A 61058-nucleotide genomic window follows, 5' to 3' on the forward strand; every position below is an offset into this window, starting at 1 on the left:
CCCAAACGGCTCCCCAATCCCTTATGATGCCCCATTCCCTACAAGCTTCAATAAATTAGACAATACTTTTGTAAAATAGATGGACACTTTATTTTTAAGGGTATTTTATTGGAAAACTACTCCGATATAGCCATATGGGTATTAGCCAATCAAATTTCAGTGCATGTGCTTGCACATGTTTTCTACATTTTTCACATTTATTTTCTTATAGTGTCTCACAATACATACATTTGTTTTAAATATTAAAGAATTTCATTGATAAATAAGAGAGATGTGACCATTTAAGTATTAGCCAATCAGAATTCAGCATACGCGCATGCATGGCCTTGCATTCAATTTTGATAGTATCATAATGTAGGAGTTCTATGTGCCTATCCATGTCATAAATTTCATCCTGTTTTGTTGAAAACCAAGGGAGTTATAGACATTTAAAGTTTCAACCAATCAGATTGCAGCACACCTGCATGCACATGTTTTCAAGAAATTTCCTATATAACATATTGTAGCACCTTATAATATATACTTATATTCTAAATTTCAAAGTATTTTGCCAAAAAACAAGGAAATTATTGAGATTTTTGTATCAGCCAATCAGAGAAGAGCGCACGTGCATGCGCGTGAGTTCACGCTAATTTGACCATGTCATCTTGTCTAGACTACTAATACATGTGTAACTTGCTGTATATTACGAAGAGATACAAAACAAATATTTGAGCAACAAGTCGTCAGACCTTAAATGGGCAAGACAAAATGGGTTCCAAAAGCTAAACAAACACTAAGTTGAGAAACGCGTGAAAATACCGTTTGACATAATTTTTATTATGTTCTTAATTGCAGTTCAGCCCTGGCGATTCCCACAGGTCCTCCCTTGTGTTCTCTCCTATATAAATCCACTGTTTTCGGTCTTTTTTTCCAGTCTGGACTTCTTTTTTAAGCCCAGTCATTTTTTACTATCTCGTACCACCGTGCGATTTGCATTCAACGCCACTGCACATGCGCAAGCTTTGCATTCTCTCTCTCTCTCTCTCTCTCTCTCTCTCTCTCTCTCTCTCTCTTGACCCAACAAAAATTACTTCCTTAAAATTTTAAAAATTCAAAATTAATATCTTTTAAACATGTTAAAAGAAACCGACTCTGAGAATAAGATTTAACGAAAAGGGAAACTTTCTATGGAAGAATTATTTTTCACGAACCAGATTTTTTGAGATATTTATAATCGGACCATTCATGGATATTAGGCCTTATACCTTATTTTCCCCATCTGTATTGATCAGGGTAACATAAACGAATTTATAAAACCAATTAAATACGCGTACAAAGTACAAAAGCTCACCTCATCAATAGGGAAGTGTATGTAAAAAACAAAAACAATACAAAAACCACAAAAAAAATCCTAAAGGAAAAAAAAAGAAAAGAAAACTCAGTTCTTACTTTATATATACTAAACCATGCATTCTTTATAACTTCATTGGCCGCTGGTATGCTATGATGATTAACTTTACCGTTAATTAAACTTACTACACATGTAGCAAATCTCTCTCCCTGTTATATTTCACGTGCAAAGCGAACAGATAATATAATAAATACTCACAAATAAACACTTTTTCTCCTTTTATGAGTAATTCGTGTCTTGAAATATTCAAAATCGGTGATATGTCTGGAAGAGGATTGTCAGCCATTTCTATCTTTACTCATAACACTACTCAGAAGACTTGTTCGCGGCACCGGAAGTGTGTAAATGCACTTGCTGAGGTTAATAAATAAAATCAACTTTGCATTGAATATCTTAACCCGAATAGTTGATTGAAATTAAAATAATCAAAATATGTCAATCAAATTTCTTTTCCTTGGACGATTTTTAATGCGATTTTTTCGAAGAGAGAGAGAGAGAGAGGGGGGGGGGGTGAGTACCTGTGTACGCAATTTGACCAAAAGCTCTAAATAACATTAAAACATATCGTTAACTTTACATACTTAAAATAAATAAACTTTGAATATTAAAAATAATCTAATTTGATAACAGTATCTTCTTTCCTATCCGTTTCCCAGGTCTTCCGATTTGCATAAGCAATAACATGCAGTGCGCATATATCTGTTTGCTCTAATCAAACTCCACCAACCTACTAGTATAATCTATTATATGTACCTGAATTTTTAAGCTTTCTACTTACAAGTACCATGACACGTTTTAGTGATATTTTAAAAATGCATAATAAAGAAATTAGAATTTTTGAATGATCTTTTTCTTATCCAAATACAATGTCCGTTCCTGTTAAGCGTGCTGTCGATCTTTACAGGATAGGTTTATGGCCGCGCACTTTTCTTGTCCTCTACATCGTTTGCATCTTGTCTCCTTGACCCCCCCCCCCCATGAGCTGTCTATAATTTCTAGTTTGTATTTTGACTTCATCGTCTGCCACTCATATTTTTTTTTGAAAAATATTTACATTTCCTGTTTGTGAGGACCCATTATACATGTACGTTAAAAAAAATCGAATTTCTTCACAGAACAATATTTTATTCACAGAAGCTCGGAAAAAATTTAAAGAATCTGTTTCATTGATGTCTTAATACAGCTTTTTAGCTCACCTCAGCCGAAGGGCTCAAGTTAACTTTGCTGATCAAAATTTATCCCTTCTCTGTCGTCGTCGTTGTAAACTTTTCGTATTTTCATATTCTTCTTACATTCAAGTTTGTTCAAATCATGACCATCGGGGGTAGTGTGAGGCCAAGACAGGGGATAAAGGTTTACATAGAAAGATGTAGGAATTTTTTTTTTAAATCTTCTTCTCAAGAAGAGCAAATCATGATTAATCACGACCCTGGAATAAGGTGGGATAACAACAGGAGATCAATTTTTTACATGTGCATCATATACGGTACCAATTTTGAGGCACCAGATAAGCATTTCGACAAATTATGTTTCTTATGCGTTTACATGTGTGTATATATATATATATATATATATATATATATATATATATATATATATATATATATATATATATATATATATATATATATATATATAGGGGAAAAATCTTTATAAATCTTCTTCTCAAGAACAGTAAAGCCCTGATTAGACATATTTATACTGAAGCATCCTCAGGCAGTGTAAATAAATTTCGTTCAAATCATGACCCGCGGGTCAGGGTGGGGCAACAATGATCAATCGAACTGTTATACAGGGATATACAGGGGGATATTTAAAACTCTTTTCAGGAACAGAAAAGCCATGATAAGTCATATTTATTTCTTCTCAAGAAGAGTGTCAAGACCACACTCAATCATATTAAATAGCAAACAAACTAAAAATATGCAGAATCCTTTTTTTAATTATGAGCTTTGGATTTAAGGTTGGGCCGAAATCAGAGATCAAAATTTTATATAATGAATGTGTACAGGGGAAAAAAAATCTTCTACAGAACAACAGAACCATTTTGATTGCATTGATAGTGAAGCATCTGAATGTTTTGTGGATTTAACATAGATTAAATTATAGCTCTACTAGGGCTAGATTTTGTTCCACACTATGGAGTTTTGTTTTTTTTTGGTGAAATTAAAGAGGAAAATCAGCTGCTGAAGAATAGCAGGGTCAAAGTGACTCAGGTGAGTGTTATGGCCCATGGGCCTCTTGTTTGATTTTAAAACACAAATAACGTAATTCTGACAAGTATTACTTAGTATTTTTTCTGGCAATTTATATTTTAATTGTATTGTGAATTTATATAAAGTTTTTCTTTCATTTTGTAAAATTCACAAGTTTTTGTATAAATTGATTTTATATTCAAATGAAAGGATTTATTAAACTTCTTAACTCCAAAATGATGAATTTTCCATGAATTTATAGATAACAATAACAAGCAATTATTTTTTCATGGTCTCTCATAAAATGAATTATATCATGTGTATAGTCCGTAGTCCAAGATTTCAAAATAGTCAAACAAGAAATATCTGACACAGTGCTTCTGTGAATACTACCAAAGATTTAATAAGAATAAATTTTAGTGCGAAGCTGTATGACAACCAAACATACCTGAAATTTGTAGTTTAGATAATTCTCAGATAAAAGAAGTATCTAAACATGCTTTTATGTTAATTGGAAATGCTCTTGCAACATTGTCATGAAATTTTGTCAAAAATTTTGAATGAATCAACTTTCAAACCTGTGTGTTTGCCCCTTTAACTTTCATGGGGTAATTATTGAGAGGAATCTCATTTGGTCCATTTTTTATGGTTCATTTAAATTTATTTTGAATGATACAAAATTATCAACAAACATTTAAAAAAATATCAAGAATGATTTAATTTTTCAAAAGTTACAACTATTCAAATGAAATGAAAATCTTCAGTGGAGTTGTACATCTCTCTTTATGCCATAAGGTATCCCCTGAAAAGACATAGATATAAATGAACTTTAATACATGTATCTCAATCACTGATATATTTAAAAAGTTCAAGCTGATTAAATTACACATGTATATCATATATATTTGAAGCACTTACGGTAATTTCATCCTCATGAAAACTCTGCACATAAAGAAAGAGATAAGAATAGAAATAAATCCGACACACAGTAGCAGAATTCTGTTCAGACGGGGCATAGAATGATTTGTTCTGTCCAGTATGACAAATCCTAAACCACCAATTGTAAAAAGAAAACTGGAGGCTAGCCCCTCCATGATGTATTGACCATTCACTCTGTATGGCATGAAGGCTACCTGCAAAATAGAACAAGAAATGTAGATTTAACAAATTAATCTATAATACCATGTGTAATGCCTCTTATATCCACACTATTCATATTCTTAATATTTTGTCAAATCTTTTAAGAAAAATGCAGAACTACATATTCTCTTGTTTCTTTTATCTCTATTGGTGTGTGTCGGGGTGGATGTGTGTGTGAAAATGCTGTTTTCTGTTGGTTAAAAAAAATTACTTCTGTATGATGTGCATCATGTGCATTTACAGAAATTTTTAGGTACTGTAGATCAGCAAATTTTTGTGAAAGAGTTATCAGGAATTCATAGAAAAGAAAAAAATTTGGTTATTAACGTGTATAATCTATATCAAAATAAAATAATGCAGGGTTGTTCCTAAGAATTGAAATAGATGGGGACATATAAAAAGTAGAAGGGGAACTGGGGTTCCTCCCTTAATGGGGTGTTTAGGAGGAATACCTAAATAACTGGGGGGATTACATCATTAAAGGTGGGGAAATTCCTCAGCCCCAAAGTCTTAGGAAACAGTCTCATGTAATTATGCAAAATAAAGCTCTTGTCAATAAAAAGTGATTTCAATCTCATTCTTGATTTCCATACTTGAATACTGTATATATCATTTTTTGCTTATGTTTCATTTTAAGTTAACTGTATGAGTACGCATGTGATTGTCAGGTAGAGTAATAAATAATCTGCAAGTAAATCTACAATAAATTTAATTTCATGCTGTCCATATTAACTTACTGGTTTAGAATTTCCCCTTTCATCTGTTGTGGATCCAATACTCGGAGGCTCAACAATAACGTCATATATGATTCCTGTAAAACATATCATAGGATCATCATTTTAGTACTTATCATTAGCAAGGTACATCTTTTGATAAATTTGATAATGAGTATTAAAGTATTTACTGTTAAATAATTTTAAAGATTTAAGCAAACAGCCATCAAAATTCAGTGAAATCTTGGAAATACATCTGATCAGCAACATGCACTGATTTAGAAAATACTTTTAAATAGAGCATGATTATACTAAGGTTAGGACTAGGGTGAATTCACCATGCATCTGACACCCTCGCACTTCAGCGATATCGCTACTGACTGAATATTATCAAAATAGAACTTAAGTAACATGTAGTATGTGGTTAATATATAAATTTTTGACACAATCGTGTGCTATAAATATCATTAAAACCCGATTTTTTCGAAATAAGTCAGAATTCACCATGGATCGGACAATATTCACCATGCATCAGACATAAGGTATTTAAACCAGAAAAATATAATACCTTGATATTCACCATTCATCGGACATAAGGTATTTAAACCAGAAAAATATAATACCTTGATCTCGGTGCTTTAAAATTAGTGATATCGAAACATTTTTATCTTTTATTTAAAAATTGACCTTCTAGTTAAATTTGAATGACCATTTCAATCCACATATGTGAAGAGATTTTAGGTGCACCATATCGCCTTAGAAAGGCTTTATAATACTAGTTTGATTTTGCAAAATATGATGTAATTTCAAGGCCATACTTTTGGTATTTTTATCACAACATGAAAATAAAAATCGGCATCATTAAAAAGTTTAAATCTTCACTTTTAAGACAGAAACAAGTAAAAACACAGGGGGACTCAGGTTCAATGAAAGTTTATTGCTTAAGTGGTCAGAAGCAAGTTATGTGTCCAATGCATGGTTAACTCACCCTAATTTAATCAGTGCATACATAACATTTTGAATATTTTTTTAATATGATAATCAAATGCTTTGTTCTGATGTATTTAAAATGAAATTATTCCATCCCTCTTATTTTTTCTTAGAATAAGAATCAGTAGGGAAAGAAAGTAGTGTACTAAAAGGAAATATATATATATGAAAGAATACAGGACCATTCTACTCTGATGTGAGAATTTGTTGAAAAGAATTTGAATGATATACGCACACCCTGAAAATTAGGAAACTCCCTACGTTTACCTCTTTTTCACACGTTTTTTCAAATGCGTATTTTGCTTGAAAAAGAATCTGACATGCCCCTTCAAGATTTTAAACAGTGAGATTACGATTTTACGTTTGCATTTTGTCTTGTTTACTTCAGATCTGCTGACGTGTAAATGCAAGTTAAATCGTACCTCCTGTGACCAGAAAGTATGAAAACAGGACCATAGAAAACATGACCATTGCAGAAGGTTGCTTCACCCATCCTGGCCTTTTTAACTTCAGATTTGGGACCTCTAACACATGAAATGGGATATTGAAGAGAGCCTCCATCGTGATGTGGCAAAACCGGAAGTTGCAAATTGAAAGTTGAGTTTTTGACAACTCGTACTGAGAAGGTATTTGAAATATGATGCGGCAAAAATAATAAATGACTGAAATTGATTTCTTTTTTGACAATGCAAACAGGGGACTTTGACATGTTAGAAAAAAGTAGAAAAATGGTATTAAAAGATACTAGTAATAATTATATAAAATATTTTTTTAGGCAACAAATATTTCCTTTATTAATTTATATTGAATTTTATATAATAATTCTGCCTACGAAAGTGGAAGGAATGTGTGTTTTACCTGTGTTGTCTGTGCACTTCTGAGGACCATTAATTATAGTTTGCCTAGCATTACTTTACAAAAGGAAACGAAAGAATATAAGTAACTGTAAATCTCATTCTAAAAAAATAAACATATTCCCTAATGATAGAAAACAAATTCATTTCGTATTGAATACAAATGAAATTCACATACAATAATCACAATACACATTGAAACACAAATAGTGAATATAATAATAATACAAATGAAAATCATACAATACTTAGTCAATAGATCTACCGGTCTGACTACACGTTCCTCCAGTTTGTTCTCTCTCGTTTTGTTTGTATTTCTTCGTAATATACCAAAAATATTTTTTATTATCTTGTGATTTCAAAACCGATTTTAAAATGTCTCTTAAAATACTGAATATGACTCCAGAGAATTCCGATGGGTTTATATAGGGAATACTATCTTATGGAATCTTTCACAAATATACCCCTAGTTGAACACCCCAATTCCCCTTTAAGTAGACTTCAACTGACATATTTTTTTTTGAGCAAATTAAGGAAGAAAAAAATTCCCTTCAATCAATGATCTTAAACATGCCAAAATGCTGATTTTAATATATTTCAATATCATGAAGTCACTACTGTTTGTCACCCCTGATATTTTGACCTTCACAATTGACAATTAAAATAACAGAGGTTCACGAGGAATGGTCCTAGAGAGTTCGATCCAGTTTCTCGAGCAACATCTAGAAACTAATAATCTGTGCATTTTTAATAATTCATTGACCTTGGAAACCTATTGGGGTCATCCGTGGGCAGTCCAGCGCGGACAGCCCCGCATTTAGAATTTAAAATTCTACTTATATTCCCAAAAACAAATTTGTAATTTCAATTATTAGTATTTCAAAATAATTATAATAACAAAATTATAAATATCTGATAGCTTATTAATTTATGATAATAATTTGATAATTTTTAACTAAAAAATTAATACTTTGTAAGTATTAAAATTGTTATTATACATGTATGTCATTAATGTGTTGTAATAAACAAATTATTTGCTGTATCAAATTGTATGTTTTGTAATTTAAAATTAAGAAAAAATGGTAGTGCGACTCTTAAAGCTTACGTTAAATCAATTTAACTGTAATAGCAACAATTCGTCGAATTTGAAAAAAAAGTGGGGGAGGGGATAAAAATTGTTTGAAAATTGGAAAGAAGATACATATGTCTGACAAAAACCATATTTCCTTGTTCAAGCTTTTTAAAAAGAAACAAGTATTTTAGCCGCTAGCGTCCTTAGCATTAGAACAATCTCATATTCCCGTATGTTTGATTTTTTTTCTTTTCTTTTTTTTGAAATAATAGCCAAGAAAAAATCCAGCCCTGGTATTTGGCCTAATTAGGATTTTAATTTACCTTAAAATTCAGATTAGTTGAAATTTGAGCTTTATTTGCAAATAAGGACCTAAAATAATATTAAACTTTTCATGGACATCAAATGTATAATCTAATGCGTCGCACGATGTATTATTTTAATTGTAAAGGCATCTGAGAAATACGACAGTGTTTCTTTATTATAAACAGATAATAAAAGTATAAGCCTCCGTTTCTATGCTGTGTTTATTATCTTAGATGTATTAATTATTTCTGATTTTTTCCGACCCTGATTTATACCTTAATATCAATGCTTGTGTTATGTAACTACTCATCGGGGTCAAAACAATAAACTCAATATTAATTGCTTTGTAATAGAAAGAACATTGTTGAACCAATTAAACCTGACAACATTATTGCTTTCTCTATCGATAGAAGTGATCGATCGCCTCTCATTTATATCAACCAACACACCTTTACCCGTGTTGCTCCCCCACTATTTCTTTTGTACAAATATTCGTCTCTAATTACGGGACATTCATTTTTTCTTTTTTGTCTTATGGGGACAAGTTGTAAACGGATAGGAACCTAAAAGTTTGGGTTCCTAAATATACCGGAATATATAAAGCAAGAGGTAAGTTTTGATTTGCAATCTAAATCGATTTGCTCACAATGATGATGATGATAGATAGAATTATACAATATTTTGGGTGGGAAAAGTCTTTATTTTTTATTTTTCATTTTTTTAGCTTCCAAGATGTCTAGAATCTTTATTGTTTTTACACTAATCGTGGGTTTTTGCCAACATTACACCTACGGAGATCGTGGTAAGTTATCGAATAGGTTTGACAATACATATTGACCAGGACCGTAAAGATTTTTTTAAAAGCCTCTGTTTTAGGAATGCTAATTTCGTTACCTAGTCTTACAACAAACTTTCCCACTTCTTTGGCATACGCAAAAAATCTTTTTTCTGAAGTTTGTTACCAGAGGAAAAATAACTTGTTGGATTTGTACCATCTTCGCTAGCCAAGGGTTTCTGATACGCTACTCTCCTCATAAACCCTTGGCATACGGTGCTGACAAAAGACGGGATTGTTTTCGTCACATGATCACGATTCTGGTTGGCACAGATTGCGTCATCGACAGAAATAAAAAGCGTATTTAAAAAAAAATAATGTTTTAAAGAAAAATTAACAAGAAGGTATTGAGTTATGTTAATTTGTTATTTAAACATGTTAAAATGCAAATCTACATCTTCAGTATGTATTCTTAATCACATATTTTGCACGTAGCTTAAGATTTTGGATGACACCATATAGCTATTCATAGAATGGCATGTTATCTAACGGATCGTTGTTTACTTGCGTTTTTCATTCCTGATATTAAAGAGTCAAGATGTATCCCGAACGCAAATATCCTCATTTACAAAAAACAATTACTGATTGGTCGAACGATGTCGATCAACTCCAATCACAACTTGAGAAAAAAATCCCAACTTTTTTTAACACCGTATGCCAAGGGTTTATGAGGATAGTAGCGTATCAGAAACCCTTGGCTAGCGAAGATGGATTTGTACTTTAAATGGAACCTTTGTCAAAAATTTGAATTGTTTTAAAAGTAAATTATTGAGCTAAATTAATTATTTGATTTGTTGCCTATTGTATTTTCAAATTTCTATAATTCAAAATAAATCGAATGTTTAATAATGATGATATTAAATGCACTCAAAAGTAAAATCTTTGAAATACAAACATACTATAACCAATAAAGAAAGATATTACACGGGCAGCTGCAACATGTTAATTTCTAAAAAGAGAAAACATCTGTCCTCGTTAGTTTGATCTTTGCTAACCAATTTCTGATCCGCTACTCTCCTCACAAACCCCAATCGCATCTTCTCGAGCTCGGAAAACGCTTGTCGGAAAGACCCGAGAAGTTGCGATTGCACAAACCCTAGGGTTTGTGAGAAGAGTAGCGGATAAGAAACCCTTGATTAGCGAAGATGCGTAAGCTTCCAATAACATTTTCCGCTATTAGTTTGCAGAAGACGTTTCATTGGGGGAAAACAACTAAATATATCTCCATTTTTTTCTTAATAAACCAATAAAATTTAATACTCTTGTTTACATGCACTTCTTTTACTTTCTAAACGTTGTTAAGCTATCTTTAGAGATGGAAGAATCTGAATATATTTCAATCGAATTTGCTATTTTTTCTTCAATGAGTCTTCATCAAAATATACAGAGAAAGAAGGACATGGGAAATTTGCGACATAAACATAAACTTTCAAAACAAGCCATTTTCCTTTTCATTGCAGGAATGCTCAACATCCAATCTACAACTTTCCGTAATTACATTAAATAGAAGTATGTATTTACGAAGTACGAATCTGTTTTCATAGGCGGGGGTCATGACAATGAAATAAATTTCCGAACGATAACGAGGACGCCCACTTTGTTCCTGAATTCATACATAGTCAGCGCATCTTTGTCTATTGTTCTCCGTTTGGTTTAACAGTGGTTGTATATTTGCATTAATAATGTTGTGTCAAAAGAAGATTAATAGACAAACATGCGTTCATAGTCTAAAAGAGAGAAAAAAACTGCTTCTTCTAATATTCGCTCTCAGTAATGTAACTAAAGGTTTTGACTTGTTGAATATTATATAAATATTGCATGAAGTTGAGTGTAACATTGAAAATTTTCACCCCAAGAAAAACATTGTCAACCGAGGCACAGCCGAGGTTGACAATATGGTTTTCGAGGGGTGAAAATTTTTAATGTTACACTCAACTACATGCAATTTTTATATTTTTATACAGAATGTTTTATACAAATACATATGTTTTATACAAATACGTATTACAGTGAACCTTGCGCGCATACATTCTGCGCAATCAATATTTTTTGGAATATCACCCGTCGTCAAGCAATGTTGACTGTTGCTGTGCTGGAGGGCGTGGCTTCATTATCCAGCGAGTTATTGTGTTTTTTAACAAATGTTTCTCGAAGAATCAGATTCAACAAATTTACATGAAAGTTTAATATTATTTCACCACGTGATTTCTTACCTCAGGTAACTCTGTGAATACTAAATTCCGTCACGCGACTTGTAAGGTAGCATGTTTTGCTAACTAGGACATTGTGTTCGAACACTATAAATTTTCTGATGTTGATTTAAAATCTTCTTTACTCACATGGACGTGTTCCTAATGTAAATCTCGTTTTGAAACCTGTGTAAATAGTGTACTTGTGTCATACAGAACAGAGGGAGAGAATGGGAAAGAGTGATCACGTGTTTATTTAAATACATGTACATGTCATTTTTAGGTCACCTGAGTCACTCAGGTGACCTATTGCTATCCGTTCTCGTCCGTCGGCGTGCGTCGTGCGTCGTGCGGTGTGCGTCGTGTGTTAACATTTGAACATTTTTAGCTTCTTCTCTGAAACCGCTTAACCAATTTCAACCAAATTTGGCATATAGCACCTATGGGTGAAGGGGAACAAAAATTGTGAATTCCATGGTCCCTGCCCCCCTGGGGCCTGAGGGGTGGGGCTAAAACCACCAAAAATAATGCAATCTTTAAAAATCTTCTTCTTTACTCCTGGACATCAAGCAGTCAAACTGTTGGCATCATTGTAATAAGCATTGAGTCCTCTACCAAAATTGTGAAATTCATGGCCCCAGGGTCAGGGGTTCTGGTGCTAGGGTGGGGCTATATAGATCATATAGGGAAAGTGCATTATTTCTTTGAAAATCTTCTTCTCTGCTCCTGGGTATTAAATAAAGTAACTAAGTACATAGTTATGAAGAACAAGAGTGCCTCTTTCAAAATTGTGAAATTCATGGCCCCAGGATCAGGGGTTCTGGTGTTAGGGCGGGGCTCTATTGATTATATAGAGAAAATGCATTAATTCTTTGAAAATCTTCTTCTCTGCTCCTGGGTATTAAATAAATTTACTAAGTATATAGTTATGATGAGCAAGAGTGCCTCTTTCAAAATTGTGAATTTCATGGCCCCTGGGTCAGGGGTTCTGGTGTTAGGGCAGGGCTCTATTGAGTATATAGTGAAAATGTATTAATTCTTTGAAAATCTTCTTCTCTGCTCCTGGGTATTAAATAAAGTAACTTAGTACATATTTATGATGAGCAAGAGTGCCTCTTCCAAAATTGTGAATTTCATGGCCCCAGGGTCAGGGGTTCTGGTGTTAGGGCAGGGCTTTATTGATTATGTACATTAGTTAAAATGCATTAATTCTTTGAAAATCTTCTTATCTGCTCCTGGGTATTAAATGAACTAATTTAGTACATAGTTATGATGAGCAAGAGTGCCTCTTCCAAAATTGTGAATTTCATGGCCCCAGGGTCAGGGGTTCTGGTGTTAGGGCGGGTCTCTATTGATTATATTGTTAAAATGCATTAATTCTTTGAAAATCTTCTTATCTGCTCCTGGTTATTAAATGAACTAATTTAGTACTTAGTTATGATGAGCAAGAGTGCCTCTTCCAAAATTGTGAATTTCATGGCCCCAGGGTCAGGGGTTCTGGTGTTAGGGCGGGTCTCTATTGATTATATTGTTAAAATGCATTAATTCTTTGAAAATCTTCTTATCTGCTCCTGGTTATTAAATGAACTAATTTAGTACTTAGTTATGATGAGCAAGAGTGCCTCTTCCAAAATTGTGAATTTCATGGCCCCAGGGTCAGGGGTTCTGGTGTTAGGGCGGGGCTCTATTGATTATATAGTGAAGATGCATTAATTCTTTGAAAATCTTCTTATCTGCTCCTGGATATTAAATGAACTAAGTTAGTACATATTTATGATGAGCAAGAGTGCCTCTTCTGAAATTATGAATTTCATGGCCCCAGGGTCAGGGATTCTGGTGTTAGGGTGGGGCTCTATTGATTATATAGTGAAAAGGCATTAATTCTTTGAAAATCTTCTTCTCTGCTCCTGGGTATTAGATAAACTAACTTAGTATATAGTTATGATGAGCTAGAGTGCCTCTTTCAAAATTTTGAATTTCATGGCCCCAGGATCAGGGGTTCTGGTGTTAGGGCAGGGCTCTATTGATTATATAGTAGAATTGCAATAATTTTCTCTGCTCCTGGGTATTAAGTACATAGTTATGAAGAACAAGAGTGCCTCTTTCAAAATTGTGAATTTCATGGCCCCAGGGTCAGAGGTTCTGGTGTTAGGGTGGGGCTCTATTGATTATATAGTTAAAATGCATTAATTCTTTGAAAATCTTCTCTGCTCCTGGGCATTAAATAAAGTAACTTAGTACATAGTTATGATGAGCAAGAGTGCCTCTTCCAAAATTTTGAATTTCATGGCCCTTGGGTCAGGGGTTCTGGTGTTAGGGCAGGGCTCTATTGATTATATAGTAGAATTGCATTAATTCTTTGAAAATCTTTTTCTCTGCTCCTGGGTATTAAATAAACTAACTAAGAACATAGTTATGGTGAGCATGACTGCCTTTTCAGAAATTGTTTCATGGCCCTTGGGTCAGGGGTTCTGGTGTTAGGGATGGGCTCCATTGATTATATAGTAAAATTGCATTAATTCTTTGAAAATCTTCTCTGCTCCTGGAGATTAAATAAACTAAGTACATAGTTATGATGAGCATGGCTGCCTCAGAAATTATGAATTTAATGGCCTCTGGGTAAGGGGTTCTGGTGTTAGGGCGGGGCTTTATTGATTAGATAGGGAATTGGCATGAATTCTTTCAAAATCTTGTGTGCGCCTGGGTATTTTTCAAACAAAGGAAGTGCATGGTTATGATAAGGAAGAATGCCTCATGGCCTTTGGGTCAGGGGTTCTGGTGAGGGGGAAAGAGCTCTATTGATTATATATAGTGAAAATGCATAATTTCTTTCAAAATATTTTTTCTACTACTGGTTATAAAGTAAAGAAACAAGTGTATAGTTATAATGAGAAAGGGTGCTTCTTCCAGAATTGTGAGTTCGTGGCCAATGGGTCAGATGTTCTGGGTAAGGATGGGGCTTTATTTATTTAATTTTATGGTGAAAATGCATTTCTTTGAAAATCTTCTATGCTTCTGGGGATGTTCAAGGCAAACAGAGTAAAAGTTTTAATATGCAAGGGTATTTTTACCAGATTTTTGAACACCTGGACCATTTAGTCAAGTGTTCTAGTCCTGGCCAGGGCTCTATTAACTTGTATTCTGCTGAGCAAAGTTATTCCCCTTTGCCATTCACCTTTGATAATTAATCAATGTAAATAATGTATTTGAAAGCTTAATAGAATAAGAGAATTATGCAAGATAATTTATTGTATAATGAAAATATACTTTCATAGATTTAATGACTTGGAAAGTCAGATAGGCAGATAGATACTAGACCAATTATTTTGTTGATGCTAATCATACTATTTTTCTTGCTTTTGGGCAACAAAGCTTCATTTTTCAGTTTATGGATCCTCTAAATTGTTGTATTTTACTCAGGTGACCGTTAAGGCCCTTGGGCCTCTTGTTATTTATCTAGTCTAATATGAGACTCATTCTTGCAATGTTAGCTCCACCTCACATGCATACCTAATATTCAACCAAGGGCACATAAGTGTAAATTCTCTGTATTTGGAAGCAGTAAGGAAAAAAAATTAATTATTTAATTGTTCTACAGTCTAATATCATTTAAAAATTTAAATTTGGTTCCAAATTGACAAGATTCCTAAATAAATATAAAAAGTGAAATCACAGGGATGTAGCATCGTTTTTGGAAGGGGGGGGGGGGGAGGCTAGCCATGGAAAAAAATTTCAACTTACCTGAAAAAAAACTTGACAAGCCCAAAAAAAAAAAAGTTGTCCAAACTCGAAAATCCTATTTCGTGAGGGGAGGGGGGAGGGGTAGCTTCCAACTTCTCCCAGTACCAAATTTTATATATACACTACTACATTACCCTTACTTGACTATACTGCAACAAAAAGGGGGGGGGGGCAACCTGCGTTTCATGAACATTATCAATACTAAGTAAAAAGTTATGTTTGGAAAAAAGTGGGGAGCCCCCCCCCCCCCCCGATGCTACGTGCCTGAATCAGGTTAAGATATAAAAGCAACAGAAGCGACCGAAATAGACCAAAAAGTCTTGCAGTCATCCTTTGAATTATCCTCCAAAGGAGACGGGCGAACAAGGCGTGCAGATTGCCCATAGCTTCAGATGCATAAAAATCATATTTAGTTTGTGAATCTAGTATTTAGAGTATACATTATTTAATATTCTTTTTATTGAAATTTGTGAAATTATGACAAACAAAACTTTTCTGCGAGAAATTTTCTCTTCAAAAGTTAAAAAAAAAAGAATGTGGTGTTCTTGAGGTTCGAACCCTAGCAACAAAATCCTAAGTAACATTTAGATTTATTTGAGACTAACACGTTTACCACTACGCTGCACACCTCCTGACAGATGGTGGCATTTAAATTATGTTTCTGATATGACCCTTGCCTAAATATACTTCAAGTATTTCTCGGAAGTGTTGTGTTATAAAAGTATAATTTTAAGGTAAAGTTGGTCTTTGCTCCATTTTTTTGGATATAATTAAAATGTATATTTTTATGCATACTTTGGGGATAAACTTTCCACAAAAAAAAAAACTCTCTCATACGGAAAAATTCTTTTATAGTATGAGAAAATGATCATGTTTGCCCTCTTTGGCGTATGTGTGTGTGAGTGTGGGTGTGTGTGTGTGGGTGTGGTATTTCATATAGACAATTAATTTCTATCTTTGTGAGATTTTTGCATATTGTGGAGATTTTCATAAAGTATACATTAATGCTAGATGATTTTTTTTACAAAGCAATTGCATTAGAATGCTAGATGAAATACCAAAGAAAATTTTGTTATAATTGAGATTGAATTTTTAACCTTCATATTTGTTCGCCCATCTTCTTTGAAATGGATTATATCATTTCTAAGACAAGGATTAGATGGACTCATATACCCAAATAATTTAATGCTTTTAATCATTTTACACTCTGTATACTTCATACTGATTTTAACAGGTACTCTCTTTGCCTTCCGCGACCTTGGATCAAACAGGGGTCAGGATCTATGGCTACTTCCTTCGACACCACGAAGTGGCACCATTGTTCAAGGAGACATTTTGCTGGTACCATTGATTCCGTTTGAACGCAGGAAACCGAGACAAAATTCCCGTCCACGACGTCGGGCAGTACCAGCATATCAGAGTCCCTTGTCCTTTCTCCATGAGCTACTACGGTCAACGACAGGGAGATTTGAATAATAACGATTATGTATTGTCACGTTGTCTTTATGTTGTTAATTAAATAGATGCATGTTATAAAAATAAAAATTTAAAAAAATCTCTTAAATTACAGTGTTGTTAAATATTAACTGTGCCTAGCATCAACCTGTTTTACTTCGTTTATTAATTCATTTTCTAATTAAGATATAATGTACGTTTTCCCCCGAACTGGGTGTAACGTCCGTTCTAGGTGTCAATTTACAAATATTTAACCTTTATGAAGCATTCCTCATAACTTGTCCAGTGCAGTAATATATATACAATGACCTTCCGTCCAGTAACCGAAAAAATGCCATAACGGTAATCGGGATTCCCCATAAATATACATGAGTATTTTTTTTAGTTATCATCTGATTTTGCAAAAAAGAATGAAAAGTTTGAAAGTATATTTATTTGTCTAGTATACAGGGTATAAAAATTCCATCAGCACCTTGTAAAAATCAACAAATTTAAAAAAAGAAAGAATATCAGAAAATGCAAAAGTATCCCCATTAACATTGTGATCTGTATAATGGGTGCAATATGTCTTCAAAAGCATCCTTCCATTCTAGCACATATAGTTCTTATAATCAAGTATCGAATCTACGTCAGATACACAGAGGGATATATGTGCACATATCATGGATTTCTGTTTCCTGATAATATCAAGATGGATTTCATAAGCTGGAATGATACTATCTGGGAAGTCAGATGATCACGTATTCTAAACATCCAATGTACTATATACATGGTGATTTGAATCGTTTTTGTCAGTTTTATATTCATACACAGGATTACTTGTTCCCAATGTCCCATTTAATGTTCCATTGTTATGTTCCTTAGACTTTCCGATCTCCTTGTCTATCTTTTCCGCATTTGACGGATTTAGTTGTACATTTGGTGCGTTTACAAATTTAGCATGAGCAAACATACCAGATCGCCTGCAAAAATGACATGTAAAAAATTTAATTTGCAGAAATTAAAATGGTTGACATTTTCTTTACCAGCTTTAAAATTAACATAAATATCTGCTTACCCTGCCATATGCTAGATATGTTGACCTATATATGCACAAAGTTGCAAGTTTGACTTAAGTTTTTTTTTTTTTTTTTTTTTTTTTTTTTTTTTTTTTTTTTTTTTTTTTTAATTGCTATTTGTCGTTAGAATATCCATAGTTATTTTCAGAAGCTTAGAAGAATAGCACATTCCAATGGTAAAATGTAAACTTTTTTAGTGGAAATTTATTAGGCTCAAATAATAAATATCGCTAAAAACAATTTCATTTTGAGAAAGCTAGCAATATATTTTTTACTTGTATACCTCTTGTATAAAATGATGACAATGATAACGAAGATTATGACGAGAACAACGATGACACCACCAAGGATTCCGCCCAGTGCCGCATTATTCAGAGTATGTGTCTTCATTGAATATTCAGCAGCCTTGGAGGGATCATACGCTTCGCCTGTAAAGGGATGCGCATTTAACATTACCAAACTACAGTACATTGTATATTTTGTAATATTCTAATATTTGGTCACTGTCAACAAATGCTTCAATTCACAAATCTTTTGACAATTATTATATTCTAAAAAAAAAAAAACAACAACAAAAAAAACATTCATTGCAATACAATTCTGACATTGTGAAGGTCATGTAAAATATCCTTAAAGCTGAACACGACTCGTAAATAGGCATACGCCATTTTCGATATCATATCTACGATGCATGAACACCAGGGTATACTCTTCGCATTCGTTACACCTGACTGCTTTATTGTCACGGGTATCGGCGTGGAATGGCGACCGTGTTCGTGCTGGTTATCTTGCATTACCTTTGTTTACATTTTATTGTAGTTACGTGTATCTGTGTTTGTTTGTATACTGCACTGACCATAACTACTATAACTGTAAGTTTCTTTTGTATCTTACTTTCCTGCATTAGACGAGGTATTACAGTTATTTTTTCGCTACCGAGTGATGTATAGCATACGTCCGTCTACACCGGTGTCGACTGATCATACTAAACAGTGTCCAAGTCAGGCCCTTTATATAGAGGACCTCAGATATAGCGAGAATCCGAACAAAAATGGCGGACACATTGCTTTTACGAATCATGTTCAGCTTTAATTTAGTATAAACCTATTACCTATCAACAGTACTAACCTAAAACAAAAGATCTAGGGTGAAATAAATGTGCTCAGATATTACTTTAACAAACTATTGAAATACATGTACATTGTAGTTGGGTATTATGACAATACTCACAAAGTTGGTCCACTTGAACTCCCCAGTCTCCGTTGTAATTACAATGTAACTCGCTGTCCGCCCTCGCCGGAAGGTAACCCTGGAAACAGTGGTACCGGCACGTGCTTCCTAGGTAACCGCTGCACTCCATGTTAAACCCTCCGTTTGGAATAGTCTGATTACATTTTTTCACTATGCAAAAAGTAAAAAAAAAAATAAATGAAGAAATTTGAAAGTAATTATAAATACTGGATATAATGTTTCCTGAAAGTTAAAATTAAATTATTTAATGATAGAATTCTTGAAAAAAAATAAACAGGAAGTAGAGATTGTGTATTTCTAGGAAAAAAGTGACCTTCCACTGAACTACATGTATAATACTATGACATTTTATTAATAATACGACAAATTTGTGAGAAATTCGGAACTTCTGAATTTGGAAAAGTGAGTATGAACAAGACCGTAAAAAAAATTCTTCCCCCCCCCCCCTCCAAACAATAAGAGAGATTTTTTTTAATCTGCGTAAAAAAATCCCATTGACTTACCCCCTTTGCACGTTCTGCCATCTTCCTCCAGTAAAACCCCTTCTTCACAAGCGCAGGTCCGACCAAAAGGAGTCGGTAAACAAAACGTGCTACATAGTCCGTTATTCACAGCACACTTTTCATTGACTATGAAACAAAAGGGGATAAAAACCAAGTAATTTATTTACTTATTTAGTAACCATTAGGGGACGACCATTTGATTCTGAAGGGGGGGAGGGGGGGGGGCGAGCTGGCTGGCAAATTTTTCCAAGTCAGTTTATTTATTTTCATATCGTTGAAGGACATATTATTTATTTCCAAGATTATCTAGGACAGATTATTTATTTCCTTCCTCACTGAAATAGTCTGACAAGGAAAAGAAAAAAAAAGGAAAATTGCCAAATTCTAAAATTTCTATTTTGTTGGGGGGGGGGGGGGTAGCACCAGTCAAGGAAGGACAGATTATTTATTTTCTTGCCAGTGGAGGACGGATTGTTTATTTCCAACATTTTCGAGGACAGATTATTTATTTCCAAAATATGCCAACCAACCCCCCACCCCCCCTTCAGAATCAAATGGTCGTCCTTTAAAAACAGTTGCTAATAACTTATTAATTTTTTTGTGTGACATAAGTGACAAGTCTTCATACTTGATATAATTCGTTACCTGGCATTAGGTCACCCGGATATAAAGCTAACGTCTCTAATCGTCCGAATTCTGGCGTTTCACTCATCCAAGAAGAAATTGTTCCTGTCTTTTTATTGACTTTAGTAATAAATCTGAAAGGTCATGTTTATTTAAATCAAAATGCTGCTTAGCCTTTGTTTTTATTTCAATAACCCTAAGCATTACAGATAACAAAATGTACTTTAAAGAGACTGAGTGGACAACAAATAACCCAACAGCTCCACCTAAAAATATGAAATATGATTTTTCTAGCCTTAAGCTATTATTGAGTAAAGGAAAAAAAACCCACATATTCCAGTTGTAATATTTAATACAATTTCCTATAGTTTTATACACGGTTCTTTATTTCCAGGAAAATAGACTAAAAATGAACATGACTACCAAGCCCTCGTAAGAGAATGATTGTTTTATACAGTGAGTGGAATAGGAGCTGAGAAACATAGACATTCCAATAAATGGTCAAAGAACTTACTGTCTATTCACAGCTGTGTAATATAGGTGGGATCCATAAATTGCAATATGCATAATGTCCGCACGGGGGTCATGGGTCAACTCTCCCCGATTGTTGCCATCCAGTCCAATATAATTGACAGTATTCATGTAACTATCCGACCAATATAATTTCTCATCTAAAAATATACAAGTAATTAAAAATGTAATTTTCAAACTTAAAGAAATATCCCGACTTCAATTCAAGGTAATATGCAACACATTGTTTTAGTACCATGATCTTTTTTTTTCTTTGCTTTTTAAGGATTAAAACTTATTTTTGTAAGACTGTTCACCTTTATAATCTACAGTAAGACCAGTTGGGCTGTATAAGTTGGAGGACACAAAGAACGAACGGCTGTCGCCATCCATGGCTCCTCGTCCAATGTATGAGGTGTACTGGGCGCCTCCTTTGTCAATCCAGTATAACCATCTTCAGGTAAGACAATTAAATTTATTATACCTCTACTGATTTTTTCCCTATATAGCATTAGATCGTTAGATGTGAATAATTCCCTAGAAATCGTTATGAATGGAATAATCTCCGTGCGTTAGTCAAGTGAGCTAATTCCTGCATCAAAAGCTAATTCCCGGTTATCCGTAATCCTCTAGATTTTACTTTTACATTGGTATGATATGTGAGTGTACTAATCCCCGTGTGTTAGTTCAGTGAGCTAATCCCTGCTATGAAATCACGCTATCTGAATCCTCTAAATTTTACGTTTGTATCGGTATAATAAAACAGTTAAAAGTATATCATTGCAGGAGTAAGCAAGATTCCAGTTCCAATCGACCATTTCCCTTGGCTTCGCCTCGGGAAATAGTCCTGGCCTTGGGGAACTGGAATCTTGCTAACTCCCTCAATGATATACGTTAACTGTATAATAACACATTATACATATTCGAATATAAAAGATACTATCAGAATGCCTGTTTACAAAAATTAAGATTTTTAATCCTCACCCTTTCTGTGGATGTAATGCTATGGTTTTGACCACTTCTAATTGCGAAATAACTACTTTATTCTGTCCGCTCTTTGGTCTTACTGCTGCGATATGTGACGTTACTCCCTTCATGAAGTCAAAGGTGGTAGCAGCATAATAGATATTGCCTGTTGAGGAGTCTATCTGGATGGAGCCCGGTATGTAGGAACCTGATCAAAAGATTTATTTGTGGATCATAACGTAATTATATTGGGAACCGAAGACAAACTGATAATTTTAAAGAACATTTATCAACATCTTTGTAGAACTCAAGCTTTTAATTATAAAATATGTTGGAATTGGGAAGTTTTTTTTTGATATCGTGTACAGATCTAAGGCAATAAAGAATTGTAATGATTTGGCCTTGTAACTGATATACCTGTATTAAATACAACGGATTTATTCTGTCCCCATACTGTGCTTTGAAGAATCTGATATCTTTGAAAGTCTGTCCAGTATATTTTGTGACGCTTAGTGTCATAGGTGGCACACATAGGGTAATTTGGAGCAGGAAGGTCTATTGCTTTCACATCCGCATTTTTGAGTGATATCTGGTACAGGATTCCATGTGTATAGTCTACTGTCATCGCAAACTCCTCCAACATAGGAGCTGTAAAACGAGGAAATACTTATATTATGGAAATGATGATATAACATGTACATGTAACTCATGAGCAATTCTTAACTATTTTCATCACTCCTCTGAATAAGCTGCTTATGTTTGAGATTTTTATCTGCTTACTGCTTGAGCAGTTGAGTCCGTCTGACCGCAGAGTAAATCCAAACCCACATCGACACTTTTTCTGTCCCTTGTCCAGTATACATATATGTTCACACCCTCCGTTGTTAACCATACAAGGAGCTAAAAAATACCAAAGTTACTAGTATACAAGGAAGATGCTGAACTTTCAACGTTTTTCAAAAATGCCGATATCATTCGAAAATTTTAAGAAGTGACTCATATGTCTCATAGTTAGTAGATTTCTTTCAAATGCTCACATCTTTCCGTTGTTTGAATACTTTTGTCAAAGGCCGCAATGTAAGAAACGTCCTTGAAATTTGTCAGGTTTATGGCGGCCTGGAAGTTTTTAGTGTGTATATTAAGATTTCGAATGGAGGTTCCTCCGTTATACACCAGGGCATAATCCTACAATAAAGTGCAGTAAAAATTACTTAATTAGACAATTATTTTTGAGGTTTGAAAACAATAGACTAAGAGGTAAAATATTAAGAAAACAGCAGCAGCTTCAAACTGTGATTGGAAGCAGACACACTGGCTTTGGAACAGTTGTCTGACCATCACGATAGCATATCTGGGCCATTATTTTGGAAACCTCTGCTGAAATTTCATGACCAAACGTAACCTTAGAGGTCAAGGTCACTGATGATTGGCGATGGGAGAGGTATTCGTTTTTATAAAACATCTCTTTGAAACTGACCTTATATACAAGAACTTTGTCGTCGCTTCCAACAGAATTCAAAGCATGGAGATCTCTTCCATCTGGGTCAATGCTTTTCAATTCTCCTTTGTCGGTGAAGAACAGTCTACAAAAATACAGCATTTATATGATTTAGTATAAAGAAGAATCTAAATCGGACTTCTCGAAATTTTTATGAAGAACTTGATGAAAACAATTCTAGAGTGAAAATAAACGTGTACATACTTTTTATATGTGAAGTCGTAAAATAGCCCGGACGGACCTTGTAAAATTGCTTTCTCAGCAATTTTCCATCTCTGCATTCCATCAAAACTGCCACCTTCTATGCTGTATTGTCCGTTTCTATTGGCTATCCAGTACAACGTGCTACAAAGTTGTTGTAAAGTGAGGTAAGCTCATTGTATATTTGTTTTGTATGTTTTATGTAACTTTGAATTTTGAATCAGTATATCACTGAATGCAGCATACGATAAAAATATGCAATAAATACTTTTTTAAGTGTGGTGTAAACAAAAAATGTCATGGATTTGAATAATGTTATCTACAACTTTGCAGTGGAAATATGTAGCGTTCATAATATAAACAAGTCGATGAACTGCCTCTGTACTTTTGTTGTGGAGTGTTTGGTGCAGAACTCAGCTTTTAAAATTTAACTTGATTCACCCTTGTACAATAAATCATCTTCTGACCTCTTGAATGAAAGAATATGCTGTCCTGACGAATGTTTACTGTCACAAGCCTCGTAAGAAATATAATTTGTTGAATAGTTATCTCATTTAAACTTCGGAATGTGACAGTTTATATTCTATTATATGCATCACTTAACTGACCTGATTACTTTTAAATATGGACAAATTGGATGATCCAGACTCATTGGCCTAGATTAGCAAGCTTTAAGGTTAGAGAAATGGAAACGCCCATCTTTTTTCCCCTAGAGTTCTTCTCGTTAGTAAAACATTCCGTATAAAAGAGAACACAAGACATGATTCTATTTCGTCCGTCTGTTTGTTATGGTTTTGTTCACAATTTCTGTTTGTTCGCTAATCAAACACCCTTAAGCACTTTACTTACGAATTATGGGGATTTATAGTAAGGAAAGAGGGACGATCGAGGCCCCAAAATATCGTAGCCTCTTGACGAACGTTGTCTGCTGCAGTAGTGACTTTAATTTTCCCTGAGTCTTTTTCAGACCAGTATATATCGTCATTAATCCAGTCGTAAACAAGACCTAAAAAAATTAATGAAATAATTTTAAAATGTGTAGGCTTCTCAACAATGTGTGTTTTTCTGTTCTTTTTTTTTCTCTCTCTCCTTTTTTCTGTTGGGGTACATGCTGGTATAAAATAGGCAAATACTAGTATATTTTAAAAGAAAACATTCATAAAAAAATCATTGTTATTTTGTAATTTAACTTTTACCTGAAATGGTGGTGGAGGTAGTTGCTATGACGGAAGTGACGTCGAGCACAATATCATATTTTTGAATCTGCCAATTAGTGCTGTCCGAGAAGTAAACCTTGTTCTTGTTGGCATCAACTGCTATATATGTGATATTGCTTTTCCAGGAAAGGAAACATCGTGCATCGTTTTCATGAGCAGTGATCATTCGAATGTCTAACATACACATATCTGTGCTATTTGCAATAAGCAAACCTTTTCCAAATAATTTATGTGAAGCTGAAAATAATGAATCAATAATTTGAAATCGATGAAAAAAAAAAAATCAGACAAAAAAGTTTATACACCTGATGCGTCTCTATTTGACACTATCTGGATTTGTATTTCTTTCTGAAAATATACGTTGGCCAGATACCAACGTTTCGTGAAAGCAGCTTTTTACATGAAGTAAGAAAAATATGGAATTACCTTTGCACGTTTTACCGTCCGTGTGGAGATCGAACCCCTCCTTGCAAAGACATTTAGCACCAGAGGGCGTATTACTACAGATGTGATCGCATCCTTTATTCTCACATGCATCTGAGGTAAAAAAAAAAAAAGTCTTAAAGGAATACAAACCATAATCATAAACTGCTTAAGATAACAATGGAAATATTGGCGCTCATAGCCTCTTTTTAGATTGAAGCACTTACGTGGAACTTTTTTCTGCAGTTCTTTGTCATACACCTCCACGCTCCAAGGCTGTTGTGTAGCAAATGAATTTGACCATACAACAGAACCACTTCGCTTGTCAAGACACAACACCTCACCCTCTTGGAATTTTGTGAGACAGACCACGTCCTGCAAAAAATATACGGAAAGTTTCTTTATTCATACTGTCATGTACTAAATTTAGAATTCAAAGTAGTCATAATGCATATTTTTTTACTGATAAATTGGAATAACAGTATGTCAGATAGACAATCCTTCGTTCCCAGACTGCAAACCAATGGATGCAATTTTTAAATCATTATTTTTCGAGTTGATTTATAAGCATGAGAACATTTGAACCCTTTAAAGCATAACGCTTCCTTTAAAATGACAGTCCAAAAATCTGTAACTGTATTTATAGTGTATGGCCGAACATATTTTATGGATTAGGAAATAAGTACTGGCAATTTACTTGAGAGTTCCCATTAACCGAAGTAATTCTACTGTCAATTTACTGATATTTTTCTAAAATAAAATGTATAATTGTTATCATTTACTTGCTTCAATTTCAATGAAAAGTAATAATTAGTTAATAAAATTATCAAGTCATACCTTCAACTGTGTTAAAAATAAAACATGCACACGAAACGCAGAGAAAATAGTAAAAATAAATTGGTTTTATCGAAAATAAATATAATCTGAATCTTCCTAATACGTCGCTGAATTTTTGAACAATCGATGATAGATAATCTTTGACAACAGGTGCGAATTAATAACGTATAACATTTGCATTCCACAAAAACAATTTTTTAAGACATAGAGCAAGTTCGGACTTAATTTCCGTATCTGAATAAAACATTAACTAAAACCTTTTGTCACTCAATGCATTTGCTCCCAGATTTGTTTTCCATGAAAGTAAAACAGCTTACAAACCTTGTACAGTGTAAGACCACTCATCAGGATGTATATGTTCGTAGACCGTCGTACCAACCGTCTGTCAGTCCCATCATACTTTGCCGTTTCTAAACTGTTTCTACCAATGTCAATCCAGTATATCCTTTCTTCTTCAATGTCTAGCACTATATCAGGAACTTTGGAAACAGAGGTAATGATTGTCTTTCTATCTTCGCCGGCTAAATCAGCCCTGTCAATAACTGTATTGGCACCATGTTCCGCAACAAACAGATATCTGAGAGTAGATAATTTACAATATTCAATGTGTCGTATACCTTGCACGGCTATTTTTTTTTTTTTTTTTTTGTAATCTATTATATTAAAACACGTGACTACTCTATATATATAAAAGAATTTTTTGCTCACCTACCCTTTGATAGGGTCCACAGCTAAAGACAAAGGGGACCATAGGCCATCATGCATGATAATTTTGTACATTGTTTTGTCGGTTGTGTCCACTGGTTGAACACCAATCCAGTTATAATGGTCATCTGTCCAGTAGATATTCCGAGAAAGCCAATCGAACGCAATCTGGGAAGAGGCGGAATGAGAAACTCCTTGATGCATTAGAGTAACATTTCTTCGCGTGTCGTTCATCCATATGTTGAAATTATTCATTTTATAAAGACTCTGTGTTAAACCGTCCAAAACGTATATAGAGTGATTCCAAGGGTCACACGCCATACTCAAAACGTCCGTTCGGCCAAAGAAATATAGAAATCTGTTGCCAGTTTTGTCGTCTGTTGTTTCTTTGGGAGACACAAAGCTGTCTACTTTCCCAGGGAACGTTACAATTTCACTTATATGATCGGGAAGTAAGGAAACAACAAGTCCTCGGTCTTCATCTACAACACACATACTTCTTAAAATCAGTAAAACTAAGGGCTAGTATAGTTAAATTATCAAAACTGCTTACTAGATAACGTATGACTAAAAAAGAAATGAACAGAACTAGGGGCAAATTAACATTGCCTAAGGTGAATTGTTAGAGAGGGAGATATATATATATATAGAGAGAGAGAGAGAGAATTGCAACTATTTTCAAATTCTAGAACATGATGCATATTTTACCTCATCTGGAATTTTATCTTTATATTTTATCAAATTTTGCAGTTTGTATACGATAATCATCAAATTAATATATCCTCAAGGGACTTAAAAACAGATATTTAAAAGGTCACGTAAGTGAGATATTAGCAGATTGTAATTATGTTATTATAACAACATGTTGTCCATTTGGTCTTACAGCATGTTATGCAAATGTTTACAAGATTTTTTTCGGTTTGTTTTGTGAAAATGCAAATATAAAAATTGCCCAAGGTACCTTGACATTCCATTGAAAATTGAATAATCCAATGAAATAGAAATAAGCAAAAAACTGAAGAAAACTTAGCAGCCAGTGCAGTGAAACATTAATATGAAATAACAATTTTTATCATGTTGACCTTTTTAAAGAAGCAAAGAATTGTAGATTTTTGATTTGGCAAATCACGACTTAGAGCATAAATATTGCAAAGCTCTCAACGCATACAGCATGCTTTTACGATTGAAAAAAGTCAAATACTTCATTACCGAACTGTGAATAATTGATATTCTTTATCCTTTACAAACAATAAATTAGCTAGTTTCGGTTAATGAGAACAATCACTGCTTAAGTACATAACTTCTGATTAAAGCGTGAAATTTCCGTGTTATGTAAATTACACACATCAACTTCTTACAAAAATTCCAACAGAAATTCAGAAATAAATGCTGGAAGAACTGCACGATCAGGCGTCCTTCTCATAACTCAAAGTACTGACAATACATTGTGCGAGATGGACGGCGATTTGAAGAATGAAATTAGTGGTTTTGTCAAATCCCTACTCTCCATTCCGACACCATTTCGTGACTTTTAACTCAATTAACATTGAAAGTTAAACGCTAAATGTCAGTTCTGAAATATGAACGTAAATGTACTCAGAAATATTATAAAGTGTTATAATGTGCTAACAGTTTCTTCCATTTCTAGTCCGAATTGTTTCATTCAAATTTTATTAATCTGAAACCCACGTGTGCATAAAGTCATTGTCTTCAAAGCAAATCGTTCTATCGAGATCTTTTAGAAGTAACTTTTTAAACGAGTTCATTGAAGAAAAGGTCACGTCCCTTACAGAAGGATTGACATATACCCTCTAGGCCACATTGCCATTAAAATGTTTCTCGATAGATATGTGATGTACCAACTGATATGCCCGCTGTCCTCGATATCCCAGACAGTCCAAGACAAATCACTACAGTGGTAAAGTTTAATTTATTAATTTTACTATACCTTTTGCACTCAGCTTACTTGGAGGATAATTTTATTTTAACTCCTATAGTGTCTATTGAAGTTTGTTTAATTTTAAACTAATCCAACATCCTCATTGTTATGAACAAAGAGAAAGGATAGAAAAATTATCATTTTTGATAAGTATAGGTAGACAGTGAAAATTTTCCAACAAAGCAAATAAGGAACTAGCGCAAGATTAAATTGGAGGAATACGGTTGAAGAGATAAAAACTAAGCTTTATTCAATTACTCTAAAAGAGGAAACTGCGATTCTTATTTTTTGTCGATCCCAGCATCTACATGTATGCTTATACTGCCACCATCAGAACATGTGGTTTCGCATAATTGCGCAACAAAATCATCAGATATGCTAATTCCAGGGAATCTGTTGTGGATTATTGTCACACTTTACCCCCATCTCCATATCGGCAAGTATTGGATAACATCATATCCCAAGGCATTTATACAGATCAAAATACAGGGTCTGTAGAGGACATTTGCACAATACCATTAACCTTCAGTAACTATAGTACGAACACCAAGAATTTCTCTAATATTATAGATTCGCAAAATATTATTATTTTCGGTAACCTGCAGAAACCTATTCATCACGATCGCAAATTTAGATTAATTATACGAGGAAGAACTGTGGTTTACTGCTGGCCACGATCAGGTGTTTTATAATTATCCAGTAATAAATGTCAATCAGCTGTCAATCACTTTCATAATCATCCAGTCAATGTATTTATGTATTTTAAAAAAAATATTTAAGAACATAGAAACTGTTAAATTTTCTTTAAGAAAATGTGTAGAATTTTCATGGAAAATGTAATTTAAAGGGAACCTTACCTTGACAGGTGACAAAGAATAGGAAAGTAACAGAGATGATTATCCTCCAGATCCTCGCCATCACTGTATCACGATTGGCTGCTGCACCCTTAGAAAGTATGCTGGAGTCTGGTTTTTATGGCCAGTATAAAATACACTAACATCCAAACACCTTCTCTTGGATGACCAGCTCCCTGCCCTCCTTATAGCAAAATAGCCGAATTTCTCTATACCTATGCAATAAAACGATTTTGGCTACGGATGAATGCTTTTGAGAAGATTTTTATCAATCGCCCTTCTGGCTGTTTAGCCAAAACAAGAAAACCATCGTCATTTTAAGTCGTTATATTACAATGAAAATTATTTGCATATGTCACAGTGTTAAACCGTCTTGGTAATGAATGAGAGAACATTTGTTTATCCGACCGGGCAAAAACAGTGTGACGGTTTTATGACATAATACACTGACACCTCGATGATGTGATTAAAAAAGCGACATCTAGGGCCAAAAAGATCAAGGGGTTTCATTCATTTTGTTAGTCTCGAAACGTCCGGATTGATCAACTACGAATTAAGACAAGTAAACTAGGTCAAGTAAAGACGGGAAATATATTTGGAAAAAACAAAGATTCAAATAAGAAGGACATTAAATGATTTTTAAGGTAAAGCTTATCTCTTAAATGATGTGTGAAAAAGGGTCCGTCCAGTGTTTCAAAAACATTTCTTTAGTGGAAATTTAGAAATAACGATTACATTAAAAAAAATGTTCATTATATATTTTATTCCATAAACTCTCAACTGTTATGTCAAATTGTGGAATGTGTAACGAATTCGTAATAAAATATGCATTCACCAGAAATAAATTAACTCAAGTGAAGTCCGTCACACAAATGAATCCCCTTCCAGCTTACGAATTCTGCGAAATGCGCTATTAAACACATGTCCATCAGTTGGCTGCATGTAAATGTTTTCTCTATCATTTTATATATTTCAGGTAAAAATAAAACACAGATCTTATATCGTTCGTGTATGAGTACATTACATGTAGAGAGAAATGTATTTACAATTGACTTCTATGGATCAGTTTAAGATGGTGTCAATTGGCCACTTACATGTCCAACCTTAAGCTGCCCTTAATTCCAATTAAAATATCACAACCCATGCTTGTAAATCGCTAAAGGGCTCATTATTTCCCATCCATTACTAAGGTAATTACGCTGGTGTCACTTTAACTGAGTTACCGTTAAGAAAGGATAAATACTTCATTCTGCTGCCTAATGGTTACCAAGAACACACGTTGGGCCGACAGAAGAGAACTGGGAGATTTCCGCCTTTTCATCCCGACAAAGCATGTGTTAAATTCTACTTTTCCTCATCACTTAGTATAATTATATGAACTGGGGGCGACATTTGCAAGAATTCTCACTTTTTAAAGCAATATAACCCCATGTACTTTACCTTTCTTTGAGTAATTAAATATATTGTGCCCAAAAATTATACCTTTTGCTTGCTGTAAAATGATGCATCTTATAAAAATAATCAAAGTAAGTTTGATATTAATACTTCTAAAATTACCAACTCGATAAATATTTATTTAAAAGAACTGAAGAGTATATTCTGATAATTACCTTTATTTACAATTCCAGTTGATTGTTAAACAAGATACATGTAATAGCCATTTAACATGCATGCACTGTATAATGTGTTTTTCTCCGTCGGAATCTATTGAAAAATCTGTCCAACAGTTAACTCTCCCATTAATTTCCATAAACATCAAGCATGAAGTATTTATTTCTACTTAATTGGTAATGAGTTTGTTAGGTTTTATTCAATGGTCACTCAAAATGAATCATTTTGACATTAATAATGAATCATATCTTAATTAAGATAAAAAAGAATTCCATGTCAGGCAAATTAATTACGCGTGAAATTTTAAGATTTACAGCTTTTTGGAGAAAGTTTTCGATGATTTTTTTTTCTCAATAAAAGGAAATATCACAATTGTCGCTTACTAGAATCCGTTGTCAACCATAGGTTTTGATACAAGAAATAAAAGATCATGTTTGGAACTGCATATTGAAGTCGTGCGTAGGTTTTCGTTTGTTTGTAAAATATGGTTTTGCTTTCAATTCACATCTTTTTTAACGAAGATGAATCATTCTAAAACATAAAATACCTTTCAACGTATAACAGTGTATATATGGATAGTTCTCTTACCATATGTTCGAACCTCTACAGTATATGCTGGATACTATATTCTGAATATAGTGACTTGTAATTTTTTAACTAGTTGCTAATAAAATTAACACAGAAACTTAACAAGAAAACATAACGCCAGGTTACTAGCACTTTTTGTTTAAATCAATTGTTATGTAAATTGAAGATAATATTTAAAAAATGTTTTATATACAGACATATTCAAGAGAATTCTCAATATTTTTGATTAAAAATCTTCCATATTTTTCACATAAAAAAGATATTTCATAACACAAATTCTTTATTCTTTTATAGGAAAATTTTACAGAAGAACTCCATTTCACTCGTGAACGACATCAATATAAGCGGGATCACGTGACTGCTGAATGACGTCTAGGTAAGTATTATGTTGTGTTATAGGCTCACAATAATAAGTATCATCTGTATTTGTTACGTTAACTTCTGGAAGACATGCAGTTGGCGATGTAGGACCGCTTAACGTTTCTTTATTTTCGCAGTCCGGGTCCTTCCTTATTTCATCTCGATTGTTCAAGTCTTTGTGTCTGTCTTCCGCTTCTAAGATTTTTGTTATATCATTTATTTCCGCTGAATTTGAATCATATGAAAGATTTTGAATAGGCTCTTCTACAATTTGTACATACTCGGGTTTAGAAGCTGGAGAAGCTAGGCTTTGTAATCTACTCTGATCAGAAACAACATTATATTTATTATTCGTTGCAGAAACTTGTGATTCTTCGATAATTTGGTAAACGTCCTCTACCTCCGAAGGATCAAGTTTGTTCCTTCTCTGTTTCTTAGTAACCAGAAGTCTTTGTCGCTGAATCTTGCTATGAATTTGATTGGCTGCAATCAGAAAGAGAAAGAAACACAAAACACTCCCGATGATAATGATGACCGACGTCATAGAAACGTCACCAGAAGAAGTAACTGGTTTTGCTGTTGTAATTAAGCCGATCACAGATAATTCTCTGGATGTGAAGGTTGTAATAGCCCTGCTTCTGCTGAATGTAATATCTTCAGTTGAAAATATAATCTGTTTTGCTGTTGTTGTTGTTGATTGTTCAGACTCTGTGTAATTATGTAAAAGATTACTATTTAAGGCGTAATGGCCCACTGCTTTAAATTTTACAATTTTTTTTTTTTAACAATTTTTTCCCAACATTGATTTTCATCAAGAATTATAGCAGTAGATTCAAATGGAAAATAGTATGAGGTATGAAGCGGTGCTTATTTATTCTGAAATGATTTTATGACCATGATGTGAAGAATTTATTACACTGAGAATAGGAAGAGCTTATAATCACAACAAATTAATAATATGAGGTGCATATATGAAAATAATACTTAGTGTCATACCTATTAGATAACATTATAAAGAGCTGCTTCCTAAGTCAGAATACCACAAGGTTATCTGTGCTTGTAAGATTTTTTTTATCATTGAGTTCTTAAATATATTTTTATATGCAAACAATCGTAATTAACATATATGAAGAGATTAAGCTAAAACTAACATATTTTTAGAAACGCTTTCTCATGATTTCTAAAGACTAAATTAAATGCAGAATACATAATAGAAAATGAAAAATCATTATGATAACATTGTTTATTATCGATAGTCGAAGCTTTATTCTTTATGTACCTAAGCATCCGATTTTATGGTTACAGAGATTTTCCAAACAGTGACAGGTACTTCGACACGACAGACCGTAGGCTGGGAATCTACAAGGCGTACAATTGCTTCCGAAATATCCACTGGTACATTCTGCATACGAAATAAACAGGTAGAAGTTAATTGAACTGGAAAATCATTTAATCTATAACAATTTTAAATTTATAATCATTCACTGCCTACTGTACAGACCATTTTAATTAACAGAATGTTTTGTTAAAAGAATGTACATGTACCGTATAGCGGAAAAAGTGTGAACAGACATGTATATATGAAACATATCTTGACGATAAAGGGATATCTACGGGCAAATTTCAATGATCATATCATAGAAGCAGTTGTTAACTATTCTATTTTTATGGTTTTGGGTGATGGCAATTATTTCTCTATTGTCTGTTTTGTACTGAAATCACTTCTGTAATACAGTCCATTTATTTATAAAAGTCACTCATTTTCCTGCTTTGAAACGACTTGCAGAAATTCCCAATGTAATTATATCGTAATTCTGCCTCCCTTTCTCTCTTAAATAACATCATCATGCGATAAGTAAAAAAAAAAAATCTCGCTTAAAATCAATAGCTTACATTCAGTTTCCATGTTTTAAACTACAATGCAATTGATTGAATTATAAATACAGCTTAATGTACGATTTAAAATTTCTATTGAACATGCCCATTTAAAAACAAACTCAATTTTACGTAGATGGAATGGAGTCTACCTTTACAAGATCCATTCACCAGGTGGTAGTGGGTGCAGCATTTTGGCATTCCATTGCTGTAGCAAGGAGTATAACTAGTATTAATGATATAGGCTTGCTCACTTCAGTTAATAGTGCATGTATACTCATATTTTTATCTTTTATTACATGTAGGGTGCAATTTTATTTTTAAATAGAAGACCTTATAAACCCATGACATCCAAAGGCAAAAGCTGACAATGAAATCACAACTTACTCTTGGGTTCCACATATTCCGCTCTCCCCTTTGAATTCGTTGGGTTCTGTATTAAATGCCATTTTGGCAAGCCGGAAAAACATCTAAATGAATACAATATGTATCACATAATTGAAAGTTTCATGAAACACTTAAGCATATATATCATATCATTTCCCCAAATATGTATTCCCAAAATAGGATGGGCGTGATTATAGCTTTCTTATATCTCATGCAGTGATTATAATGAAAATTTAAAAAAAAAAAGCCCCAAAATTGCTTTATCTTCCTGTTGTGTGCAAAGTTCATTACATGTTAAATAACGACCTGTCCAGTATTGTAAGTGTTACATAATTGATTGGAATTATTTACACAGTAGAAACAGTGAGGCACATGAATTATTAATCAATATTACTACATTTTTTTATTACTATAACACACGTGGCAAAATGAAAATTTATGAAACATATTTTGATCTGAGTCGTGGCGAAAATTAACGCCAGTTCCATTTTTTTGTCTTTCAAATTACCCTGCCAGTAATATTACATCCTTCTGCCGGTAAAAGACATCCCCCCCACCTTTTCCGTGCTTCTGTTTGTTTGAATTTCATTTCCAATGCATCAAATTCATTTGAAATAATATATTTACACGAAAATGACTTAATGTTGATTTACTGGGTCGAGTGAAATGCATGAAACCTGCAGAACACCATAATCAATAGATAAAAGTAACACTCTCTAAAACTATTTATGCACAAATCATTTAAAAATTTAGAAATAAAAAAAAACGCTCCTAAAAAGAGAAAATCATGACAAGGCCAATGATCGTATACATGTATCTACACAATTTTTCTGACCGTTGAAGCCAGCTGAAGACATATAGAATTATTCCTGGAAACATTGTAACAGCGAGAATATTAAGCTGTTCATCTTAAAACCGTTAGATCAATCGTTTGACCTTGTCAACAACAACAAAAAATGCTTATAGTAGAAAGTTCAAGATAAATTAAGATCCTGATAGTCTACCACGTAAACCATGTCCTTAAAAATTTATGATCTGTCTATAATCCCCCCCCCTCCATTATATATATATATATATATATATATATATATATATATATATATATATATATATATATATATATATATATATATATATATATATATAATTTTAAAATATATATATATATTTAAGGAATCACTGTCTAGTTAGTAGAGTATGCCAGGGCATCAACGATAGTTGGAAACGTGGGATAATTTGCATAACGGGCGAAGCCCGTTATGCATAAATTATCCCACGTTTCCAACTATCGTTGATGTCCCTGGCATACCCTACTAACTAGACAGTGATTCCTTATATTTCCATTTCATTGTGAAATAAATTGTAAATTTAGATTTTAAAAATGTAGACTAATAGATTTAAATTACACGAGGCCTCGCATGTCAATTTCAATAGTCCCCGCCCACTGACGTCAAACACAAAGACAGCCGCACGAGATTTACATGCATATTAGGCCTCCTTAGAGTCTGACACAGACAGCCGCACGAGAATTACATGCATGTATTAGGCCTTCTTACATCCTGACCTTTCGCTTGGCGAAATTTGCATTCCGTTATCTAGAATGATCAAGAAATCAACTCTCCTAACTTTCAATGAGTTATCACAAAGAAAACAAATAGAAATGGAAATATATATATATATATATATATATATATATTTATATATATATATATATATATATATATATATATATATATATATATATATAAGAGTGTTAAGAATTGTTTTTAAGTAATTGCATTTTAAATAATTATAAATTATAATTCAATATTAATAAAAGTTATTTCAATTAATAGGCCACTCATAAATCTCAATATCAAATGTTCTATTCATAATCTCATATTTCATGTAAAAAGTTTGATTTTTTAATACTTTAAAACGTGTGTTTGTTTGTGTAAGCACATTTCAGCTGATATTTAAGCTAGGGCAATACAAAGAATTGTTGCTGATATACCACATGTTGAGTTCGACTTTCAAAAGTGCAACCATTGAATCAAAACATTCAGAAAAACACTTGGTTACCTGTAGTTTGTCTATTGGTTGTTTTATCTGTGGTAAATTTCAGGCTTAATACACATGTATTCAAGAATTATTTCTATCTTTATTACGCTCTCTTTTCCAATTTTTAAGGGGTAGCGACCCTCTGATAAGAGAGATAACTTTCCAAGCAAATAAAGCCTGATATTACTCATACCTTTCTTCACCACAGTTTAATAATTTTGACCTTTGAGTAGTCATTCGATCAATCTTGAAACATGATGGAAACATTCGCTTTTATTTCCTTTTGCCTTTACTTTTCAAATTGTTTTATTATATTTGACAAAAAACATTTAAATCCAGTTTTAAAACCCTTAAAAATTGAATAAGTTCTATCTTTTAATGGACCATTTTAAAAATTCTTTAATTTATCAAGTACCGTGTGTAGAATTTTATTAGAATTACATTTTTTTCCTTTGAAAAAATATTTATATGAAAGATAACTCTTGTTAATGGACGTATTCTTTTCTTACAAGCACATATAACATTGTGATATTCTGACTTAGGAAGCAGCGCTTTATTATGTTTTCTAATATGAATTTAATAAGTATGACACTAAATATTATTTTCATATACACCTCATATTTTTAATTTTATACTGGGATAATAAATTATTACTCTTCCTACTCTGTGTTAATTAAAATTTCTTCATATCATGGTCTGACATAAAAATCATTTCTGAAAAAATAAGCTGCGCTTTATGCCTCATACTATATTTTAATTAAATCTAATGCTATAGCTCTTGTTGAAAAATTAATGTTGGAAAGTTTTTTAAAAAAAATTGTGAAATTTAGAGCAGATGGTCATTAGTCCTTAATTTCTTTTATTTCCCTTTTCCTCGTTTTTGGTTAATGGAAGTTTTTTTTCTCTTTTGATTAATGAAGGATGTATCCAGTTGACCACACACAAGTAGCAATTCATCAATAGGCTTTTTAAGCAATTAACTTTAAAGTGTATAAATATCTATCAGTCAAGTGACCCTTTGTAATAACAAAAGTCCAGTTAGGTAAATAACTTTTTAATTTGTCGATTTGTTATAATCACAAAGATATATTAATTTATCTAAGAACGTTTGTTTTTCTTATCTTTATTTTCAAACTTTATTATTTTCATTAAAGGGAAAAACATTTACTGATGAACAACTTGAAGATAAGTGCCTTCGGGGCCGCTCAGCCCGTTGAGACGAACAGAATTACAGTCAACGTCATCGGTTGCTTTGCTTTCATTACTAATGTTACTTTCACTATGTGTCAACCCTTTGGGCGGTGAACCGATCACATCTGCATACACGTTCATTTTACTAACTGGTTTCAGGTAGGAATTATCTGGGCTTTCATTTGGGTTTACAGATATCACATCTAGATAGGCTGAACGACGTTCTTCTCCAATCCCTTGACCTTCTTCAACAACAGAATCTTTTGATTCACTTTCATTTAATCGATCTTTGCGTCCAGGAAGCATAGGTTTGGTAATGTCATCTTTGATAACTTCAAACATTTCGTCATTTCTTTTCTGAAGTTTTATTGATGGCTGAGACTCCATTTTGTCATAGTTTGAAAAATCACCCAACATTCCACATTCGTTTATCTCTATATATGCCTCTTCCTCTGGCTGGTTTGAAACCTCTGGATTAGTTTTATTGTTAATTGAGATGCTTTTCCTCTGTTTTCTTAATTTTCCATGAACCTGGTTAATGATTATTATGATTAGAAATAAAGACAGAACAGATCCTGTAATTATGATGACAAACATGGTTTGTGAATTGCCGGAAGTTGGTTCTGTTGTAGTCTTTACAATGACTCCATATGAAACGGATGATCTGGTTTCTAAATTTATTTTTGAATTGTCCAGAGTAAGCTTTGTTTCCGCCTTTAAGTTTTGTGTTGATTCCTTAATCTTTGCTGGTTTTATACTTGTGTAGGGAACGGATTCTGTTACAGAATTGCGGAGAATGGCTGTAGACGAAGGAGGTGCTGTCAAAAATATTATCATTATTTTCATTGTTATTGATTTATTTTTTTTTTTGAAGAAGTTCATGTTTTATGCCAAACAAATATATTAAATTCAATTAGAATTTCAACGTGTTTTCTCATTTTACTTTTCCAAAACTAAAATATTTCTGTGGAATTATTTAAAGTCATGATGGCAAATTTTGTTGATTGCTTAAGACTGAAGATTCACAGCTACAGACCAATAATCATTGTGGGTTGTCCACGAAAATTCAACCACCACAAAGTATAATGTTCAACCGTATATATTTTTAAAAAACATGGTATTATATACATTTTTTCCCCTGATTTTCCTATTATACAGTATCAATCTAAACAATAAAGATGTTGATTTAAATACGTTTGATGTTTTTCTTTAAAATGTTTACCAGTGGTTATCCTGACACAGCCCTTGAATGGGTTACATTCTTCCCCCTGACTACAAACACACTGATGACCACAGTTCTCCCCGTAAGACGGATGTGGGCAAGTTGTCGAGCAGTTGTCTCCATAGGAACCAGCGGGACAGGCTATAATCAACCAGAAAACAATTGTATATTTTATTCTGTGTTGTAATAATGCTTTAAAAGAACAAAGTCATTAATCTGCATTCAAATAAATTCTAGATCCCAGGCAGACAAAGAATTTGTTTAAATTTACTTAATGAAATGTACTTTTACATGTATTTGAGTATATCATGAATAATTCGCGAAGGAAATACAAAATTGAGAGCTATCTTACCAATACATTCACCATTGCTCAGATAGAAGTTCGTACAGCACTCGCCTCTAAAACAGATATATTTCAACAATAAATCGTATGCATTTAACGATTGTGCAAACTGTAATTTTCTACGTTTAAACAAACGACAATGCCTTTAAGCCAAATAAAATAAGCTCTTTGACAAATGAGATTTTCTATCGCACGTTAAACAATCAACACCCATCTTTTCACGTAACTTAAGAAAATTGGAAATATTCAATCACAAATTCAATTTAGTAAGCGTTTTATTAATAAATTACAAATTCTCCCCTGTTTATTAGTGTTAGTACATACCCTGGTTCTACGTACCGATCGTTTACACAGTTCCCCTTACTAACTGTTTCTGCATTCAACGTGATAACTAATAATGCTAAACCCACATCTCTACCTCGCCATGAATTAAACAGTCTCTTAGGAAAACACAAAATATTCTCCATTTTCGAAATTCCTTAGTGCTATTCAAATGTTTAATCAAAATACTTATGTTTGACTTGAATCAATTATATATATGATTTTCTATCTGGCGCAGTATAGAGCTGTATCCTGATGAAGTGGTTAACACGGAAACGCTTGCTTTAATTTTACATCAATATTGAACAAAAGTATATCTTTCCGGAATGTTCTAAAAGCATGGATATAAATCACTCTTTTTGTGTAAAGTCCATCACAAAATTTGAAATATTTTAAAGCTGCATGCGCCTCTGGAAAAACTCTACTGTTTTACGTAATGATCAGTGTTTACAATTTTTAAGGTTTGGTTCTATAACACAGAAACACTTCCCCGGTTTATCCAACCAAACAGGCATTATTACGTTAGATTTGTCAAGAAATTTTCACATCAAATGCATTCCGATTCCCTATTTTCCCCGTTGGTACATTTTTCTTTTTTTCACCATTGAATAAAATTGTTCGTTTACAATCTACCAGAAATGAGCTTTATTACATGTATTTCTTTTACATGGTATTGTAGTACAATGTAACTAGTACTCAATGTTACGTCCCGTGCTTGACTTTCATAAACGTTGTCTAATAGTATTACTTAAATGTTTTTCTTTCATAGTAAAATTTTTTGCATGTCAGTAAGTGTAAAAATGAGTGTTTACTTGGGAGTGATTTTAGTAAAGATTTACGGCAAACTATTTTGTTATGATTTCCGGATATATTAACGTTTCCAATATGATTTTCACAATATTTCTTGGAAAAGCGTATGATTATTTCACACAAAATTAGTTGCTGAGAACGTGGACCAAACGTTTTCCGTCCTATTTTTATCATTCCTACTTGTACATGGATTTATTATTTCCTTCCTTAAGTTAGAGTGGAGTCTTAGGATTCATTAAACATGAATTTAATTTTTATGCAATGAAATTTTATCTTACACTCACGTCAATGAAGATGGGTAATGGAAACAAAATTAGGAATCCTTAACACTACGGAGCAGTGTTGCAGAAAAAAAACTGGATATAAAGGCACAATAGAGTATTTTATAGAAAACGCTAGGCCTAAACGTGCTCTTAAATTTAAATATTATTTCAGCCATGTCTTCAGCAAGAAAAATCTTTTTTTTTTTTAAAGTGTAAATTTGAATAATCTTTGAGTCCTCCTTTTTTGCTTTTGACATGCATACTTTACAGAACTTGCCCATTCTCCTTTAAAGATTATATTTACATGTAGGTAGACTCATATTATTTATAAATAATTGTTTAATCTATGGATATGATTAAAAAATAGCTCTGAGTGTTCCCAACCAAATATACTGTTCAAATTACTTTAAAACAAAATTTTTACTTCTTTAAAAAAAAAAAAAATATTAATACCGTTTTCCATTGTTTACACATTCGCCTTTGCTCATAGTCCTCAACTGCAAACTCGTAATGAAGAAAAACAACAAAAGTCCGTCTCCGTTCCTTATTACTCGTATTTTGAATACAGAAGAATTTGAATATATTTTCATTTTATGTTGTGACACAGGACTGCTTGGATAATGAAAAAAGGTCATTCCATGTCCAAATTAAAATTTCATCCACAAATATAGTATGAAGTTTAGTTTTAAAGATAACCGCATTCGCACAGTTTCCTTTTCATGGCTTTATCAAATAAATGCCTATGACGGAAATGACATTAAATTTAATTTCACATTAAATCTATGGGAAGAGGTAGACGAGGAGAAGCTTCCAAGTATACAAAAATTAATACAGGGATTTGTAGAGTAATGATGATTCAGGAACGTTAATCGCAAACACGAGGAAGATTAAGCAGATATAAATATATTCTGAAAATACTTTGACTTAAGTCTGTTCGCAGTTTATGGTCTCGAGGCCTGGACTCGGTACTTACGGCCTGTGAGAAGTTAGGGATCTTTTTCGTGCCATCACCTACTGCGACACGGGACATCGGTTGATACGGGTCTCATTCGAAGGACCGGTGTCGCATAATATTTGGTCCGCCTCGTTTAAAGGTCCGGGGGGACCTAATACGATAACATATAAGGTCCGGCCTGCCTCTATAATAAAAGGTCCGCCTTTGGTTTAATATGCAGACTTTTCTCCTTTATTGATTCGAAATTAATTTGCTTAATTAATCTTTTTTAATTATTTAAGGTATAGTTGTCATAAAAGTGTCCCTCCCAGCAAAATGGAGTTCCAGGGACGTACATGTATGTACATTGACTGTATATATACTAACAGAATCAAGTCTTGCGATATCTCGCTAGTTGCTGGATTTCGTAAGTCAATTTTAATTAATTATATTTCTAATACTATGATATATTTCAGTACAAAACCTCAAATTATCTATAAAAAAAAATAATTCAAAATTTGATGTTAGCACTGATTAACTGTTAGCTCCTCATCGTAGTACATACCTCCCAGGTACTGCACAAAACAAAAATTATAAAGATGCAAAGATCTGTTGATCGAGTTACCTTTTGGGAAAATCATGTACGACTTGTGTCTTTTATAGTTTAAGTAATATCAATATTACCATTGCAAAATAAAAAAAAATACATATATATAATACGTATACCTTCACTGGCACATTGTTCAGTATATAGTGTTCGTAAGTCCAACAATGATCATTTCATTAAAGTCTCTTTCCTAACAACGTTCGACTTCCACTTCAAAAAAAGAATTTTCATATCTTTCGAAAGATATTTCATTATATTATTAATAATAATTATGCATAATTCTTACGATTCATATTGTATAAAATAATTGGAGGGTCACTGTGACAGGGACTTGTGTTAAGGGGTACTAGCCTATCCCGTTGTTGTTAAAACAACATGTCTGTGCATTGGGGGTAGGCCTATTGTCTCACTTGACGAAACTTGAAGCCGCATATCCCCCATGTTTTTATAACCATCGTTTTTATCCAGTTAAAGACTAACGATTATTTCATTCTACTTGACATTACCCCGGGATTAACACTGGTTAAGGAAGATGTGCATTAATTGGCAAGATCAAACCAAAGTCAATCGAGTTGAACATTTTAAGCAAAAAAATACCCCCCCCCCCAAAAAAAAAGAAAAGAAAAGAAAAGATTATAAATGGTCTTATTGTATTTTTGGTGGGTGGGGTATAGCAAAATTATGCTGATACATGTCAAATAGTTTAAAAAGTACTGATATTGTAGACTTTCCTCCCGCATTAATATTTTTCCCGGAAAAACGAGCTTGGGTTTAAAGACCCCCCCCCCCTTTGGAAAATGAGCCTAGCATAGGATTTTATTTCCGGAATTTTTTAAAATATTGTTCATTTCATTCCCTACGTTTTGTACTTTTCATTTCTGACATTTTAAAATTTTCATCTCTGACATTTATCATCATAAAGTACTTTTCCGGCAATTAAAACAGAATTGAAATTTCCCTTATAAAAAAAGAATAAATCAAGAATAATTCATTGATTTCCAAATAATAAGTTCTGCTTATATTCAAAAGAAGCTTATGATGATTTTATCCTCGGACACATGTAAGTCTTGTGAATTTTTGTTCATCTTTTCAAATCAACATAATCAGATTGAATTTGAGATCAGAAAGGTTAAGATAGAATTTATGACATACAGAAACTATGTTTGAGGGAATGAAGTAATCAAAGTTGAGGGGATTCTGTTTTTCGGTGCTTTCAAACACATATAATTTAGTGGGCATTAACATTTGGTGATCAAAAATTGCATGTTTTATTATTGAAATTATTGCATTTTATTACTAGACTTTGTATTTTTACTAGACTTAGTGTTGATTATATTGTAAAATGAAAACAAAAAATGTTGGAAATGCAATGCAAAATTTCGGAAAATTTTTTAATGACATACAGCGAGCTTTGAAGAAACAACCCCGGCTTTATTATCCACCGTAGGAAATACTCAGTACGCTTCAGTACAGAATTTTCTACTTTTCCACCTTCTTACTAGGGAGAATCTTATCCACCAATACTATTTACAGAGGGGTTTTACAGAGCAACTTGACATGTATTTCCCCCTAAAATAAAAAGGAAAGTGTCTGTTGAGATCGTGGCTGATATAAAAATTCATAAAACACCACCAAGTCGTGTTCTTTTGTTAATATTTTTATATTTATTTTGATTTTGGTTTAAATTAGATTTTCTACGACTTTTAGCGGCTATTTCTTTTTTATTTTATTTATGTGTGTGTGATGGGGGGGGGGGGGGTGGGGGGTGTTATAGTTCTCTTGTTGCACGTCATCAACATTACTAATTAAATAATAATATATATCCTTGGACCTTGGTCCCTTCAGACAGATATAGATATACAATACAGTAGACACGTCATTTCCTGCAAATGTACATAGAGTGGATAATTAATAGCGATTCTCTGTAACCACTTAAACTTCTTTGCCACACATAGTCACCGATTTTGATGAAACTTTGCCCATTATTACAACTTGACACCAGAAACATATATCAAATAAAATTTCGTTGCTATGTGTCTTGGTTGCCATGGTAACAGCCAGAAAAGTTGAAAAAATTGAGATTTTCAGCTACTTCAAATCTTTATTAAGCCTTAATAAAGACTAAGAAAAACAAACAAACCATTCTCCCAAAAACATGACACCTTGTTGCCACTTATGCTATAAAGAAACTATTTAGAATATATCTCTAAGTAAGTGGTAACCATGGGTACATTTGGAATACATTTTAGATGCTGAAAAATGCTGAAAAACGCTCAATATTCACAAATGATAGATGTTACATGGTCAAACTCAATCAACAACCTAAGAAAAACAATGAAAAATATTTGACCTTATGTTATAAGGTATTGGCAATATTATTCTAAAAATAACTTTCATGGTTGCCATGGTAACACAGTGTCACCATGCAAAATCTGTTGCTATGATTGGGTTAATGCTACTATCTTGAGGATAAACAATAAGATTCATGACTGGCACATATACATCCTTAGGACCTTGCAACACCGACAACATAAGAAAAATTGAGATTAATTGTTACTTTTCAGGGTAACCATGGAAACAACGTACTAGTTGTTTAAAGTGATATTTTTTTGCTGCTTTAGGAATTTACTAACCTTTTAATCGAGAAACTTTTTATTTGACTCACTTTGAATAGTACTTATCTGGCAGAACTAAAGTTGAATATCATATATTGATAAAGTTTGTTGAAAAATACAACACTGTTGCTATGGTTACCAAGAAGTGAAAATGTTCGATTTTGTTAATTTTATGTCAATATTAGACCCTTTGTGCCAGTTTTTTGCATCCAGTTAGAGATTGGGTGGTAGTCAAAATTGAAAGTCAGGTTAGTTGTTCACATATATCAATCATTAAAGTTTTGGGAATCTACATACAAAGGGTACGTATCCAAGGAAACAGAGTATTTTTGAGATTTTTATGCATGTTTTTTCGCCTTATTTCCATAGCAACGCAATATTTAAAGAATTGAAATTGAATTTTTTGAAATGTGAAAATTAGGGTCACACCAACGCCTTTAAAAATTGATCATCAATTATATAAAAATATGCTTTTAAAAAAGATAGGATAAGATTAAAACACTAAGAGAGTAAATTCAAAATCCCTTCGAGGTATTAAAACCATGGCAACCATTGCCAACCTATAAGAAATATCATATTTCGTCCTTGGTATATGTTACAAGGATCTCTTGTCTATTATTTGCTTGCCTTTCAACCTATAATTGTTTTTCATTCTTAAGTGTATGACTTTATAAGATTAAATGAACAAAATTATTACTTTTGAATACTTTGTTTCCATAGTAACGTATGTTATAGTTGATTTACCAAACATGTTTGTCATGCATTTAAGACATCAGGCCTTCAACTTTCAGAAACAGTCATTGCCACTTGTTTGCTTTGCTGCAAACATTAACTGTGGGACTCTGAACATGTTGAAAAATGCCATTTTTAAAACTTTAGGACATGTTGCTATGGTAACCATGACACATAGCAACCCATTTTTGCCTGATTTGAGTTTATGGTATCAAAGACTTTTATCATAGAGAGTTTGGAGAAATTCTGAGACTTTGCGTGCCACAGTTCCTATATAAAAGTTCAAGTCATTACAGAGAATGGCTCTTAATTGACATTAAAGTTTTGTCTTTTTGTCAGCATAAATGAAAAAAAAGTACACTACTACATGTAGTATATGCAATTCTTATGCACAATTAGGCCATTCCAAGAGTTTTCTAAGTTAATTTAGCGTCCATCCTAAAATTAAAAACCTAATTATCTTTTTACCCTGGAAAAACACTGAAACCAACAAAAAAAAAAAAAAAAGGAACTTACAGCATTTCCATAATTTTTGCTTTGTAACAGTGAGATACATGTATCTGGGGAAAAAAGGAAAACAGATGGCGGACCTTTTATTATACTGCGTTTTAAGGTCCGCCCTGTGTCTTTCTCTAGTTTGTATGCTTCGAAAATAAACCCTGTCCAAAATTTTCCCCTTTGTAATAGTAAGATATCTGAAATATAGAGGGCGGACCTTTTATTATACTGCGTTTTAAGGTCCGCCCTGCCTCTTTCTCTAATTTTTATGCTACGAAAATAAACCCTGTTCAAAATTTTCGCCTTGTAATAGTAAGATATCTAAATTACAGAGGGCGAACCTTTTATTATACTGCGTTTTAAGGTTCGCCCTGCCTCTTTCTCTAGTTTGAATGCTACGAAATTAAACCCTGTTCAAAATTTTCGCCTTGTAATAGAACGATATCTGAAAAACAGAGGGCGGACCTTTCATTATACGGCGTTTTAAGGTCCGCCCTGCCATTTTGACTATAGTTTTTATGTTACGGAAATAAACCCTGTCCAAATTGTTTGCTTTCTAACAGTAAGATATCTGAATTATAGAGGGCGGACCTTTAAATATACTGCGTTATAAGGTCCGCCCTGCCTCTTTCTCTAATTTTTATGCTACGAAAATAAACCCTGTTCAAAATTTTCGCCTTGTAATAGTAAGATATCTGGAATACAGAGGGCGGACCTTTCATTATACAGCTGTACTGCGTTTTAAGGTCCACTCTGTCTCTTTCTCTAGTTTGTATGCTTCGAAAATAAACCCTGTTCAAAATTTTCGCCTTGTAATAGTAAGATATCTGAAATATAGAGGACTGACCTTTTATTATACTGCGTTTTAAGGTCCGCCCTGCCTCTTTCTCTAATTTTTATGCTACGAAAATAAACCCTGTTCAAAATTTTCTCCTTGTAATAATAAGATATCTAAAATACAGAGGGCGGACCTTTATTTTATCCTGCAACTACCCCTTGTATTGACCTAATAAAGGTAACCTAATAAACCAAAGCTTTATTCGGTCAATGCCCTAATAAAGCCTCGTGCACGTATTCCAACGTTCTAAAAGCATTGTGACGTCATGAACATTGCAATGTTTACGCCATGGCGTCTTAGTTTTAACTGCAGAGATGTACCTAAATCGGTTTGAAACAGCTCGTTTTGGAGGTCCTGTAAAAATGTGTTGCAGGATAAACAAAATACACGGAGACTGTCTTGAAATATAAGCGATATTTGGGCTCGGGTCGAAAACGTGATAGGGGCTCGGCAAGCCTCGCCCTCTATCACGTTTTCTTACCCTCGCCCAAATATCGCTTATATTTCAAGACAGTAACCATGTATTTTATATATACTGCGTTTTAAGGTCCGCCCTGCCTCTTTCTCTAATTATTATGCTACGAAAATAAACCCTGTTCAAAATTTTCTCCTTGTAATAGTAAGATATCTAAAATACAGAGGGCGGACCTTTTATTATACTGCGTTTTAAGGTCCGCCCTGTCTCTTTCTCTAGTTTTTATGCTACGAAAATAAATCCTGTTCAATGTTTTCGCCTTGTAAGAGTACGATATCTGAAATACAGAAGGCGGAGCTTTTATTATACTGCGTTTTAAGGTCCGCCCTGCCTCCTTCTCTATTGTTTATGCTACAGAAAAGAACCCTGTCTATAATTTTCTCTTTGTAATAGATAGATCAAAACGGGGGATGAAGGTTTTACATAGGAATATCTAGGAAAAAGTCTTCAAAAATCATCATCAGTTAGTATAGATGTACGTTTGTTCAAATCATGACCCCCGGGGTAGGATGGGGTCACAATGGGGGATCAAAAGTTTTACATAGGATATATATATTATCGAAAAATCTTCAAAAATCTTCTCCACAAGAACAGCAAAGCCATCTTTAGTCAGATTGATATGGAAACATCCTCAGGTATTGTAGATTCAAATTTGTTTAATCCATAATAAACGGTCATATGAAATTAATTTTCCGCCGAAATATAGCCGACTCGGCGTTAAACCCTAATCAATCAATCAATCAATCAATCAATCAATCAATCAAACCATGACCCCCTAGGGGCAGGATGGACCACAATGCACTATCAGGGTTTAGCATGTGAATATAATTGGGGAAAAATTCTAAAACCTTTTTTTCAGGAACAACAAACCATGTTTAGTCACATTGATATAGAAGTATCTTGAGGTAGTGTAAATTCAAGTTTGTTTAAATCATGACCCAGGGGTAGGGTGGGGCTAGCGCTACATCTATAAAAATCATGACACCTGGGGTGGGGTGGGGTTCACAATAGGGATTAATGTTTTACATTGAAGATATGTTAGAATAAATTTGCTGATGAAAAACAGCAGGGCCTTATTGACTCAGGCCCATGGGCCTCTTATTTTATATCATATCTTGGAAAATCGTAGGACGATTCTTTTATAAAAGGCAGTGACGACTCTGAATGTATAATGGTAGTACAACGTATATTTATCTAGAATATATTCGCCACATACAATCAAAAGATATGAGGTCAGATTTATTATCCATGTATATCACAAAAATGTTATGTTAGAATGATCATTAGTTGTACTGTATCCGTATCTATAGACTTTGGTTCATATAGCATGAAAAAGAGGGGGTATTTGTTTCTGTATTCATACAATGAATTGGGAAAATAATCACCTTAAAAATAAGAAAGGGGGTCATCAACACTAAGTACATAATGTATGTGGTAAATGCCTTGTGTGACAAGTAACAAGAAATCTGTAATACACCAGATTAGGTTAATTGAAGTTGGTGTTTATTTTCTATGTACAGTGTACCTGATACGCAAGGAGCAGATGGAAATATAAAGAAGGTGTTATTGCCACCCCCTCCCCCTGTTCCTCACTCCAGCCAATACCGAAATTATTCATATAACATGCGCGGATCTGGGGGGGGGGGGGTCGGGGGACCCCCCATCTGGAATTTGCAGAGTTATTAAAAGTATATACTGAAGTAAATAAAAAAAAATGACTTTGGACCCCCTTAGAAAACGTGGACCCCACCATCACCATCACGAAATAGGTGTTTTTCACGTTTGGGAAATGGATTTTACGTTTTTTTTTTCTTCCTTGTCAAGAAATTTTTGGGTTAGAAATTTTTTTGACTGGTATGGACCCCCCCCCCCCCCGGGAAAAAAATTCTTGATCAGCGCCTGTATAATCATTATTCAAAATTGTTAGGTAATATCCGAAACAACAAACAACATATGTGCAATGTATAGCATTTATTAAAGTCGAACTTCAAAAATTCTGTCATGACTAAATGAGACCGATTGTATTATTTCCTCCATGGTTACCACGGAGAATGACTGAGGACTTCGAAAAGGATGATTTAAGGACATTGGCAAAGTTCCTAGCTTTCGTAAAGAATTTTTCAAAAACTCTTGAGCAGGTGTAGTGGTACTAAACAATACACTTTATTGGTTTTCACCGCGTAGAAAATTCTACACGGGAGATCACTCTCAATCAAGCTCCAGACAGCTCGGTCTTAGTATTAGACTCTACACTTGGAATAAGAAATTTCTTTAAATATTGTAAAAAAAATAGACTATATATAATTATATATATCACAATTTTGATTTGTACGCATGAATATCATAATAGTATTATAATTTGTTCTTCGACATAATTTATTAAAATAGAGAATTCATATCAATTGATTTAAAGCAAAACATTGTCATTGCTATCTGCCGCGGGCTCTACCTGCGGGTACCTGTCAGGTATACGAATACTTCACACCCCCATTGTTTTATTGCCTACACACACCGGCAGATTTCACACCTTTAATCGTCCTAATTTACACAAAGCAAATGCTGGGGACAAACAAACACAAGCCAAATAAATGCGACATTTTTTTTTTTTGTCCAAAAAATAAACACAACAGCTAGGGTACATGTAAATCCTTCATCTTTCTTCATATGATGTAAACAAATTCTCTATAATTTTATGTGTTTAAGTCAAGATTAAAACATTTTGCACCACCCGGACCTTTAAACTTCGGCGGACCTTTTCTTATACGGGCCGGACCTTTTCTTATAAAAGGCGGACCTTATATGTTATCGTATTAGGTCCCCCCGGACCTTTAAACGAGGCGGACCAAATATTATGCGACACCGGTCTCCACGACACTAGAGCAAACCGTTGAAAACTCCAAGAAACAGAGTCATGGGGTAAAATCTAGGAACTGAAATTTATTTCAAAAGTAAAGATACTTTGCTTACTTTTTCTTGCCTTTCAAAATGCACCTGTTATACATGTTGTGATATTTATGAATTAAGTTTAGCTATATGTAACTAAAGATAAATGCGGAAAATCCTTTCACAGGAAAACATAACCTGAAACACAAGTATAACATTTTTAAAAAGCTTTACCGTGTTTAGCAACAACCTTAAACAGTAAACTGAAATACACCGATCATGCAATATTATTCTTGAGTATAGTTCTTGGCTTTGCATTTCTTCAACAGCTTTTTAACTGACATATACATATAAGCCATACCATATACATATAACAGGCTGTGCAAAACAAAGAAAGAAAAATAAACACATATTGATGTTTGCATGGAATTTCAGATAACAATGAAAATATAGAAACAGTTTTTAATAGTTGCTATGAAATATTAGTATGTGTATTTCATTTATGTTCGTTTTGACGATTTTGAAATAATTGAAAATTTTCACATCATGTATTTTTCACCAATCACAAAAGGAAGGAAGTGCATAGTCCGAAGACTATAAAATATACCGTCTTAATAAATTACTATAACATCCATATTGATCTATTAATGTAGGAGAAGGCTACGTTCATAAAAAAGAAAACCCTAACCTTTGCAAATATTTAAAAATGACTTTGAGAAGGCTCTAACGTATTCAAGTGAAATTCACATATTTCATCTTACAGCGAATTAAATATACAAATGTAGTTCACTGGTAAAATGTTAAACAAACAAGCATTCTGAGAGTGTTGCATTAGCCATACTAGTCCCCTACTGGCAAGTGTAATCTGGTTCCCGTTAAGAATTGAAAGTGTCATAATTCCGTCAAAAATCAATGAAGCGGAACGAAATGCAAACGTGGTCTATAACTAATCAAGGTAAAGTCACATACCAAAAATCAGTTCAATACCTGAAAGCGTTTAGAAGAAATTTGCGGAAAACTCTTAAAAATTGAAAAGGCCATAATTCCGTCAAAAATCAATGAAGCGGAACGAAATGCAAACTTTTCTGTAACTCATCAAGATACACTCACATACCAAAAATCAGCTCAATATCTGCAAGCGTTTAGGAAAAAAGTGCGGAAAACCAGGTGGGACAGACTGACAGACAGACAGCTAGACAGACTAATAATAATGTAAGATTACACACAAACAGATATATCCACTGGCGGATTTAGAAGAGGGCGTGCATGGGTTCCCTAAAATTTCCAAAAAATAGGTTACATGTTTATTTAGAGCTACTAATTTAGGAATAAAAGAAAAAATAAAGGTAAAACTATCATCATATTAAAATGTGCATATCAAAATACCTTAAGTGGAAATTGCCAAATAGAGATATTTGACTAGTAGTCACTATTCTCAGATTTTTAAAATAGATCTTTGTCTTTCTTATCTTTAGAAAGTGAAGAAAAATGATTTTATCTCAAATTTTTTTAAATTTAAAAAAAAAATTGCACATTTTTTTTTTACTTCAATCACATCACAATGGAAATACTCTTACTCATCCCACGGTAGTTCATGAGTACATGAACTTTTTCTAATTTGGAAAGAATCTTAAGGAAAAATATATGGAAATGGAAATATCTATTACACATATTCATTAATGCTTTTTTTATTTATGATTCTCTCTTGGTAATATTTTGAAGTCTGTAAACCAGTTACGTTTAGAGTTGCAAAGACAACCCAACATGACATGATATCACGTCATAAAGTATTCTTCGGTAAAAAAAAATGAATGGCAATCAGACAAACTTCAGTAAATTTCTTTCAGTGCATGCCCGGGAATTTGAAATTTTGAAGAAATAAAAAACATACAAGTGTATTTTAAAAACAATGAAAATCCGTCACTGAAGAAAATCAACCACCGAAACTGGACATCCTGCATTTGTATGTATAGTTTTTCATCGCCAAGGTTTTGCACACTTTGTACCCTACTCTCTAAATGATTGCTAAACTAATCATGGATATCAAGAGCCACGAGTTGTACTGTTTATAAATGATACTAGCTGAGGAGCGAGGTGTTGTCTGATCAGATGTTGGTAAATACGACGTTTGTTGACGCGAAGAATGATGTTTTGTGGATAAACTTTGTGATGTCGAATCTGAAGTTGGGGCGAACGGTTGATGAGATGTTGCACTGCTTGAACGGCATCCATATAATGCATCCAACATCGCCGTACCTGAAGTACCAATCTTACATGTAGATCGGCGAATGGAGTTATTTACCAAGAATGCCATGGTAACCGTTTCTCCAGGTTTACCCCTGACACCAAGCAGCATGTTGATTTCGGCATGAACAATGTTAGTTACCCTCTCAGGGGACATGGGCACCCATTTAGAAATTTCTCCAAATATAACAATATCTGTCCCATTCCTGCAACAAGTTATATTTTCAAATTTATTTTTATTGGTAACATGTTTTCAGTAACATGTATTTTCCAAATGTTGGAGACTCTAAAATTGTCAATAGTAAAATAGTTTAAGAAAGATGTCTACTGCATAGTTGTTGGGATGGTCACAGTATACGATTTAGTTACTTACAGTCCGGTTTCTCTGGCACTAAATAAGTACAAGCAGAAGTCCTCACGTGTACAGTTGTCGAGAACCAATGGATGATCATCATCGAACGGTTGCCACATTTCTGGTGAGCCGAAAGGAAATACTAGAGATGACATCAGCTGTATATATAACATAGACAAATATAAAAATTACCAAACTAAGCGGTTTTATACAAAACATGATACAGACCACTAGTAACCGTGGCGTCGTGGAATTAAAACTGTAACGTGTAGTTCTCGAGGAGTTTACTTACACTGTCAGGGAACCCAGTGTCTGAGTTCCTGATGGTGTACGGGGATGATAGATTGGTTGCCATAAGGATACCAAATTCACGTGGTCGGTCAGAAACAATAGTTGTGTAGGATGTCCATACTTCTCCAACAGGTCCGTCAGCTGACGGTATGGCAGCCTGCAAAAACCAGGTGTACGAGGGATGTTCAATATATGATACAAAAGGTCATCAAAAAATAAGGAAAATACAATATGATACAAAAGGTCATCAAAAAATAAGGAAAATACAATATGATACAAAAGGTCATCAAAAAATAAGGAAAACACAAAAAGCAGTTTCTTTGAGTCCTTCAAAGCATTCCCTGTTAAACTTTGCACGTCTTAAATCTCTGTACCCATGACCAGAACACCTCAGCATACTCTTCTTTTGGGTAGCTCAAAAGACAATGATAGATAACTGAACACCAAACTGTATGAAAAACTACTCTTTCAATGTATATCAAAATAATGTCTTCATATGTGTTCTTCAGTGATTTTTGTAATGAAGCGCAGTTTTCACATACGCCCTCATTTTCATCTTATTGACAAAAGACCATTTGAAAAGTAGTTTTCAGCTAAGTGAAGTGACCATGTGTATTTTAAAAGTGATTTTCTTTTCGAAGACAGTAGAAAAAGACATGAAGTTTTCGGTCATTAGGAGTTCTAAAATAGAGCTTTTTGACAGTGAAAAAATGAAATCAATTGCTACCATATTTATAACGATAAACCGTATATTGCATTTCTTTTTGAACGATCCTCGTCATCATTTAGTTTCATTTTCTCTCCGATGCCAGTCGAGACTGGATAGGGTAAGTTCGTCAATTAATTTATTATTATTTATTTATTTATTTATTTATTAATACTCCCTGATTCCTTGTAACGAAACCTCTTTTTAATCGTTATGTGTAATTTTGTTTATCTACTTCATAACTATGTATACAAAAAATACTTTACTTTCAGACAAACCTTAATTATTTGTTTGTCGATGGCGGTAGCGGGACGTGAAGGTTTTAACAGACGACCATTTCCATCGCAGCATCTCATAATAAGATACACGTCAGAGTTATTTATCTGGTCTCCTGGTCCTACAGGACCTGCACTGAGTGTGGACACTAACGCCTCCAGTGCTGGGTAGGGCTCTGTGATATCTATTAACGATATAAATATCAAATATAAGAATATCAAATATAAAAGTATCAAATACTAATTAGATACTAGCGTACAATTCTGATCAATTTAAGTCTACCATTGTTTATTAAAAAAAATATTTGAATAACCTCTAAAGTTATTAAATTAAGTGGAATTAAATATATACCGTTAACCAACCTTTATCAAGGTTCGCGAGTAAATGATGCAGCTGCAAACTTGTTCTTCAATTTGGTGATAAGAAGTATCAATTATGAAAGAACTACTTTGGCATCGAGTATCCACAAAATTAAGAAGCCATAAATAAAAGTTGAGTTAGGATATTAAAACTCTTTATATAAGTACCTGGGTACCGGGGATTACCAGTCTGTTGATGTGTAGACCAGAAAGTGTCCTTGTATGGTGCCAAACCAATAGCAGACGCCAACATTGACGATATCCCAATCCGCCATTGCTCTGGCTCTAAATGATAATCTTGACTCACCCTTGCCTGTAGTAAGGTAAGGAGTAGTATACGTTTGGAAATTTTATAATTATTATAATCTCTATGGGTAAAACTGATCTAGAAAAATTATTCAAAAAAGGAAAAAAAAAATTAGTGTTAAGCAGTAAAATCTATTAAAATTGTTGAACGACAAACATTATTTAAAGCGGAGGTGTAAAAGCAAGATGAAGAAAACTTAGATACTGCCATAAGACAGTAATACCCGCAAGTAAGTCTTTGCCCTTAAAATTATTCTCTTTTGTACACGGATGACTGTTGAAGAAGCAACAATAGTTTTTCCATAATTTACATAAATATACATTATCAAACTGAGCATAAAATGTGCAGGTACATATATAAGCATGTGGGCCATGGGCGTCTTATGTTTTAAAACCTTACTACACAACTTCGACACCACCAATCATATTCCATATTGGCTACTGCTTTAAAGTTAAGAGGAATTTGAGGAACAAGAAAGTGTGATAGACGGACGGGCAGACAGACAAGGATAGCAACAATATACTAGTATATGAGTTTTCTATGGAAAGTCAGATATTGTACAGTTTTGTTGACAAAGAAAGATAACTAGGATACTAGTAAGTTTGATAAAATTTCCAGTGGATATACCAACAAACATGGAAGGAAGTGATGTTAGAATTGCTAGTATATCGTATTAAAATAACCGATACGGTTAAGCCAGGAAATACCATTCTACACATGTGTATGTAAATATCAGATAGTAAGATGCCCAGTGACAAATGATAGAGTGTTCCATGAAAAAGAAGGAATGATTGTACTATTTCATAGACCGCAAATACATCCGACTGCTGAGAGTAAAATTTTAAAAACAAAGATATTATGACATGCCTTATCATCTTGTACAGTCCATTCCCAAGACAGATTTAGCTCTGAGAATAGCATCTTTCTTGTTTCGTGACATAATATACTAGATGAATACTAGTACATAAGTTCAGATTTGTTGGTATCGTAAATAAATTAAAATATCCTTACAAACCTAAAGTTCTTTCAACGAGTTATTACTCTGTAACCCACTTTAAAGTCTTTCTTAATTTACCTGTGTAATGGCGGGTAGAGTAACACTGGTTAGGGCGTGACGAGGGAGGGACATACAAAGCTGCATGGTAAGGTTCTGTTCCTGCGCTGCCCCTCCCATTCTTGTCATCCAGCTCTCCCCAAGAAAGAGATCAGTCTGAAGAGCGGCAAGACCTAGTGTTTGGATGTCTAGCCAGTCCTGCAAAATTATCGGGAAAGAAAATATAAAAAAAAAATTGCACAATGGAATGTAACATCAAAATGGAATATTTTGTTCTGATATCGTATTAAAAGGTATTGCATTACATGAACTGTTCGTCGATGACTTATTTTGACATGTAGATTCCTAACATTCACACATGTTTTTTTTTTTTTAATAATACGAAGGTTTTCCCAGAAAAAAGTGAGCTAATAAATATTTCTTAAACTACCTGACCAAATTATTCATTTTTTGCACATTTTTTTTGTAATGAAAATAGTGATATTTTCGCTATTTTGGAAGAAGAGACACTATTTAGACCATCAAGAATGATGACATACTGACAAGTTAGGAGCTGGACGTCATACGTGGCGACCATCGTTTACCGTAACTACTTATTATTCGAGAAGGTGGGATTATGATCGGGGTTGGGAGACTGTCCATTTAAAAAAATTAAATCTGAAACAGCAATCTTTCAATGATTAGCATTTGTGAGATGGGTACTTCGGTTTCTAACTGAAAATAAAATTGTGTCGAATTTCATCTTCAAATGAATTTTTAAAGACGCACTGTAATTCCTGAACAATTTCACAAACGCCACGAACTACATGTAAGTTTTGACCCCGTCGGTGTTGCATCGACATATAGTATGTAAATTGTGAGAAAAAAAAATTATTTTATTTATGGAGAAAATTTAATAAATGTTAATGTAGTATTTCAAAACTATCCATGCTAGTTTTTATATAACTTTACAATATAAGTGAAGTAAAAAATAGTGAAAATGTTTGCGTTTTTCTGGGACAACCCTCGTATTATCAACTTACTTGTTCATATACTGCTAAACCCCATTTCTTTGAAGTCCTAAACAAATTTGGCCAGAATGTCTGTAAAAAAAAGAAAGATTCTTTATTTTCAATTTTTCAATATATGATTCATACGAAAATTCATAAAGGACAGATACATTTATTAAAAAAAATACACATGAATTGATACTAAAACCTACGATATAATGAACACACGGTAAAAACTTACTTCATCATCTGGCAGTGATAAAATTGGCTCCACAATAAAAGTGAAATTTCCATTATTTTGCTTGGCATATGATGTATCACGTCCCCTTAAAGGAATTAAATATTTTCAATTTATGTCCTTTGTTTTTTCTTGTTTTTTTTTTTGGGGGGGGGGGTGTTTATATGATGTGCCTGTAATCTGTTATAGCACTTGTGAAATTCATATAGAAAATTTATCGGCAAACTCGTAGTTTCATTTTCAAAACCCTTTTAAAGGCATTTTATAATGAAATAATCATCAATAGAGTTAATCTTTTAGATTTTAAAGCCTACAAATGTACAATTGAAGAAAAAGGCCTATTAGCTTAGACAGCCAGCTGAGTATAATGATTTTCTCAGGCTATAATCAATTCCCACGTGGAACTGGAACTCTGCACCAATGTGACATAAATTTTGTACTTTGAAGAGGATTTTGTTCATTGTTGCATAAAGTTTATCAACTTAGCCCTAGGAACACAAATTGCACAATGAAGTGAAATGCTAAATTAAAGTTTATCATCATCATACAAACAATTTTCATACGAATTATTCATGTATTCAGGTGATTTTCAAACAGTTTGCCTTTTAGATGTACGTTAGTGAAGTTTTTCAAGAAATAATGAATGTAATATGTGAACGAACCTACATAGTGTTTCAACCCTCCTGAACGAACGCTAGACACAGAGGCCATAGATTTATCATTTTTTTTTAATATTGGCTGCACATATACATGTAGTAACAATAGAAGTCTAGGAATTTGAAGAGGATTTAGAAGAATTAAATGAATTTTTATGGTATTAGACCCACCCCTCTTTTCCCAAGAAATCTGGGACCATGAAATTCACATTTTTTTGTTTTTCCTTTATTTATTAATGTCACAAACAAAATTAACATCCATATCAAAGAAAAAGCTGGAAAGGTTTTAATGCTCACAAGTGACCTGAAATAAATGACCATCCTTCGATCTAATCTTTAAGATGTACTTGAAATATCAATTGGTTTTATTTTTTTGAAATATTATGCCATAAAATACCAACCAATATCTGTTGTGAGCAACTATCGGAAGACCTGTTTTCCTATGCAGAAACCTAAAAAGGAGATTGAAATGAATCAATATTATCATTAACAACAAACGTTGAAAACGACAAATGGTCATTAAATATTATTGGTATACATGTAACTACCCGATCTCATTATAAATATTATTGGTATACATGTAACTACCCGATCTCATTATAAATATTATTGGTATACATGTAACGACCCGATCTCATTATAAATATTATTGGTATACATGTAGCTACCCGATCTCATTATAAATATTATTGGTATACATGTAACTACCCGATCTCATTATAAATATTATTGGTATACATCTAGCTACCCGATCTCATTATAAATATTATTGGTATACATGTAGCTACCCGATCTCATTATAAATATTATTGGTATACATGTAGCTACCCGATCTCATTACAAATATTATTGGTATACATGTAACTACCCGATCTCATTATAAATATTATTGGTATACACGTAACTACCCGATCTCATTATAAATATTATTGGTATACATGTAGCTACCCGATCTCATTATAAATATTATTGGTATACATGTAGCTACCCGATCTCATTATAAATATTATTTATTGGTATACATGTAGCTACCCGATCCCATTAGGAAAAACATCTTTTCTGGGTTCCCATGTCTTCACTGAATCCTGGAATCCTTTATAATACCACCAAGAATCAATCTGTATATACCTGAAACAATTAAACAATTGATATTGAAAGTAAAGATAAAACATAAAAATCAGTCTCATAATTCCAGGTTACAATAAGAATGGTGAACAGGGCAAAAATAGGGACCCTTGGAAATACCAGATAAGTTGTACTTCCAAACTAGGTCGTTATAACATCCATAGACTCTGCAAAGTGCTGAATTTAAATGAGACTTTAGAGGGCTCTGTAACAAGAACTTATTTGTCAGTAACCTGTCTTGGTTTAAAAGTTGATTGTACCCAGAACATGCGTTTGCATTCCGAAATAGTTGGTGTTGAAATAATTTCTTCTAAATGTACAATCAAGAATGTTACATGTATATTCATATACTTAATATTTTACATACCCATAAGGTAGCCTGACAGACTCGCTGTACTTTTGAACGTCAATGAGTGTGTCTTGGTAGGTTTTATTTACGCTATTTGTGGTAGTCTCTGTATGATAATAGTAATAGGCACCTAAAACCACAAAAAAAGTACAAATTTGAACTTCTTCTCATCTGATTGTCTTAATAGGATAATAAGGAGGTTTCTCTTAACTTTTAAATTTGTTGCTTTCCATTTTTTCAGACACAGTAGATTGCATTGTGTGCCAATGACAGCTTTGACGCCTACGGCACGAAAAGGAACCCTTTTTTAACAACGTTGAAAACTTGGGTTAAAGTCCTATCTTTTAAAACAGAATTATGGAAGAAGAAAAGAAAATCAAGAGCATTACATTTAGAGATACATGATGTATAATACAGCTGACGGGATTTGTAATGGCTAGCGGTAATCATATGATTCTTATAGCCTCATGTCTTAGCAAACGACGAATCTATTTCAGAGACATTCAACTGATCAAGGGTGAAGTACTTTTTTTTAAAAAACAAAATTTCTTACCATTATCTGTCCAATAGCCAAGGTAATTTAGAGACACATCTTTGGTCTGAAGCTGTTGTCGTTTTGCTTTTGTCTTGTAGAGTGATTCAAGAAAATGTCCATATTCCTGAAATGCCTGAAATTTCAAGATATAAAAAATCAATCACCAAAAAAGGCGGATAGGGTGAAGTTACAAATTATATCTTTGGAATAGCAATATAAGATCTTTGGTTCAAAAAATTTTATCTTCATTGTTTACGCTCATGTCATTTCATCGTTACAGTACAGTCACTACTTTCACAAATAAACCGTTTCGTCTAAATCGAACAAAATAAAATTCCTGTCAAGCAGAGAACACATCACTTGAAAACTCGAAACTTTCGTTCCGTGATTTCCATTCTGTTTTTCCATTATGTATTTCAACTTTTCAAGTGAAGATTTCACTGTCAAAAATTCAACAGTCGGCGTAGAGGCAAATTCAGGGTAAGAAATGTTAAACAAGTGGACAATAGTTCTTTAAATGTGTTTTGAAGAATAATATTGCTACCTTAAAATAATGTAGCCGCTGACTCCCCTTATTATAGCACACCATAAATATATCTACAATCTACTTACTTTATTTATTCCAGATGCAGCCACTGCAACCGTTTTTACAATGTACCCTTTGGGAATGGAATCCACACCACCCATAACTCCCCAGTTTACTGACCCTCCCAGCGATTGGTCGTGCCACATCGAAGTCGCCATAAAGTTGTTTAATGGGGAAATAAGAATAGTATTCCCAATAGCATCGAATACAGCCAGAGGACCACTTTTGATGCCATCTGTCATCTTAGGGGTTTTAGAACTAAAACTAAACACAAAAGCTTAGAACTAAGACTAAACACAAGAGCTTAGAACTAAACCTAAACACAAGAGCTTAGAACTAAGATTGGAACTAAAACTAAACACAAGAGCTTAGAATTAAAACTTGCCACAAAAGATTAGAATTAAAACTAAACACTAGAGCTTATAGCTTAAATTTTTGGGCTTTCTGTTAGTGCACTTGTTCTACGGTTTTCTATAAATAAAAGATTTCTTTGCAAACCATCAGATGGCGTGATATTCTATATCTATACAAAAATACTTTACATGAACCATGTAAACAAGAACCTACATGCCAAGTTGATTTTCATAATCTCCAACCATTTTTCCACCTAAATTAAGGTAACCAAGAGTCTCGGAGGTAGACTGAACTTGAAAACTTGGAAATCCGGCGGAAGTTTGGTTAAAGCATTTCAGAAAAGTGCCAGTAGGTGGATAACTAACGACAGGACAATCTACAGATCGGGTACCGTTTATTCCATCCACGTAGAGCTGAAAAAAATTTATACCTTTAAAAAAAGAGAGTGTGAGAGTATTCTTATATAGCATTACACGATCCAAACAAATTGTGACAATGCGTACATTTCAATGGGCTACTTCTATATTAAATCTGAGAAGACTGAGAATATGCAATGATCAAGTATAGTGTACTAG

General features: G+C 33.4%; 5 protein-coding genes across 5 annotated transcripts in view; all 5 read right to left on the bottom strand.

Annotated features, from left to right (window-relative positions):
- Positions 1 to 4281: 4281 nt before the first annotated feature.
- Positions 4282 to 7032, bottom strand: LOC133196329 (oligosaccharyltransferase complex subunit OSTC-like). Its single transcript, XM_061332237.1, has 4 exons — positions 6854 to 7032; positions 5466 to 5539; positions 4507 to 4721; positions 4282 to 4390 (listed from the first exon to the last, which is right to left on the bottom strand). Exons 1-4 carry the CDS (start codon positions 6990 to 6992, stop codon positions 4372 to 4374), a joined length of 447 nt encoding a protein of 148 aa, XP_061188221.1. The 5' UTR covers positions 6993 to 7032; the 3' UTR covers positions 4282 to 4371.
- Positions 7033 to 17297: 10265 nt separating this feature from the next.
- Positions 17298 to 29953, bottom strand: LOC133197285 (low-density lipoprotein receptor-related protein 4-like). The gene is made up of 20 exons (XM_061333243.1): positions 29473 to 29953; positions 26684 to 27158; positions 26293 to 26548; positions 25362 to 25509; positions 25138 to 25248; positions 24691 to 24948; positions 24344 to 24500; positions 23498 to 23638; positions 23273 to 23378; positions 22833 to 22980; positions 22576 to 22695; positions 22213 to 22443; positions 21814 to 22003; positions 21147 to 21283; positions 20834 to 20990; positions 20341 to 20453; positions 19696 to 19821; positions 19172 to 19342; positions 18225 to 18369; positions 17298 to 17845 (listed from the first exon to the last, which is right to left on the bottom strand). Exons 1-20 carry the CDS (start codon positions 29531 to 29533, stop codon positions 17629 to 17631), a joined length of 3468 nt encoding a protein of 1155 aa, XP_061189227.1. The 5' UTR covers positions 29534 to 29953; the 3' UTR covers positions 17298 to 17628.
- A 2034-nt stretch (positions 29954 to 31987) lies between these two features.
- Positions 31988 to 34108, bottom strand: LOC133196046 (uncharacterized). The gene is made up of 3 exons (XM_061331996.1): positions 34056 to 34108; positions 33308 to 33430; positions 31988 to 32736 (listed from the first exon to the last, which is right to left on the bottom strand). Exons 1-3 carry the CDS (start codon positions 34102 to 34104, stop codon positions 31988 to 31990), a joined length of 921 nt encoding a protein of 306 aa, XP_061187980.1. The 5' UTR covers positions 34105 to 34108.
- Positions 34109 to 37494: 3386 nt separating this feature from the next.
- On the bottom strand, positions 37495 to 39709 carry LOC133196047 (uncharacterized). The gene is made up of 4 exons (XM_061331997.1): positions 39411 to 39709; positions 39096 to 39142; positions 38744 to 38884; positions 37495 to 38339 (listed from the first exon to the last, which is right to left on the bottom strand). Exons 1-4 carry the CDS (start codon positions 39551 to 39553, stop codon positions 37495 to 37497), a joined length of 1176 nt encoding a protein of 391 aa, XP_061187981.1. The 5' UTR covers positions 39554 to 39709.
- Positions 39710 to 52076: 12367 nt separating this feature from the next.
- The window catches only part of LOC133196048 (uncharacterized), a 13148-nt gene continuing 4166 nt past the window's right edge, over positions 52077 to 61058 (bottom strand). Inside the window, exons 3-16 of the mRNA XM_061331998.1 lie at positions 60697 to 60896; positions 60156 to 60393; positions 59562 to 59676; positions 59027 to 59138; positions 58567 to 58662; positions 57936 to 57986; positions 56882 to 56966; positions 56674 to 56733; positions 55673 to 55849; positions 54459 to 54603; positions 53934 to 54115; positions 52951 to 53106; positions 52680 to 52816; positions 52077 to 52512 (exon numbers count right to left, since the gene is read on the bottom strand). Of these exons, the coding sequence (XP_061187982.1) occupies positions 52077 to 52512; positions 52680 to 52816; positions 52951 to 53106; positions 53934 to 54115; positions 54459 to 54603; positions 55673 to 55849; positions 56674 to 56733; positions 56882 to 56966; positions 57936 to 57986; positions 58567 to 58662; positions 59027 to 59138; positions 59562 to 59676; positions 60156 to 60393; positions 60697 to 60896 (2190 nt within the window). The remainder of the gene's footprint in view (positions 52513 to 52679; positions 52817 to 52950; positions 53107 to 53933; positions 54116 to 54458; positions 54604 to 55672; positions 55850 to 56673; positions 56734 to 56881; positions 56967 to 57935; positions 57987 to 58566; positions 58663 to 59026; positions 59139 to 59561; positions 59677 to 60155; positions 60394 to 60696; positions 60897 to 61058) is intronic.

Source organism: Saccostrea echinata, unplaced genomic scaffold, assembly GCF_033153115.1.
Source record: "Saccostrea echinata isolate AGI-Se365-2 ecotype Australia unplaced genomic scaffold, CSIRO_AGI_Sech_v1 ptg000030l, whole genome shotgun sequence".
Classification (NCBI taxonomy): Eukaryota; Metazoa; Mollusca; class Bivalvia; order Ostreida; family Ostreidae; genus Saccostrea; species Saccostrea echinata.

Coding starts and splice junctions, on each gene's coding strand:
- LOC133196047 (XM_061331997.1), bottom strand. CDS start 39,553: ATGGAGAATATTTTGTGTTTTCCTAAGAGACTGTTTAATTCATGGCGA. Junction 39,143..39,410: donor GATCGGTACGTAGAACCAGG/GTATGTACTAAC, acceptor TATCTGTTTTAG/AGGCGAGTGCTGTACGAACT. Junction 38,340..38,743: donor CTGTGTCAGGATAACCACTG/GTAAACATTTTA, acceptor TATTTTTGACAG/CACCTCCTTCGTCTACAGCC.
- LOC133196329 (XM_061332237.1), bottom strand. CDS start 6,992: ATGGAGGCTCTCTTCAATATCCCATTTCATGTGTTAGAGGTCCCAAAT. Junction 5,540..6,853: donor ATACTTTCTGGTCACAGGAG/GTACGATTTAAC, acceptor TATGTTTTACAG/GAATCATATATGACGTTATT. Junction 4,722..5,465: donor AAAGGGGAAATTCTAAACCA/GTAAGTTAATAT, acceptor TCTATTTTGCAG/GTAGCCTTCATGCCATACAG.
- LOC133196046 (XM_061331996.1), bottom strand. CDS start 34,104: ATGCCAAAATGCTGCACCCACTACCACCTGGTGAATGGATCTTGTAAA. Junction 33,431..34,055: donor GGTGAATGGATCTTGTAAAG/GTAGACTCCATT, acceptor TTTCGTATGCAG/AATGTACCAGTGGATATTTC. Junction 32,737..33,307: donor CCATAAAATCGGATGCTTAG/GTACATAAAGAA, acceptor ATAATTACACAG/AGTCTGAACAATCAACAACA.
- LOC133197285 (XM_061333243.1), bottom strand. CDS start 29,533: ATGGCGAGGATCTGGAGGATAATCATCTCTGTTACTTTCCTATTCTTT. Junction 25,510..26,292: donor GTGGTCTTACACTGTACAAG/GTTTGTAAGCTG, acceptor TATTTTTTGCAG/GACGTGGTCTGTCTCACAAA. Junction 23,379..23,497: donor TACGACTTCACATATAAAAA/GTATGTACACGT, acceptor GTATTTTTGTAG/ACTGTTCTTCACCGACAAAG.